The following is a 72,089-nucleotide window of genomic DNA, read 5'->3' as shown; positions in this document are numbered from 1 at the left end:
CAAAGAATGCAGAGGCCTACGCGGAGCTGATCCAGTTTCTGGATGACAAAAGTTTGTCTCTTGTTATGCGAGAAGCAGCGGATGATGGACGGAAGGCGCTGGGGATTCTAAGAAACTATTATGCAGGTAAAGGAAAGCCTCGTATAATTAGCCTGTATACAGAACTCACTTCGCTCCAAAAGTCCAGCAGTGAGAGTGTGACTGAGTATGTGATACGAGCAGAGACAATAATCACAGCCCTGAGGAATGCTGGTGAAACTTTGAGTGATCGGCTATTGGTAGCAATGGTTTTGAAGGGACTGCCAGAATCGTTCAAACCGTTTGCTATCCATGTCACACAAAGTGAAGTTGAAGTGACTTTTGCTGAATTTAAAACTAAACTGCGAAGCTTTGAAGACACAGAGAAAATGCGCGCCACAGCGTCAGATGACAACATCATGAAAGCACGTGCACGACCGAGCGACAATCCCACGTTTGAAAAATCGAATGACCGTGGGGCCGGCAACGCAGACATAGTGTGTTTCAGATGCGGACTAAAGGCAGGGATAGCTCAGTAGGTAGAGCGGTTGCCCCATGATCGGAAGGTCAGGGGTTCGAATCCCCTGAACGGCTACCCTGAGGTACCCTTGAGCAAGGTACCATCCCTACACGCTGCTCCCCGGGCGCTGCACTGGTGGCTGCCCACTGCTTCACTGAGTGAATGGGTCAAATGCAGAGAAGAATTTCCCCACGGGGATCAATAAAAGTGTACATTATTATTATTAAAGGGACACAAAGCCAGGACGTGTCAGCGCAAGCAGTGGTGTAGCGAGTGTAAAAGCACCACCCATCGGGACTCAACATGCAGACGGAAACGGCGGCAAGACAATGCACGGAAAGTTTCCGAGGAGTGGGGTAGCAAAGACTACGCATTCCGGGTAAGCAGCGAGGGTGCAGCGTTCCAGTCAGAGCATGGCATCAACAAAAAGGGTCTGATGGTGGACACAGGGGCAACTTCGCATATTGTTACAGATATAACGAAGTTCAGGAGATTCGACGACAGTTTCCAGCCCAAGTCACACTACGTAGAGTTGGCTGACGGCACCAAGTGCACTGGAGTTGCAGAGCAAAGAGGGGAGGCAGAGTTTTGCTTGATGGACAGCAGGGGGCAGTGCCACAAAACAACCTTGAAACAGGCACTGTACATCCCATCGTATCCACAAGACATCTTCTCTGTGAAAGCAGCTACCTCAAATGGAGCAACTATGATCTTCAAGCAAGGAAAAGACACCCTGCGACACAAAGACGGTACAAGGTTCCCAATATATGAGTACAACAGACTGTACTACCTACAAACAGTAAACACTGAAGGTAAAGACCAGTGTAAGGGTTGCTATGACATGCAAACATGGCATGAAATTCTTGGTCACTGTAATTATGATGACATTCAGAAATTACAGGGGGTTGTTGATGGTATGGCAATCAAAGGAAAAACAGATAAATCTGTCTTGCATTGTGAAGTGTGCACACAGGGAAAGTTTGTTCAAACTAGAAACAGGGACCCTGATGCACGAGCCAAAACCGCCTTAGAGCTGGTACACACAGATCTAGCTGGTCCAGTAGACCCAGAGTCCAGAGATGGATATAGATTTGCACTATCATTCACTGATGACTATTCCAGTGCAGTGTTTGTGTATTTTCTGAAAAATAAGAGTGACACAGCAAAAGCAACACAGAAGTTTTTGGCTGATACAGCCCCGTATGGGCAAGTTAAATGTATCAGGTCTGACAATGGAACAGAGTTTATGGGAAATGAGTATCAGGCACTCCTTAGCAAAAATGGAATCAGGCATGAGACCTCAGCACCATACTCACCACACCAAAATGGTACTGCAGAACGCAATTGGCGTACTCTTTTTGATATGGCCAGGTGTATGTTAATAGAGAAACAGTTACCTAAAGAGTTGTGGACTTACGCAGTGCAAACAGCAGCTGTAGTGAGGAATAGATGTTTTAACAGACGCACAGAACAGACACCATATTTAATGCTGACAGGAAGAAGGCCAAACCTTTCCAGGATGCAGACATTTGGGTCAGTGTGTTATGCCTACAGGCAGAACAAGAGAAAACTAGACTCAAGGTGTGAGAAAGGAATTTTTGTTGGATATGACAAGAACAGTCCAGCTTATATGGTCTACTACCCGGGCAGTGGGAAAGTACAGAAGCATAGACTGGTGAAGTTTGAGACTAAAACAAGAGTAGAGAGACAAACACAGACTGACAAGGTGCCAGATGATGAGGGTGACTTTGAGACACCAAACAGGTTCACCAAGACCAGAGAACAGACTGATGTGAGTACAGAACACACAGATACTCAGGAACAGATCCCAGTAAGCATGTCTGAGATGAGCAGCCAGTCACAGGAGAATGAACTCGACTGCGAGGCTGCAAGGTATCCTTCCAGAGTGAGAAAGAGGCCTGGGTATTTAAGTGAATATGTTACTGATAAGGAGGATTGTGATCAAGTACTTACAAACATGGATTATTGTTACAGAGCAATGTGTAACATTCCCCAAACATTCAAGGAAGCAATAACTTCATCTAACTCAGAGAAATGGGTCAGTGCAATGGATGAAGAGATGCAATCACTAAGAGAAAATGACACATTTACCTTAACCACTTTGCCTGAGGGTAAGAAGACAGTGGGGGGTAGATGGGTGTACGCAGTCAAAAACAATGTTGATGGATCTGAGAAGTACAAGGCACGTTATGTTGCTAAAGGATATAGTCAGAGGATAGGTGTGGATTATGAAGAAACATTTCCCCCTACTGCTAACCTGACTAGTATCAGAGTGTTGATGCAAAAGGCAGCACAAGAAAACATGCTTTTACATCAGATGAATGTTAAAGCTGCCTATCTTCATGCACCAATAGATTGTGAGGTATTCATGGAACAACCTGAGGGTTATGAGGTAAAATCCGACACAAATGAAAAACTGGTGTGCAAGTTGAAAAAGTCGCTATATGGGCTAAAACAATCAGGCCGGAATTGGAACAAGTTGTTGCATGAATATCTGAGTGAGAACAACTTCGTGCAAAACCCAGCTGACCATTGTGTTTACACAAAAATGACAGAAAATAAGAAGGTGATTCTGATTGTATGGGTAGATGACCTGATCATTGCTGCTAGTGATGAAAGTGAACTAACTGTTGTGAAGAAAATGCTTGCAGCAAAATTCAAAATGAAGGATTTGGGTAAACTGAGACATTTCATTGGTATAGATTTTGACCAGAGTGATAACTGTGTAAAAATGTCACAAAAACAATATGTGGAAAAAATACTTGAAAGATTCAACATGCAGGATTGTAAAGAAAGACAGACACCTTGTGAGCAAAAACTGAACTATGCTGATGATGCAGAAAAGATGAGTGATGTCAAAAGGTACAGAGAGGCAGTTGGTAGTCTGATCTATTTGGCTACATGCACAAGACCGGACTTGAGTTTTATAGTCAGTAAACTTTCACAGTACTTTACTGAGCCAACTGAAGACAAATGGACTACAGTAAAACATGTACTGAGGTATCTGAAAGGGACAACCGAGAAAGAACTGTGTTACAGGAAATGTGACAACAAAGAACTGAGGTTGTGGGCATACAGCGATGCTGATTGGGCAGCTGATGTAACAGACAGACGGAGTATAACTGGTTATTGCATAAGCTTGTCTGTAGATGGTCCTCATGGAAAACCAAAAGACAACCTACTGTTGCATTATCTACCTGTGAAGCGGAGTACATGGCTTTAGCTGCGACCCTACAAGAAGTTTTGTACCTAATGCAACTGTTACAAGGTATTGATGGACAAAAATATGCACCGCCAAAAGTTCATGAAGATAATCAGGGTGCAATTGCGTTGGCGAAGAATCCTGTGACGAGACAGAGATGTAAACATGTTGACATAAAGTACCACTTTGTGAGATCAACTGTGAGTGCAGGAAAAATAACTCTGGATTATTGTTCAACAGAAGAGATGGTTGCAGATGTAATGACAAAGCCTGCAACAAAAGTTAAGCTGTTCAAGTTTGAGAAGTTTATGTTTGGGCATTAACATGGTATACGAACATGTATACAGTACTGAGGAAGAAACCTTTTGTTTGTTGTTTTTTTTGTTTACTTAAGAGCATCATAATATGAGAGCAAGTGGGGGTGTTGAAATAAGAAGAGAAAATGCTCTCAATTATGGAGACAGTCAAATGGTTTATTTATGTTTGATGTGTGCTTTACATTTGTGTGGCTGTTAATAAAGTTAGCGCGCTCTAGGGGGCGTATGCGTTCATCAGCCGAAGGCTGATGTGTGATTATTCCTCCCAAAATGTCGTTGATGAAGTTAGCTATGCACGTTAGATTTTACTGCGCATTTTCATACCTCTGCCAACAGTCTGTTATTTTAGTTTGTTGCGAGTTTACTATATCATTTCATGCTGTTTTCTAGTTAATAAGTCTGCTGAATGAGAAGGTTGTTTCATTGATGCATGAAACAATATTTTGTAGATGAAATGCTGAAAGGTCATCTGCTGCTAAGTGGAGGCACTGATTATAATCTCAATACTATCCGGTCTTTAAGTCTGACGTCATTAGCCGCATCCAGGCCCAAACTCTGCTGCAGGTCCCTAAGTCAAACGATCACTGCAGCATTACTGAGAGTTGAAAAACTGTCTAAATCCTTTCATCAGTAATAAAATAATCAGCGTTGCTGCTTTGCCAGGTGTAACGATTAAGTTTAACAACCAGGCATCCATGAAAACAGAATTTATTAAATTTAACAGAGTTGGAAGTTAGCAGGAAGTTAGCAGGAAGTTAGCTCGCTAGCGGGCGATCGTGGCTCAAGAGTTGGGAGTTCGCCTTGTAATCGGAAGGTTGCCGGTTCGAGCCCTGGCTCGGACAGTCTCGGTCGTTGTGTTCTTGGGCAAGACACTTCACCCGTTGCCTACTGGTGGTGGTCAGAGGGCCAGGTGGCGCCAGAGTCCGGCAGCCTCGCCTCTGTCAGTGCGCCCCAGGGTGGCTGTGGCTACAATGTAGCTTGCCATCACCAGTGGGTGAATGGGTGGATGACTGGTTGTGTAAAGCGCTTTGGGGTCCTTAGGGACTAGTAAAGCGCTATACAAATACAGGCCATTTACTTCAATTTAAATATAATATACCATGCTCTGACCGAGAGATTTCTGAAAAAAATTTAAATGTACAGCTCTGCTATCACTTCAAACCTAAATGAAGACAGAAAACTAAACAGCAGTGACGTTTTGTAGGGTTACTGAAGTTGGGCTAGCTGGCAGCAGCGCTTTTTGATACGGGCGACATGGGCGGTTGCTCAGGGTGGCATCGTGGTGGGGGCGGCATCACGGGCATCGGTTAAAAAAAAAGAAAAAAAATTGCTTGTACTCATGCTGCCCCGACGTCATGCCAGCACAGATTGGGAATGGCATAAGAAAAAATCGGTTTTCTGCCGCCCCATCTGTTGGCATCTGTGACCCTAAACCTGCTGCCCCAGCATGCAACAGCATAGGATAGCACTGACCACAACAGAAATACAACAAGTAACATTAATTAGTAGGGATAGTGAAAATGTCTGTTTACCTTTGTTAGCCACTTGGCTATGATAGTAAACAGTAGACACTGATGTAGCTTACTGAATCTTTGGACTGTGTTCAGCACAATATTAATTAGTCATTGTCAATTCTTGATTTGCCCTGTTTCATTGTATGACCAATTATGATGGCTGTTTGTAATCCATTTGCATACTATGCATACTCTGTGTGTGTGTGTGTGTGGGGGGGGCAGGCTAGGACCACCAGTGCTAGCTGGTATATAACTATTGTTAAGAAATAGAGAGATATTTTAATATCTATCTGCTCATTAGATTGTTTTATGTACTTTAATAATGAAGGCTTGTAGAGCAAGGCCACTTTTGACTCACAAACTAAGTGCTCAGCCAGACTGAAAAACAGGAAGTTTTAGTGCATAGGCATATTAACTCATTCACTGCCATTGACGTCTATAGACGTCAATTGAAAAACTTACGTTGACTGCCATTGACGTCTATAGACGTCAATTGAAAAACTTACGTTGACTGCCATTGACGTCTATAGACGTCAATTACGTTTTTCAATGGGAGGGGCTAGAATACAACCTCGGGCAACTTGAAAAACTGAAGCCCACCAGCAGTAAAAGTAGACCTGCAAGGAGGTGCAGGGTTTGCGCACGTAAGGGATTGTGCAGTGAGACAAAAATGTGGTGCAAGTCTTGTTGTGTGCCCTTGCATCCCGGAAAGTGTTATAATGATTACCACACAAAAGTGAATTATTCATTGTGAATAAATGTTTCACTATGTACATTTTATTTTTTCATATATTTGTAAATAAATTGTTTTGATAAAACATAACCTTTCTCAGTGTTATTTGTTTTATAGAAGTGAAAAACTATTTTATATGTTAGAGGTGTCACAAAGCAAGAAATATTAGTGTCAAAGGCACATTTCTGCTTGAAATGTATTTTTCACAAAAAGCTCGTTTTCTCCCTTTTTTTGGTCAAAACAGGCATTTTTGGTGGAACCCACCTCTCTTCTACAGCTGATTACTAAAGAATGGAAAATGGTAGAAACAAGCTTTTTTTTTTGGATGAAAGAAGAGAGTCTGTTCTTCATTTTGGTAGGTTCAGCGTTTATATGATCATAACACACAGTTTTCTGTGGCTCTTCAAAAATGAGTAAAAATGCTCAAAAACCCTGGCAGTGGGGAGTTACCTGATTTGAAAATGGCTGGCAGTGAATGAGTTAATAGATAAGACACAGAAAAGAGGAACTTTGCCATATAAGCAATGTTTGAAACAGTGCGACGTGCAAAGTACAGAGATAACACCATATAAGACATATGTGGAGCTAAAAATGTTGGTTCTAAAAGCCTTGCAAGTCAAAAATACGTATATATAGTGCTGCTGTATGTCACACACGCAGTTTCAATCAAAACAGCTCCTTTTGGTCTGAGTGTGTGTGTGTTACTTAGTTCCGCTTTTTCTGTCTGGTTTCCTGTATTTTATTAATATGCCTCTGCAGCTCTGCACTAAACTTCCTGTTTCTTAACTTCCCCTTACTAAAGCCTCTGTTGCTAGCATAACATTAGTACAGTGAAGCTGGAGGATGAACAAACTTTTTTTCCACTCGGTAAACGCTAACATGAGGGATCCCGATGGTTAGGGACAAATACAATCGCATGGCAGGCAATGTTCCCTCTAAGCTGCGTGCGTGCGCAACTGCGCAGTGGGGGGCACGGTCTCTGCGCACAGAAAATCTGCGTTACATACACACACACACACACACACACACACACACACACACACACACACACACACACACACACACACAAAAATCTAACCTGAATTGAAAATAAAACTTTAACAATTCTGTTTTGCAGTGTTAGTCAGTAAGTGATTGGCTGCTCCCATATCGGATTAGAACGATGCCACCTTATCCCATAGTCCAGCCAATAATGTGATTCACATTCGTATATACAACGTCATTGACGGGCTATGACAGCGTCCTTATGTGCCGACACCGGTGTTTTAGCTAGCAATAAATAAATAAATAAATAAATAAAAAGAGCTAAATTACACAAGACTCCTTTAAAAAGGTGCAGAAATGTTACATGCATTATTTTATAAACACTTTCTCAGCTCACTCTGGATATTGGAGCACACAGATCATCTTGCAACTTATCCCCTCCACACAAAAAATGGCTGCCCTGCACATGCAGGTCTGTTTCAGAAACACATCATCTTGTTAAAATACTGACCATTTAGCACTGCAATACAATTACACCAGCAAGTTTTGTGCATATCTACAGATTTCTTACAAACAATATCAACAATATAAGGAGTTACTCAGACCAACAGGTTCTGGGAGAAGACCCAAACTGTCACCCTCAGATGAGAGAAATGTGGTTAGAAAGACCAGAACCACCAAGCCTCTAAGCTTGCTGTCACCTGGAAACTGCCATGTCATGATTGTCATGATTCAGCTGTGTGGCAGGCAGGATTGGACCCAAACGCAGGACTCATAGACGGGAGGTTAAACTTAAAGCGCAGCTTTATTGCTGGGAAAAAAACTCTTCATAGAAAACAGTCTAAACCAGGGATGGGTAATTCCAGGCCCCGAGGGCCAGTGTCCTGCAGGTTTTAAATCTCACCTTGGGTCAACACACCTGAATCACATGATTAGTTCGTTACCAGGCCTCTGGAGAACTTCAGGACATGTTGAGGAGCTAATTTAGCCATTTAAATCTGCTGTGTTGGTTCAAGGACACATCTAAAACCTACAGGGACACCGGCCCTCGAGGCCTGGAGTTACCCACCCCTGGTCTAAACCAAAACCTCAAATGCAAAACTCGAAACAAAACTGGCCACAGGAACCTCGGAAGTAAGAAACTTACACTTGGAACCTAACACACAGCATGAAGAGGGACGGCGCAACAAAGGGCAAACAAAAGGCCTAAATATACAGAGGAGTAATGAGGGAATGGGAAACTGGAGGGAGACACAGCTGGGATTAATTAGACCAGGGGTGTCAAACTCCAGGCCTCGAGGGCCGGTGTCCTGCAGGTGTTAGATCTCACCCTGGGTCAACACACCTGAATCAATTCGTTTATTCCCAGGCCTCTGGAGAACTTCAAGACATATTGAGGAGGTCATTTAGCCATTTAATCAGCTGTGATGGATCAAGGACACATCTAAAACCTGCAGGACACCGGCCCTCGAGGCCTGGGGTTTGACACCTGTGAATTAGACATAATGAAACAAAGGAAGCAAAACTAGAAACACTGGCATGAGACATTTAAAATAAAACTGGAAATATAACAGAGATGCGGACTTGACACTTACGGTGTGTTCACACCGAATGCGATAGACGCGAGCGAAAACGCCCCAAATGCCCCTAATTTGACGCGTTCACATTCGCACCTCGACGCGTGTCCAACACAAATCAATCGCTCCTCAAAATTGCATATTTTGACGTGCGTGAACCGGAAATGTGGGAGGAAGTTGTGCCAGACGGTTTCTTTGCTAGATGGCAGCAGCGGCATTAAGGACGTCCTCGCCGTACCTGGGTCCATCAGGTCCTCCAGACGCGTGAGCAGTTTGGTGAGTTTCACCACTTGCTCCAGGAGCTGCGCCTGGATGACGGCCGCTTTCAGCGATATCACCGTCTTTCACTCGCCCAGTTTGAGGACCTGCTGTCCCCAGAATCGCCCGCCTAGACACCAACTACAGCCGCTCAATCCCACCTGCAGAGCGCCTGTTCATCTGCCTGAGGTTAGTAAAAGTGTTTAATACAGTAGTCCTTTATTGATACTTGTGCTAATATATGCAAAACTATAGTTTATACACTGCTAACATGGATGTGGTATGCTATCAATGAATGCTGTCGGTGTTTACTGATAGCAAACTGTGATACGGAGACGACTGTTCATAATATTTCTAGTGATACTCGAAAGGTCTCATCAAGTCCCGATTTAATTCGATTTATGCTATGTTATCAGTGTTTGCATTGATAGCATGGCTGTGGTGTCATATCAGTGTATGCTCTCGGTGTTTGCTGATATCAGACTGTGGTATGAGGACTACTGTGGGTTAATCTTTGTAGTGATACTCACTCCTTTTTAAAAAAAAAATTTAGACCTGGTTTAATTCTGGGATAGTTGAATATTTGTATATAATCCCCGCAGCTGTCAGACTCTATAACAGGGGTCACCAGCCGTTCTTAAAACTGAGAGCTAGATAAAATTGTGAACAGTTTGGTTCATCTTTAGTTATATGGTTCTATCTAGCATATTCTTTCTTGATATGCTATCTTATCACAGGTTAATTTTTCAAAAATATTAACAATGATTTAAGCAAGGAAAGGGCTACATGTCAACATACAACTCATTTCTATTAATGTCTTACTTCATTCCTACCTGATTGACATGTCTAGGAATTATGAGTGATTGGTTCACTGTAGTTGTTAAAGTTGCTACCAATCAAATTATGATATGTTAAAGTTAAAACAAAACACGACTGTTTTATATTATATCTAATATATATCATGTAATTATCCTTATAATTACAAAATGTTTTATGTAAGATTTATGTTTTGTGATTTAAATCTGACATTACAAAAGTATTTTGGAATTTGAACAATGTATTTTGTAACTGCAGTACAAATAATACTAATTTTGAACAATTTTGTCCAGGTTCCTTGTCACCGGGGACTCCTTCAGGACCACTCTGGATGGGAAGCATGTCCACACAAAGGCACCCCATATATCATATAGGAGACACGCACATTGATATACACTAAATATTTATTTCATTTCTTTTTTTGTGGTGCCCAAATTTATGCACCTGCTTGATTTTGTTTAAACAATTATTGCACACTTTTTGTAAATCCAGTAAACTTCTTTTCACTTCTCAAATATCACTGTGTGTCTCCTGTGTGATATATTTAACTGACATTTTTTTATTGTAACAACCAACGATTTATACAGGAAATTAATGGCTATTAACAATGTTGCCCAAACTTTTGCATCCCACTGTATTAGTATATTTTGTCATTAGTATAATATGAAATAAATTCTACATGTGTCAAGTCGTGTGCCAACATTTGCTGTGTAGTAGAACTGAGACATTAGTCATTATAAAAATTTATTTGAAATAATATTAAAATTCTCAAACAGAAAAACCCATTCCATTCGCTTCCGCTTATCCTTTTCAGGGTCGCGGGGGGCGCTGGAGCCTATCCCAGCTGTCATAGGGCGAAAGGCGGGGTACACCCTGGACAGGTCGCCAGTCTGTCGCAGGGCCAACACACAGGGACAGACAATCATTCACACTCACATTCACTCGCACATTCACACCTAGTGGCAATTTGGATTATCCAATTAACCTATCCCCACAAGCTGCATGTCTTTGGACGGTGGGAGGAAGCCGCAGTACCCGGAGAGAACCCACGCAAACACGGGGAGAACATGCAAACTCCACACAGAAAGACCCCGGCCTGATGGTGGAATTGAACTCAGGACCTTCTTGCTGTGAGGCAACAGTGCTAACCACCGTGCCACAAACAGAAAAACATTAACCATAAATATATAAAATATAAGTATTTACAGAGAGACAGGAATAAAAAGGACCCAGCTGCTCTCCAGAGCAGGAACAAGGCTGAGGAGGAAATGCTCCATTGGAGACTGCTGTGGCCTCTTCAGGGACACCAGGATGGCCAGCTCCACCGCTGATGGACCGTCCTGGGACCCGTCCCTCATCTGCCTCGGAGCTGTCCTCCTCTGTGGGCCTGTAAAACAGCACAAAACACAAAGAAATGAGAAGGTTGCTACTAGATTTTCATTTCAACATTGAAAAAACAAAAAAACAAAAAACAAAACTGGATATAATCAGATTAGTTGTACCGGTAGATATTTAGTAAAGGTGATCACAAGGGAATCCCACCAAGTAAAAAGCTATCAGTGCTTGCTGTACATACCTGTGGGTGCAGCAGGAGGAGCTCAGGGACTGGGGAGCCAGGAGAAGCAACAGGGGATGCTCTGCTGCAGAATCAGTTGGTTCTATCAAGACAATATTAAATGTTAACAGGTTTAATAAATCATAGAGAAAGTATATACAGTGGTCCCTCATTTATTGCAGCAGGGGTTATCAGAATAACTAGCCCCTCGCCACACACATGAACACAGTTCTCATAAGTTGATTCTCAAAGTGCAAACCCTTGTAGATTGCAAAACGTAAAAGTATTATTATGCCGCGTTTTGTCTTCATCTGCCTGCCACTTTCGTGCACCTTTTTCCCTCGCGGTGCAGGTGTCTATTTCCGAATGAAGGTCATAGTTATGGGTGCTTTTGTGCTTTTTTTTTTCCTATAGGGCTTTGGAGCCTGATGTCATGGGGGTGGGCGTGGAAAGGATTTTGGCCCGATCCGCCTTGTCTTTTCATTCTTTCCCAACCTGGAAGCAACATGAGGAAGCTCGTGTATCGATATTACCAAACGAAGGCGTCTAGCCTGGATAGCAGCTGTGAGACGAGCTGGTTCTCTTCCATCTCCAAATATCTGTTGGTGCTCCAGACATTTTCATTCCGGTAAGTTCTAAATACGTTCATATCACTCTTTATAGTCTATTAGTTTTATTTTTGATGCGCTCTGAGGTCATGGCAAATTAGAACAAACATCCTACTGAGTGAGTTTGCAGAACTACCTTCTATTTCTAGAGTTGCTAATTATTTGGCATTATTGCAGCAAACCAGCCTATGAAATGGATGAAACATCATGACTGGGTTCCAGCGCTACACAAGGGACCTGCTTCAAACATACCACCATGCCAATCAGATTACTTCTTCCATGTCAGGGTGAAGAGGTGACCCTTCAGGATAAGATGGTGAAGGTTTGCTGCATTTGGTGAACAGTGTCATAATAAAACCAGGGAAAAATGAAACCTGCTCCAGTTAAATATTCTTAAGTCTTTTGATGTATAAATAGCGGTATTTGTAAACTATAAATGACGTGGATTCTACATTGTAACGGATGTGATGTTCTATAAAGTGGTTTTAATATAAAAAAAAAAGAGGCAAAAATTAGTTTGTTAGTTATGAGTGTTTTTGTGCCGTTTATTCTATTGGACGTGATGGTTATCAAAACCAAACATTAGGGCTGCTCAATTAATCGAATTTTAATCACGATTACGATCTGGGCTTTCAACGATCATTAAAAATGACTGAGCCGATTATTAGCCCCTCCCTCATGCTTTACTCTCGCGCTGCTCCGTGTGGCAAATCAAGCGCACTGCTCTGCATTTCGAACATGCGTCACAACAATTAAGAGGACCCGAGGGAAGCTCGGAAAGCTAAGCAGAAGTTATTTGGAGAGGAGTGGACTGCCGTTGGTTGAAAAGAGAGGTAAAAAAAACAAAAAACTTCAGTGGTGTGGAAACATTATGGGTTCGCGGAGTCAGACGTGGATGAAGTAGACACAGTGTGTAAACTTTGCTATGGTGTCGTAGCTGCACCACAGAGCAACACTGCAAAGTTTACATTTTTCATTTATTTCTTATATTGCAAACATTTGCACTGTTATCTGTATTTGCACACTATTTTATATTATTTTTTAAAGTCATTATTCAATACATTGTTATTGTTAACCCTTTAAAGCCGGTCAGAGCAGCATGCTCGTTTTGTATAACTACTTTTAAATCCCTGTAGAACCGCTAAGCTAGCACAATAAATTTTTTTCCATATGAAACCAGAGGAGTTGTACTTACATCTTATGCCATCAGCTTGTCCTAGGTCACGGTTTCCTTCCACATATAGCTTTGCAAAAATTGCATAAAAAGTGCTTGCAGGAACAAAAACATAATATTCCAGAAACACGCTTTGCCGATCCGATCAGCTGTTCTTAACACTTCCCACATTGAAAAAGACGTCAACACGAACTATCGCAAGTGACGTCATTTTCGCGGAAAATGTAGTTTTTTACTTGTAGGCCTTAGAACTCGAATTGCACTGCTGGAAATAGTTTATTTTGATGCACATGCACATTCTTTGCAAATTTGCATCATAGGATTGTTTTTTTGTTTTTCCTGCAGTATATAAAAATTGCTGTATCTCCAAAAATAAAACTATGAAGACACTCAAAATAAATTTCCTGTTGTTGTAAACTATTTTTTGCAACTTTTTTGTATTTAAAGTTTTGAGGGATAAACCTCTTAAATTTCTCCAAGTAGAAATATATGTAAAAAAACAAAACAAAAATGATTTTCAATTTTTTTGTAGTTTATTGCACTTTTTTGCAATTAATGTAGTTACTATGGACTTAATACATACACATTTTTAAAATATGGGCTATAACAGTTGTATTGATGTATAGCAGGGGTGGGCAATTCCAGGCCCCGAGGGCCGGTGTCCTGCAGGTTTTAGATCTCACCTTGGGTCAACACATGAGAATCACATGATTAGTTCGTTACCAGGCCTCTGGAGAACTGCAGGAGCTAATTTAGCCATTTAAATCAGCTGTGTTGGTTCAAGGACACATCTAAAACCTGCAGGGACACCGGCCCTCGAGGCCTGGAGTTGCCCACCCCTGATGTATAGCAACTTGAAATGCTCCCACAAATGGCACTACAGCATGTAAAAAAAAATAATATAAGCTCTGGCGGACTTGGTTCTATGGTAGATCTTAAAGGGTTAAATAAATATCGTCAAATAATCGTGATCTCAATTTCAGTGAAAATAATCGTGATTATCATTTTTGCCATAATCGAGCAGCCCTACCAAACATGATAAATTTGGCAAGCGCAGGAGACACAGCACAGAGGAGATTTGTCAATCAGGCTGCAGAATGCAATGCTGTACTGCAATAAAAAAAATAAGCGAAAAAGCGAGGCAGCGACGGATGAACAGCGGGACCACTGTGTGCTGTTTATTAATAAACAATAAAATATATTCCTATATGACAACATGCATAAAAGCAGAACGGTATTTGTACATCAGTGGGAAAATAGCAGTGGCTTGCTAGCTTTTGTACGGCTTCCCCGGATCAGTGAAAACTTTCAAAAGAGAAATGGATGAACTTACCAGGTTGCCCGATCTCTTCACAAATCTTCCTCCAAGCTCGGTCCTTTATATTCCTGTCTCGGTACTGAAAGCAGCTGGTGTCGTACAGCTCTGGGTTGTTTGCTACTGCGTTGATTAGCCTTCCCTCCATTGAAGAATGAAGGGCTTTGGCTGGATCTGCCCCTTTGACCTATGTTGTATGTTCACCAGTATGATAATGATGAAACAGTAATCTCAGTTAATGTGGTTTTATTAACCAGCACAGCAGCAGAGAACTTACATGCTTGGATTCAATAACGGAATGGCGCCTATACCACTCAAGACATACACACACCTACACGGAGGTACGGCAAGCGGATTAGGACAAAATACCAAACTAACAGCAGGTTATCTACATCCCCCTTCTTTAGTTCATCCCCAACCGGATATAAAGTTTAATGCATGCTAAATAATAATAATCACAGCATTAAAGGTGACATATGCTGATCCTTAGGAACATTTAAATTTGCAACCAGATGGAAGAAATAAACATGACAAAAATATAATTTTGCTGTATAAAGTTAAATATGATTACTACTGAAAATCACCTCAAATAGAATTTAACTTGAAGCGTGGACATCAGTTACTGTTGGCTCAAACATCAGACCTGAAAATGTTCTGTGTTTTAACTAGTACCCAGTTAATCCCTATATCTTGGATTTGGTTTGCACACACGACCAAAGCGTGTCCTGTAAACACCATCACTCTTGGAAGGTCTTGGAGAATGCAAAACATCAGAAGAGCTCTTAACATGAGTGCTGTCTTTAAACTTTTCTACATCATTGTTTTCACCCACACCCTGCAGTCCATCATAATGATGATGATCAGTGTCTTTCTGAACAGTAACAGGCTCAGACACAGGTAAGTGTTTCCATCTGACTGTACCAGGTAGGATCTAGGTTCTTTACAAAGTTTCTTCACCACACCTGTGCGGTCATAACCCTGTGGGGTCTGTAACCTCACTACTTGTCCTTCGTTGAGAGGTGGAAGTGGTCGGCTGGATCTGTCATAACAGACCTTCTGAGTCAGTCTCTTGTTGAGTAGTTGGGCTTTCACTCTCTCAGATTCACGGTGTTGTGGTTCGAGCAGTTTGGTTGTGATTGGGAGCGTAGTTCGAGTCTGTCTAGATAGAAGTCGTTCTGCAGAGGAACCCAGGTTCACATCACGTGGAACACGTGGGTCCTTAGGGACTAGAAAAGCGCTATACAAATGCAGGCCATTTACCATTACCATTCCTGAGATTCAGCAGGTTGAGAAATACATCAGTGCCATCTCTGTGTGACTTCTCCATCAGCTGTTTAGCACTGCGCACTGCTCTCTCAGCAAGCCCATTGGATTGAGGATACTCTGGACTGCTGGTGACATGTTGAAAGTCCCACTGTGAAGTGAAGTCTTTGAAACGCTGGCTTGTAAACTGCCTTCCATTGTCTGAGATCAGAGTGTGTGGAGCACCATGAACTGAGAAGTGTCTTTTCAGCTTCTTGATGACTGTGGCTGATGTCAAATCCTTTAGCAGGTCTATCTCAAACCAGCCTGAGTATGAGTCGACTACTACTAAATAGTGCTGACAGTGCCACTCAAAGATATCTGTAGCCACAGTTGACCAAGGAAGCTCTGGAACTTCATGCAGATGAAGGGGCTCTTTTTGTTTATGAGGCTTAGTGCTGCTACACACCGAGCAGGAAGTAACTGTTTGTTCAATATCTCTTGACATGAGCGGCCAGAAGACGATCCCCCGTGCTCTCCGCTTGGTAGCTTCTACGCCGGGATGTCCTCTGTGCATGATGGTGATGTAGTCTCCTTGCAGTGATTTTGGGATCACGGCTTTGGAACCTTTAAGAATGATGCCATCATCCACAATCAGCTCATCCCTGAAAGGAAAATATGGATGAACCGCCATGGGAAGGTTGTGGAGTCGTTGTGGCCAACCATGTTTGATGAACGAGCTGAGCGCTTGCAGTGTTTCATCCTCAGCTGTGTGTCCTTTAAGTTCCTCCAGGCGTGAAGAAGAGATGCAGCTCACCTTCATGACATCAAAGTTGTCCTCTTCTTCAGACTGCTGGAAAGTGGAGCTGTTGGGAGCACGAGACAGTGTGTCAGCCAGATACATGTGTTTTCCACATTTATATGTGAGGGTGATGTTGTATTTTTGGAGCCTTAACAACATCCTCTGTAATCTGACTGGTGCAGCGTGAATAGGTTTCTTTAGTATGGTGACCAGTGGCTGATGGTCTGTTTCTACGACCACAGGCTTGCCATAAATGTAGCCATGAAACTTTGTACATGCGAAAACAACAGCCAGCAGCTCCTTTTCTATCTGAGCATATCTGGTTTCAGTGTCTGTCAGAGTACGTGAAGCATATGCCACAGGTCGCCCTTCCTGTAAGCAAGCTGCACCAAGACCATACTGTGATGAATCGCACGTTAGTGTCACAGGTTTGCTGACATCATAATATGACAGGGAGGAGGTCAGCGCCCTGACCCACTGGTGTCAAGACAACCATCTCACCCTCAACGTCGCAAAGACAAAGGAGTTGATAGTGGACTTCCGGAGGTGCAGAGAAGTACACACCCCCATCACCATCAACGGCGCTGCTGTGGAGAGAGTGAGCAGCTTCCGGTTCCTTGGAGTACATCTGGCTGAGGATCTTACGTGGTCAGTACACACAAACAAAACAGTGAAGAAGGCGCAGCAGCGCCTCTTCTTTCTCAGGAGACTGAAAAGATTCGGCATGAGCCCCCGCATCCTCAGGACCTTCTATCACTGTGCCATTGAGAGCATCCTCACTGGATGCATCACCACCTGGTATGGCAACAGCACCGCCTACAACCGCAAAGCTCTCCAGCGAGTAGTGCGGTGCTCTGAACGGATAATTGGAGGTGAGCTTCCCTCCCTCCAAGACATCTACAGGAAGCGGTGCCTGAGGAAAGCGGGGAGGATCATCAAGGACTCCAGTCACCCCAGCCATAAACTGTTCAGACTGCTTCCATCAGGAAGGAGGTTCTGCAGCATCCGGTCCCGTACCAGCAGACTGAGAGACAGCTTTTTCCATCAGGCCATCAGACTGCTGAACACGTCATAGACACCTCAGCTTCACTACTGGAACTTCAACATTATGCACTCCACACTGTATATAAATGCCACTTGTTTTGCACATATTCAACTCTGTATATTTTATATATTTTATTATTATTATTATTATTATTATTATTTATTTATTTTTTTAATTTTTTTTTTAACTATTTAATTTGTAAAAATGTGCACACACACACACACACACACACACACACACACACACACACACACACACACACGTAGGAAAATATTTAGTATACACATCCAGAAATGCATACACTATTATATATTGTACATATATTTATTAGTTTCAGGTTGGCCATTCTTGTATTTTGCTCGTTTGTGTTGTTGTGTTTGCACATCTCTGTTGCTTGTGGGGCTCGCACACAAGAATTTCACTCGCATGTGCTGTGCCAGTGTGCCTGCACATGTGATGTGACAATAAAAGTGATTTGATTTGATTTGATTTGATTTGATGACAGAACAGGTGGATTAGACATGTGCTCTTTAAGTGCTTCGAACGCAGTCTGATGCTGTGTGTCCCACATCCACTCACTGTCCTTGTGAGTGAGCTGTCGCAGAGGAGCTGACAGATGGCTGAAGTTTGGAATGAATTTTCCAAGATAATTGACCATCCCCAGGAACCTCTGCAGGGCTTGGACATCTGTTGGAACTGGCATCTCTTTGATTGCGGCTGTTTTGGAAGGGTCTGCTTTAAGCCCCTCGCTTGTGAAAATGTGTCCGACATAACTGACCTGATTCAGCCGGAATTTGCACTTTAATGGGTTTAGTCGCAGGTTTATTTCTCTGGCACGATCAAGGACTTTTCTCAGGTTGTCGTCATGTTCTTTCATGGTTCTTCTGCCGATGAGTATATCATCAACAATGATGGCACATGGATGGATACCCAGCGAATATCTGCTCCATGGCTCGCTGAAACACCTTGCTGGCAGCGTTAAGACCAAAAGGCATTCTGAGGAACCTGTAACGACCAAAACAAGTGCTGAAGGTGGTTAGCATGGATGATTTCTGATCCAATGACACCTGCCAAAAAGAGTTCTTAGCATCCAAAACAGAGAACACAGTAGCATTTGACATTATTGCAGCCACTTCTTCTACTGTGCGCATGGGATGGTGTGGTCTTTTCAGGACGGTGTTTAAATCTCAAGGATTTATGCATATCCTGATTTCATCTTTGCCTTTCTTGTTGGTGGCTACCATAGAAGACACCCAGTCTGTCGGCTCTGAGACAGGAGTAATGACGCCTAATTTCTCCATCCTGACCAGCTCTGCCTTGACCCTGTCTTTCATGGCCAAAGGGATGCGATGTGATGGGCGAACAACTGGTTTCACATCTGGGTTCAGTGTCATGCGATAGGTGACTGGCAACCTTCCAAGCTCATCAGAAAATAAGTCGCTGTATTCTGTGATAAGCTGTTGTGATAGGTCATCTGCAGACGTGCTCAATAGGTGGACGTCATTGCTGCTCCAAGTATTGGCTGAACATCTTCATTAATAACAAAGAATGATAGCACATGTGACTGTCCATGCAGAAAACACTGCAGCTTAATTACACCTGAGGTTTGAATCTTGCTGCCTCCAAATGCTACTAGGTTAACGGACTTGGGGTGTGCTTTCATTTGTTTATCTGCTCTTATAATGTTAAACGTTTTCTTGGGAAGCACATTACATTTAGCACCTGTGTCCACTTTCATCTCAACAGGAATCCCATTAATCTGCACGGTGACAAAAACTTCCTCTTTGTGTTCCACATGCACATCAGTCGCATGGATTGCATATTGCATCTCCATCAACGTAGAATGTGTCATCTCCGCTGTCATCAGCTTGGTCTGGTTCCACATGATGAACTGACTTTCTGTGTCTTGCTACGTTTTGGGTAGGCTGAACAGCTCTGCACAGTTTCTTAAAATGATTCCACTTTTTGCATGCTTGACACTGCTGCCCAAAAGCTGGACATTTACTCTTTTTTGCAGCATGAGCGCCCCCACAGTTAGTACAGTTAGTGACATGCTGTGTTTCAGACCTGTCTCCTTGTATTTTCATTTTATCTCCTCTGTGCTTTCTTGTAAATTTGGGCTGGAGCACATCAACATTTGATGCAGATTGTTGAGGAAAAGCAAGTGTTTTATTATGCTCTTCAGTCATTTCATGAATCTGGCAGACAGATATGGCTTTTGCTAGCGTTAAATCACTATGACGCAGTAGCACTTTCCTTAAATTGTCATTGTTGATGCCACAAACTAGTCTGTCTCTTATTAGTTCTTCACTCAGATCACCAAATCTGCAGCTTTTTGCTTTAATCCGTAAATCACTTACATAGGATTCAACAGTCTCGCCAGTCCTCTGATTCTGCGTGTTGAACTTGTGTCTTTCCATCGTGACGTTGGTTTGTGGGCTGCACATTTCTCTGAATTTCCCTTTGAGGCACTCAGGATCCTCCTTCGATTCTGCAGGAATGAGGACTCGTCCTCCATCGCTGGCCTCTCTCACTTGTAAACAAAAGACCGCTCCTGTTCTATAGCTTCGGGACCTGCTAAGTTGAGCAATGTGTAGGCTATAAAAATGTCATACTCTTGCTCAAAAATGCGCCAATTTTCAGCAACATTACCATCGAAAACAAGTGGGTCGGGCCTCCTGAATCCTTCCGCCATGTTGGCTGCAGTCCGGATACAAAAAATGCACCCATAAAATAGACTTGAGACGGAAAAAAAAATACCGTCAACTACGAAGTACGTGTTCCGTCGCTTCTGACACCATGTTGTATGTTCACCAGTATGATAATGATGAAGCAGTAATCTCAGTTAACGTGGTTTTATTAACCAGCACAGCAGCAGAGAACTTACATGCTTGGATTCAATAACGGAATGGTGCCTATACCACTCAAAACATACACACACCTACACGGAGGTACGGCAAGCGGATTAGGACAAAATACCAAACTAACAGCAGGTTATCTACAACCTAGGTCACAGCCACGTCACCAGGCTCCCGATTGGTTGTCGTGGCGTTCAAATTTTTCCAACTTGAGCGGTAGACGCACACTGACGCGCGTTTCAGCGAGGCAAATCGGGACCCGCAATCGCGTGTCATCGCACTTTTTCCATTGACTTTACATGTAAACCTGACGCTCTGAACACACAGACAGGGAGACATGACTGACTGGGGAGACAAAGGGAACATGAAGCACAGAGAGAATACAGAAACAGAAACTCCAAGCTTCTTTAACAATAATCAAGAAGTATAAATCAAACACAGAGCACCAGGTCACATCCAAGACCATGACAGGGACACCAGAGCATCGCTAGCGGTCACGTAGCACATCATTATATACCAGCTAGCCCAACTTCAGTAACCTTACAAATGTCACTGTTTTTTAGTTTTCTGTCTTCATTTATGCTGGAAGTGATAACAGAGCTATACGTTTTAATTTGTTTCCAAAACCCTGCAGTCAGGACATGCTATATTGTATTTAGATAGAAGCTAGCGAGCTAACTCCCTGCTAACTTCTAACTCCGTTAAATGTCATAAATTCCATTTTCATGGATGCCTGGATGTTAAACTCAATTGTTACACCTGGTAGAGCAGAACGCTGATCATTTTATTAAAGATGAAAGACTTTAGACAGTTTTTCAACTCTCAGTAATGCCATAGTGATCGTTTGATATATGGACCTGCAGCGGAGCTTAGGTCCAGACACGGCTAGTGACGTCAGACTGAACAACCGGATTCCTACCGCGGTGATGTTAAATTGGGGTGAAACGTCATCATAAGAGCTTTGACTGACAGCTGCAGTCACGGAGAAACTTGCGTATCTCTGTTCGTATCTGTATCTCAGATAGAGCTTAGGTTCTGAGAGGACGCCTAGCGTTTATGCTACGAAAACACGACCGAGTGTTTTAACCTGACAGCCTGAGGTGTTCTTCAGTAAACTGGACTACCCGACAGAAGGACCCGAGGCCCCGCTGCACTTTTTCGGTAAGTTAAACGTGTTTGTAAGCTAATCTGTAACTACCGTCCTTAGCTAGCTCCTGAGACCTAGCTAGCTAAAATGAGCACTCGGCTGTCAGGGTTCGTTTAGCTGTGCAGGTGAATGAATTTACTAAAGAAATCAAGAGAAACGCCCCAGGCTGCTCAGTCACTAATTACTGTACTTTTATTACAAGTATTATACTCTAAAAGCAACAGGCTGCACCCTGCTTCAGCTCCTGTGCAGAGCTGAATATTAAATATGTGCAAACAACAGCATGTTTTCAGTCTCTTGCCACATCTGTAAAGACAGTAACAATTTTTTAAAAAGCTTGTACTTCAGTAACTCCTCATTAATCAGGAACTATGGATTAAAGTACTGTAGTGTACTGTAATACTGAAAAAAATATAAGAGAAGAACTTCAGATCCTGAATGTGTGAGGACAGAAGAATCATCTTTATTTCAATATTGAGGGATGAAATTTATATCTGAGTTTGATGGTTCTGTTGTCTTTTTGATTACAGGAGCTGCCCTCAGATTCCTCATCGAGTGACAGCAGACAGATCATCTAACATGTTCACATGTTAACTGCAAAATGAACTGATGAAAACAGTACAAAGGTTAAAGTACCACATGTGATGTAGTGAAAGCTGCAGCTGTTTTAGTGATAAAGTTAAAGACAAAAAACAAAAGGATTAATCACTCATGTAACTGTGTCACTATATATCAGCATTACCAGGACCTCAGTTTGGTGTTTCACAAAGCTGCTGATCTCAGACATGCACAGCTTCCGTTTTAAACACTTGATGTACTCAGCTGCATGAAGAGCATATGAGATTTTCTATAACACAATTAAATAAAACCTGATGAAGGTCAAAGGTCGTCACTTGTATGTTGAACTACAAACTTGTCATCTGGAATTCTTTCAGTTTTTTTTACACATAGTGTGTTATTTACCATAAAGTGATGCAGAGTTATTCATACCAGAGTAACCAGAGAGGATCATATATTTTTAAATATATAACTTTCTACAGGACTGAATATAATATCTTTATGTAAAAGTCCGGAGCCTCTGGGGAGTATCTGAGTATTTATAACATTACACAAACCAAAGGTCTCATCGCAGTGTTGATGAAATGCTGGGTTTATCCATCTCCTGGGGTGGGCCTATAGAGGAGTGCAGAAGATTTCCCTGTGAGGGAGCTGCTGGTGAAGATCATGAGTCCTGCTTGATCAATGCCATGAGCTTCAGTCTTCCTGGTGTTTCTTAAATGATGCCTCTTACAGCGGGTCAACAGAACTTATGGCACAGGACAGCTGTGATGAAAGAAAGGGAAGAAGTTTCTCCAAACCTCTGAACCCAGGAAACCCAGCTTGGTCCTGATGGTCTCCCTCACTAGTTTCTCTCCAGGGTGAATAGAATAGAATAGAATAGAATTCAACTTTATTGTCATTGCACATGCACAGGTACAGGGCAACGAAATGCAGTTTGCATCCATCCAGAAGTGCTTAGTGATATAGATATATTACAATATATATTAGCAATAATATAGATATGTAAGTATATTACAGAAATGGGTCTATTATGTTATAATGTACACGGTATGAAGTATGTTGTGAATATTCTATAACTATAAGTATGTACAGGCTGTAGTAAGTACAAGCTATGTACAGGATATGGACAGGATATAAATATGAAAAACTATACAGAATATGAAATAAATAACTTTACAGGAATCTGAGATATACAGCTATACAGAAATGGGAACTATGCAAGTTGTAAACAGTTGTAGGGTTAAAAATTATCGTATGTACAGAATGATTGTTTACACAGGGCTATACAGTAGTGCAGTTAAGGTAAGTGAGGGTGTGGATAATTTCTACAGAGGCTATATAAAGTGCTAGTGGTTGTGAGTGGTGGTTCACTCCATGTTATTATTGTGTGTTTGAGGGTACAGTTGTCCATTGTGTGTGTGTGTGTATGTTCAGTCCATGAGTTAACGTGGGTCAGATGTCAGGAGGCAGAGTTCAGGAGTCTGACAGCTGTGGGGAAGAAGCTGTTCCGGTACCTGGTGGTCTTACGGTGTGTTCACACCGAACGCGATGGACGCGAATAGAGCGTCAGGTTTACATGTAAAGTCAATGGAAAGGCGCGATGACGCGCGATTGCGGGTCCCGCGAAAATTCGGAAGCAGATTTGCGTCGCGAAAACGCCAAAATATGGCAAGCCGTTAGAGCCATAAATCGCCACTTTCCTAACCCATTTGGTTAAGAAATGGCGTAAAAAACGCCGCTTAATTATTCAAAACGCCGAAAAAAGCGGCGTTCTGTTCCGACAAACGCCGCTTTTTCCGCCACTCGGATGGCGCCCTGAACGCACCATCCGAGTGACGTAAAAAGCGGCGTTCAAAGACAGACGGAAACGCCGTTTTTTACGCTACTCGGCACAAAACGCCGTTTTTATGCATCTTTGAACGGCGTTTTTTACGGCGTTCTCTGCCAGCTGTAACGGCGTTTAAAACGGCGTTTTATTGAAATTATGCAGGGCACTCCCCATGGTTCCCTCATCCAATTACTTTCAACTCATTTCACCCAATCAAAGAAGAGGAAGTGCAGACCACACTAATGCATCACCGATTCACCTTGCTGCTAAGTGATTGCCTATTCAGTACCAGTGCTTGTCACAGTATTCACTTGTATTATAATCCCACTATGCATTTTGATGTGTTTAAGGCATGATCGAGCAAACAAACGACAGAATACTTTTTCTGAAACCTTAACTGTGTTACCTGTTATGGCAGCTAACAGGTAATGAGCAGAGCTAGCTCTGCTCATTTCTGAGCTTCTTTCTTATTTTCCTCTTTACTTCTCTTAACCTTTAACTTATGTTTTAGCAATCAGATCCTGCCATCTTGCATTACCGCTTCGTGCTAGTTATGTTGACTTTTCTCTTCTTTTGTCTCCACTTTTTTCACCCGTGTTTGGACACTCGGCGCATGGCTCCTTTGTTTACATTAGGGATCAGCTGTTAGCGCTGCGCCCTGCAGCTGCGCTACCGGCAGACAGACCCTACATCCCCAGTGAGGGAAGAAACGGGGGTGATGTCTCCCGAGGACACCTCACACACCATCTCTCCTTCCTGTAATCACTTTAAATGTGAGATCGCTCCCTGTCCTCCCGTACTGGTGATGGTGAAGCCAAGGAGAGAAGGCCCAAGTAATAAACACCCGTTTCAAAGAACCGACCTGTGTCTGTGTTGTTGTGAATTCTGTCATGGAAATCAGTGCATTTCCTGAAAGAAATCTCTCCTTCCGGGTCATCCGTGGATCGAGTTTCCTTCGAGACGTGGGCAGCGATAAGCAGAGTTTTGTATAAGATTAATTATTCAAAGTAAGCTCAGGTATGCCGTTCAGCGGGTTAGTTACAGCGCCGGGAGTAGCCTGGGAGAACAAAATGATACAGAGACTGCTTTCCCAAAATCAACTCAAAGTTTATTCTTCTGTGCAGGGTTTTTCTAGGCAGAAGGGTTCGTGTGTCAACAAGTTTCAAGTTACAAGTTACAACCATATAAGGAAGTTCCCCCTAGCTCTGAAAGGGGCCTTCTATAATCTCAACATACTTTTGACAGGTCCATTAAACACTAGGCAGTTAGAATCCTTTAGTGATATAAGTTTGCACATGGTAGAATACTGCATGTAGTTATTTGCATTAGGAAATGTTTAACCATATATACCTAAAGGCACATAATCAATGGTGTGTGATCTTTAGCAGGCTGCAAACTTGATGTGCACTCGAGGAATGCACTGTCCCACTATACCACAGCAGGATCAACGCAGCTATGCCTGTTCCAGTTTAAGTGCCTTCTTTACATATAGATGAACTGTTGGATTTTCCAGACCAGCAGGCCAAAGGAAGTTGCCCGTGGGGTCGCAGCAAGAGGAGATGAAGTTCAAACAAAGGGCATTGCAGAAACAGGGTCCTTTGTATAATATCATCAAAAAAGGTATTCAGTACATGCTCCCAAAATACTAAAATATCTAACATTTCCTGTATCCTTTGGGGCAACAGACCTGAGTCACACTTTTAGAGAAGTACCTGGTGAGGTGGATTGAGAGGAATATCCATGATGCATGGCAGTTTGTTCACTCACTTCCTCTCCACCACAGCTTCCGAAGTGCAGCCAATCACAGAGCTTGCTCTCCTGATCCAAGAAGAACACATCAAAGTGCGCTGCACAAGCTTGCTCACAAAAAATAGCCTGCCCATACACTGCTTGTGTACAGCTTCTGTTTTGATCTTCCAGTTCAGCAAATGTATATATGTGGGTGTCCAGGTATTTGTGCTCCTCCACCACATCATATCAGTGGGTTCAGTATCTTATACTTTTGTCAAGATAATGCACACTGCAGCCGACAGTTATCAGAAAGAAGCCATTACCAAGTTACATGGATTCTTTTTTTTTTTTATAACTTCATGTCATATAAACTAGTTATGTTATGTGCAACACTGTCCACGGATGACCCGGAAGGAGAGATTTCTTTCAGGAAATGCACTGATTTCCATGACAGAATTCACAACAACACAGACACAGGTCGGTTCTTTGAAACGGGTGTTTATTACTTGGGCCTTCTCTCCTTGGCTTCACCATCACCAGTACGGGAGGACAGGGAGCGATCTCACATTTAAAGTGATTACAGGAAGGAGAGATGGTGTGTGAGGTGTCCTCGGGAGACATCACCCCCGTTTCTTCCCTCACTGGGGATGTAGGGTCTGTCTGCCGGTAGCGCAGCTGCAGGGCGCAGCGCTAACAGCTGATCCCTAATGTAAACAAAGGAGCCATGCGCCGAGTGTCCAAACACGGGTGAAAAAAGTGGAGACAAAAGAAGAGAAAAGTCAACATAACTAGCTGTCACGGCCGGGCGGATCGCACACAGTAATTCGGCGTGCCCGTGTGGCGTGCTGGCTAGACCCAAGCGCGGCGAAGGCTAGCGGTGGGTTTGGAGCAGACACGCAGTTATTCTAGTAATGACCTGAGCACGAAGCGTGGCTTCGGAACGGTCGTTACAGACAGAGAACGAGCGGAGCCGGGAAGAGAAAAAGGATTGAAAGGGGTTGTAACTCACAGTTGCTGAATCAGGCGGAGACTGACGTCGGCAGAGTTTCGGAGCTCCTGACACGAGGATACTGATGTCTGAGCGGCGAACAGGTGGGTGGCGTCTCTCTTTTAACCCCGGCCCCGTGATCAGCTGATCACAGCCGATCACCGGCTGACAGGACCCCCCCCCCGAGGACCGGCACCCGACGGGCCAGGACGGCGGCGATGGAAATCCGAGACGAGGGAAGGATCCAAGATGAAGCGGGACGGCACCCAGGAGCGCTCATCAGGGCCGTAGCCAGCCCAGTCCACCAAATACTGGACCCCCCGGCCCCGGGGACGGGAGTCCAAGATCCGACGGACAGTGTAGACAGGACCCCCATCGACGATCCTGGGCGGGGGCGGGGCCCGGGAGGGGGGCGCCAGTGGGGAAGCGACGTGCCGCTTAAGCTGCGAGACGTGGAAAACCGGATGGACCTTCATGGCGGGCGGAAGCCGGAGACGGTAAGCCACGGGGTTGAGCCGGGCGGTGACTTCGTACGGGCCGACGAACCGGGGAGCGAGCTTCTTGGACTCGCCACGCAGCCGTAGGTGCTTAGTGGAGAGCCAGACGCGGTCCCCCGGCCGGAAGGGGTGACCCGGGCGGTGGCGGCGACGATGCTGCCGGGTGTACAGAGCGTTGGCCCGGGAAATGGCAGCCCGCGCCTTGATCCAGGCCTGGCGACAGCGGCGGACCATCCGTTCAGCAGCCGGCACGTCGACCTCCGCTTCCTGATGGCTGAAGACAGGAGGTTGAAATCCATGACAGACCTCAAAGGGCGAGAGACCGGTGGCGGAAGAGATGTGAAGGTTATGAGACAACTCAGCCCACACCAGGTAACGAGGCCATAGCGACGGTTGGGCGGAGACGAAGCACCGTAAGAAGCGCCCCAACTGTTGATTGGTCCGTTCAACCTGCCCATTGGTCTGAGGGTGATAGCTGGACGAGAGGCTGGGAGATGCTCCTATCAGGCGGCAGAAGGCTTTCCAGAACCTGGCGGTGAACTGTGGCCCCCGATCGGAGACTATGTCCTTGGGGAATCCGTGAAGCCGGACGACATGGTCCAGGAGGAGCTCGGCCGTCCGTTTGGCGGAGGGGAGGCCGGCCAGGGCGACCAGGTGCACCGCCTTAGAAAACCGGTCCACAAAGGTGAGGATGGTGTCAAGACCGTCCACAGATGGAAGGCCGGTAACAAAGTCAAGGCCGACATGGGACCAGGGACGTCTCGGCACCGGGAGAGGGTGAAGGTCGCCAGCGGGCGGCTGGGTGGAGGACTTGGCCCGAGCACAGGTGTCACAGGCGGAAACGAAGTCACAGACGTCCCGAGTCATGGAGGGCCACCAGAAGGCACGACGGAGGAGTTGGAGGGTTCTGTCGGGCCCTGGGTGACCAGAGAGCGGGGAGGAGTGAGCCCAGAGCAAGGCCTCCTGACGGCACCGGGATGGCACATAGAGCCGCCCAGCTGGGGTCTCCGGCGGAGGCGGTTCGGCGGTCAGGGCGTCCCGGATAGAGTCCTCCAAGGGCCACCGAAGGGGGGCAGCGAAACAATGAGACGGTAGGATAGGTCCAGGGTCTGACGTGAAGTCGTCCTGGGTGAACTGCCTGGAGAGGGCGTCTGCCTTGGTGTTCTTGGAGCCAGGGCGGTAGGCGAGGTGGAAGTTGTACGGTTCGAAGAATAAGGCCCAACGGGCCTGCCTTGGGTTGAGCTGCTTGGCAGAACGAATATGGATGAGGTTCTGGTGATCAGTCCAGATCAGAAATGGTTCTTTCACTCCCAGGAGCCAATGCCGCCATTCTTCCAAGGCCCACTTGATGGCCAGGAGTTCCCGGTCGCCGACACCATACCGTCGCTGCGTGTCAGAGAACTTCCTTGAAAAATAGCAGCACGGGTGAAGTTTTCCATCCGGGCCATGTTGAGAGAGGACGGCGCCAGCGCCAACATCGGAGGCATCCACCTCCACCACGAAATCTCCGGCAGGATCAGGGTGGAGCAGGACGGGAGCTGTAGCAAACCGACGGATAAGGTCTCGGAAGGCCAGTTTCGCACCAGGGGGGAGGCAGAAGGGCCTGGGCAGGTTAGCTGGTTTAGTGAGGGATGTCAGTGGCGCGACAATGGTGCTGAAATTGCGGATAAAGCGCCGATAAAAATTGGCAAAGCCCAGGAAGCTCTGTAGCTGCTTAAGGCTGGAAGGCTGAGGCCACTGGGTCACGGCTTGGAGCTTTTGCGGGTCCATGGTCAGGCCATTGGAGGAGATGGTGAAGCCCAGGAAGGTAGTGGACAGTTGATGGAAGGCACACTTTTCCAGTTTGCAGAACAGCTGGTACTCGAGCAGCCTGCTTAGCACGGCCCGCACATGGCGAATATGGTCCACTTCGGTGCGGGAGTAGATCAAGATGTCGTCTAGATAAGCAAACACCCACCGGCCCAGCATGTCCCGCAAGACATCGTTGATCAGGTGTTGGAAGACAGCAGGGCTGTTGCAGAGGCCGAAGGGCATCACCAGATACTCCCAGTGCCCGTTAGGGGTGATGAAGGCCGTCTTCCATTCGTCCCCTTCTCTAATCCGCACCAAATTGTAAGCGCTGCGTAGGTCTAGTTTGGTGAAGATGCAGGCCTGGGAGAGGGAATCGAGCGCGGTGGATAGCAGAGGAAGAGGATGGCGGTTCTTAACGGTGATTTTGTTCAAGCCTCGGTAGTCTATACAGGGGCGAAGCCCGCCGTCTTTCTTCTTTACGAAGAAGAACCCCGCAGCTGCAGGGGAGGTAGAAGGGCGAATGAAGCCCTGTTGGAGAGCCTCAGTGACGTACTCCTCCATGGCTTTGTTCTCTGCGGTTGACAGCGAGAACAGGCGACCACGAGGAGGGACTGCTCCCGGGAGGAGCTCGATGGCCATGTCGTAGGAGCGATGAGGAGGGAGAGCGGAGGCTCGCCTCTTACTGAAGACCTCGGACAGGTCATGGTAAGCCGGAGGGATCCTATCCAGATCGACGGGCTCCGGGGGTGACGCCTCTTCTGGCTTTGAGTCCTGTCCAGTCCGGAGGAGGAGGCAGCGGCGTGAACACCGGGGACCCCAGTCCAGGATCTGGCAGGAAGACCAGGAGACGTGGGGGTCATGTCGACGGAACCAGGGGTATCCGAGGATGAGGGGAGAGGAAGAGGCCGAGACTACTAGAAACCGGATCTCCTCCTGATGATCCCCGACAGACATGCGGACTGGCTGGGTCTGGAACTGGACCGGGTAGGGTTGGAGTGGTCGCCCGTCTACTGAGGTCACCGGGAGAAATCGGTCGACGGAAGTCAATGGGATGCGGAGCCGAGAGGCTAGTTTTTGGTCGATGAAGTTCTCGGCGGCTCCGGTGTCCAGGAGGGCTTCGGATGAGAGCTGTTGGTGTTTCAGGTGAAATGTGACCGGTAACAGAAAACGAGAGGGATCGGAGGAGTGGGAAGGGCCAGGTGGGACACCCCCGCAGTCTACCTGGCGTCGTCGTTTCCCGGCCGTAGCGGGCACTGGGGACGACGGTGTCGAGCTGATCCACAGTAGGCGCAGAGGCCCTCACGCCAGCGTCTCTCTTTCTCCTCTTTGGGGAGTCCACCCAGCTGCATGGGCTCCTCGCTGGATGTGCTGCTTGGGCTAGCCGTGGCTCCATCAGAGGGGGGAGGAGGTCGCGACGACGTGGTCCGCTGAGGCTGGAAGGGTTTTAAGGCCCGAGGGGCATGGCGAGGCCGCGACATCACGCGTTGGTCGATCTTCAGGGCAAGGTCCACGGCCTCATCCAAGGTCTTTGGCGCCTCACGGCCGGCCATCTCGTCTCTGATGTAATCAGCCAGCCCCTCTAGAAAGATGGAGCGCAGAGAAGCATCTCCCCATTGAAGCTTAGCAGCCAGGGTGCGGAATTGGGAGGCGAAGTAACAGACTGGTCGGCTGCCCTGGCGTAGATGAAGCAGCTGTGACTCCACTTCCACTTCACTGCTGGGGGGAACGAAAGTCTTCTTTAACTCCTCCACAAACAGAGCATAGTCATTACACGCTGCAGACTTATTGTTGTAGAGAGCCGCGGCCCATTCCTGAGCCTGGCCAGACAAGAGAGAGGTGAGCATCGCCACTTTTGCACGGGCAGTGGCGTATTTAGTGGGTTGACATTCAAACATCATGTCTAAGGTGGCGAGCAATCCATCAGGCCGGCCGTCTACTCCGTTCCACTTGTCGGGTAGTCCGATCCGGGGTTCAGCGCTCACCGGCGCTGGCTGACGTTGCAGCGAGGTGACGGAAGAGGAAAGCTGGAGGACAGTTTCGGTGAGAGACTCCATCTTTGTGCTCATCCGATCCACCACACCGCGAAGATATAACACTTCGGCTTTCAGCCGTTCGAATTCCGCTGGGTCTACATGCGGCTCAGACATCCTGTCACGGCCGGGCGATCCGCCCGGCCGTGACAGGATCCGCACACAGTAATTCGGCACACAGTAATTCGGCGTGCCCGTGTGGCGTGCTGGCTAGACCCAAGCGCGGCGAAGGCTAGCGGTGGGTTTGGAGCAGACACGCAGTTATTCTAGTAATGACCTGAGCACGAAGCGTGGCTTCGGAACGGTCGTTACAGACAGAGAACGAGCGGAGCCGGGAAGAGAAAAAGGATTGAAAGGGGTTGTAACTCACAGTTGCTGAATCAGGCGGAGACTGACGTCGGCAGAGTTTCGGAGCTCCTGACACGAGGATACTGATGTCTGAGCGGCGAACAGGTGGGTGGCGTCTCTCTTTTAACCCCGGCCCCGTGATCAGCTGATCACAGCCGATCACCGGCTGACACTAGCACGAAGCGGTAATGCAAGATGGCAGGATCTGATTGCTAAAACATAAGTTAAAGGTTAAGAGAAGTAAAGAGGAAAATAAGAAAGAAGCTCAGAAATGAGCAGAGCTAGCTCTGCTCATTACCTGTTAGCTGCCATAACAGGTAACACAGTTAAGGTTTCAGAAAAAGTATTCTGTCGTTTGTTTGCTCGATCATGCCTTAAACACATCAAAATGCATAGTGGGATTATAATACAAGTGAATACTGTGACAAGCACTGGTACTGAATAGGCAATCACTTAGCAGCAAGGTGAATCGGTGATGCATTAGTGTGGTCTGCACTTCCTCTTCTTTGATTGGGTGAAATGAGTTGAAAGTAATTGGATGAGGGAACCATGGGGAGTGCCCTGCATAATTTCAATAAAACGCCGTTTTAAACGCCGTTACAGCTGGCAGAGAACGCCGTAAAAAACGCCGTTCAAAGATGCATAAAAACGGCGTTTTGTGCCGAGTAGCGTAAAAAACGGCGTTTCCGTCTGTCTTTGAACGCCGCTTTTTACGTCACTCGGATGGTGCGTTCAGGGCGCCATCCGAGTGGCGGAAAAAGCGGCGTTTGTCGGAACAGAACGCCGCTTTTTTCGGCGTTTTGAATAATTAAGCGGCGTTTTTTACGCCATTTCTTAACCAAACGGGTTAGGAAAGTGGCGATTTATGGCTCTAACGGCTTGCCATACGAAAACGCGTGAAACGCGCGTCAGTGTAGCGCGTCTGGCGCGTTTGACTCGCGAATAAAACCACGCGCGTGAGTTTTTGTGTTGCATTTTGTGCATACGCGCGTTTCGCGTCTACCGCTCGAGTTGGAAAAATCTGAACTCCAGCGTCAAATCGCGCCGCGACAACCAATCAGGAGCCTGGTGACGTGGCTGTTACCTAGGTCAAAGGGGCAGATCCAGCCAAAGCCTTTCATACTTCAATGGAGGGGAAGGCTAATCAATGCGGTAGCAAACAACTCGGAGCTGTACAACACCAGCTGCTTTCAGTACCGAGACAGGAATAAAAAGGACCGAGCTTGGAGGAAGATATGTGAAGAGATCGGGCAACCTGGTAAGTTCATTCATTTCTCTTTTGAAAGTTTTCACTGACCCGGGGAAGCCGCACAAAAGCTAGCAAGCCACCGCTATTTTCCCACTGACGTACAAATACCGTTCTGCTTTTATGCATGTTATCATTTAGGAATATATTTTATTGTTTATTAATAAACAGCACACAGTGGTCCCGCTGTTCATCCGTCACTGCTTTGCTTTTTCGCTGATTTTTTATTGCACAGTACAGCATTGCATTCTGTAAGTAAGTAAGTAAGTAAAATTTATTTATATAGCACATTTCCCAGATAAAAATCACAAAGTGCTTTACAGTAAGATCAGACATACAAGTTAAAATTAATTAAATTAGTTAAAAGCCCGTTTGTATAAAAATGTCTTCAGCTGCTTTTTAAAGGAGTCAGTAGAGTCTAGACAGCGTAAAGACAACGGCAGAGAGTTCCACAGCCTAGGTGCCAGTGCCTGAAAAGCCCGATCCCCACGTGTTTTAAATCTAGTACGTGGGACCACCAGTAGCCTCTGACCTGAAGACCTAAGTGCTCGGGATGAAGCATGAGGTTTCAACAGGTCAGAGATATACTGGGGAGCTTCACCATGCAGAGCTCTAAAAGTTACAACTAAAATTTTAAAATGAACCCTAAAATTTACAGGCAACCAATGAAGAGAAGCCAAAACTGGGGTAATGTGTGACCTCTTGTTTGTACCAGTTAAAAGTCTTGCCGCTGCATTCTGAACAGACTGAAGGCGATCCAGAGCTGATTTGTTAAGACACGTAAAAAGACCGTTACAATAATCCAAACGAGAAGAGATAAAAGCATGAATAATCATCTCAAGTTCTGCCTTTGACACCAGTAGCCTGAGTTTAGAAATGTTTCTTAGATGATAAAAACAGTTCCGGACAAGTTGTTTAGAGTGTTTCTCAAGAGACATCGAACTGTCAAATATAACACCTAAGTTTCTGAGACTCGACTGAAATGAAGGGTCTAAAAAACTGATATGCTGCCTAATTTCTGAGAGCATGTGATCAGGTGCAATAATCAAAGTTTCTGTTTTATCTGCATTTAACTGAAGGAAATTGTCATTTAACCATTGTTTGATTTCTGACAGACAATCATTTAAACAAGACAATTTATACAACTCAGAAGCTTTGAAAGAACAGTACAACTGAATGTCATCAGCATAGAGATGATAAGAAATATTATTGTAACGTCTGATAATGTGGCCTAGAGGGAGGATATACAGCAAAAAGAGAATAGGACCTAAAACAGATCCTTGAGGTACCCCAGAAGACAGAACTGATGTTTCCGACAGCACATGATTTATACAGACAGTAAAGGATCTCTCAGATAGATACGACATAAACCATTTTAAAACAACGCCAGTAATCCCAAACAAGTCCTTCAGCCTATTTATCATGATGCTGTGATCAACAGTATCAAAAGCAGAGCTGAGATCCAACATAACCAGAACAGTGTACTCTCCAGAGTCTGCTGCCATCAGAATGTCACTAGACACTTTAAGCAAAGCGGTTTCAGTGGAGTGCAATTTGCGGAAACCAGACTGGAAAATGTCCAGAACATTGTTCTTTTCCAAAAAGTTTATAAGTTGTTCTGCAGCTATTTTTTCCAAAATCTTTGACACCAATGGTAGTTTTGATATTGGCCTGTAACTGCTTGGAAGAGATAGGTCCAAATTTGGTTTCTTTAATATTGGTTCAACAATAGCTTGTTTAAAATAGCTGGGAACTGAGCCAGTATAAAGAGAAGTATTAATTATTTCCAGAATACAGGGGCCAATAGAATCAAACACACTAATGAAAAATGATGGAGGAAGTACATCAAGGTGGCTTGACGTCAGTTTCATTCGACCAAGCAGAGCACTGATGTCCTGTAAGGTAACAGGAGTAAAAGAGGACCAAGTATCAGAGGTAAGCAACGTGTCAATGTGATACTGAGAGGATGATGGAGAAATATTAGACCTGATAGCAGCGACCTTATTAACAAAATAGTTTAAAAAGTCATTACAGTCAGATTTAGTATAGACTGGTACATGAGGAATATCAGGAGAGACAATGTTTTTAATTGTATCAAACAATACTCTGGGATTTTTCTTTTTTGAAGCTATTAAATTAGCAAAATATTCCGTTCTGGCATTTTTTATCATGTTGTTAAGTGAGAAAATTGATTCCTTGAGATGTACCCTATGGACCTCAAGCTTGGAAGCCTTCCATAAACGTTCTAATTTGCGACAATATCTCCTAAAATTTCGAATACTTTCATTTATCCAAGGACAGAAATTTGAAGAATGGACAACATTTAGTTTCAGAGGTGCCACCGTATCTAAAATAGATTTACATTGATTGTTAAAAGACAAAATAAGTGAATCCATATCATTTTGAGCCATACGAGGGACAAACATGGCAGAAAACCTTCTAGCAGCATCTTGGTTTATAATCCGCCTTTGGATCATCAATTTAGGAGGTGAAGGATCCACGTAAAATGACAAATTAAAGAATATACAACTATGGTCACTCACATGGACATCTTCCACACATACATCATATATATTTAAACCCAGGGAGAAAACAAGATCAAGAGTGTGGCCCTTCGTATGTGTGGGGCCAGAAACATGCTGCTTAAAGTTAAAAGACTCAGTGATAGTGATGAGCTCGGCAGCAGTGTTACAGGAAGCGTCATCAATATGAAGGTTTAAGTCTCCCAATATTACAACCTTCTCCAGTTTAATGATCGATGTCAGAAGGTCGTTAAATTCAGTTAGAAAGACCCCAGCAGGTCCAGGAGGTCGATAGATTAAAATACAATAAAAGGTTTTCAGAGAACCGACCTTCATCATCTGTGACTCAAATGAAGAGAAGAAGTCCGAAGTCACCAGTTTGCATATGAGTCTGTCCTGGTAAACAGCAGCAAGTCCTCCACCACGTCCTAAAAGACGCGGAGTTCCAATGACAGAACAGCCAGACGGGCAGATTTCATTCAGGTGGACATAATCCTTATTTTGCTGCCACGTCTCAGTCAGACACATAAAACCTAGAGACTCTTTGATAAAAAGATCATTTAAAATAAATGATTTGTTCGTTATAGAGCGAACGTTAAGCAGGGCGAACCGAATTGATGACGGTTTATCTGCGGAATCTACAGCTGACTGCAGCGGTACTTGAATTAAACACCTGTGCAAACCTGTGGACCTGCCGGACAGGGCAGCGACTCCAGAGTTGGAAAAAACCTTGATCGATGAGCAGACGTAGCTGTCACCAACAAAACGGGAAATGGATGACGGACACAGAGTGAGCAAACTGCTTTCGAGCCATGGGGCTCGGGTCCCAGGCGGCAGCGTAACATCCCCAGCAAACGACAGGAGAGGAACTGGTCGCAGACACCGAGAGTCACCCCACAGCAAAGCAGCTAGCCTCCGGTACCTTCTCCGTTTCACCTGGACGCCGGCCCTCGTTCCCCTTTTTCGTCTCTTGAGGGTGGAAATGCCGCGGGTTGTGCACAGTAGCACGCAGTCAGGTGCGGAACACTCCAGAGGAGGAGAAAAAGTTTTTCTGTAGCTGTCCCAGCTGTCACAGTAGATCTCCATTGAGTCTTTGATGTTTAACAGTGTATCCCGATCATAAATTAAAGCAGCAGAAGAAACGTCAGAATACAAAAGAGCAAAAAGTATATTGCAAACGACAAGTGACGGCAGTGAAAAACTACACTGTCGTCTCCAACGAGCTGTAGCAGCAGCGGCAAAGCCAAACACAGGCGCCATTGCTGTCTGTCACGAAAGTAAAGCAGCCTGATTGACAAATCTCCTGCGCTTGCCAAATTTATCACGTTTGGTTTTGATAACCATCGCGTCCAATAGAAAAAACAGCACAAAAACACCCATAACTATGAGCCTCATTCGGAAATAGACACCTGCACCGCGAGGGAAAAAGGCGCACGAAAGTGGCGGGCAGATGAAGACAAACCGCGGCATAATAATACTTTTACGTTTTGCAATCTACAAAGGTTTGCACTTTGAGAATCAATTGTGAGAACTGTGACCAGGGGCTAGTTATTCTGAGAACCCCTGCAATAAATGAGGGACCACTGTCTACTCTACGATTATTATATCCAACCTGTTAACATTTAATACTGTATTGATAGAACCAACTGATTCTGCAGCAGAGCATCCCCAGTCCCTGAGCTCCTGCTGCTGCACCCACAGATATGTACAGCAAGCACTGATACCTTTTTAGTCGGTGGGATTCCCTTGTGATCACCTTTACTAAATATCTACAACCAATCTGATTATATCCTGTTATTGGTTGTTTTTTTTTTCAATGTTGAAATTAAAATCTAGTAGCAGCCTTCTCATTTCTTTGTGTTTTGTGCTGTTTTACAGGCCCACAGAGGAGGACGGCTCCGAGGCAGATGAGGGACTGGTCCCAGGACGGTCCATCGGCGGTGGAGCTGGCCATCCTGGAGTCCCTGAAGAGGCCACACCAGTCTCCAATGGAACATTTCCTCCTCAGCCTTGTTCCTGCTCTGGAGAGCAGCTGGTCCTTTTTATTCCTGTCTCTCTGTAAATTCTTATATTTTATATATTTATGTTTAATGTTTTTCTGTTTGAGACTTTTAATATTATTTCAAATAAATGTTTATAATGACTAATGTCTCAGTTCTACTACACAGCAAATGTTGGCACACGACTTGACACATGTAGAATTTATTTCATATTATACTAATGACAAAATACACTGATACAGTGGGATGCAGAAGTTTGGGCAACCTTTCCTGTATAAATCGTTGGTTGTTACAATAAAAAATGTCAGTTAAATATCATACAGGAGACACACACAGTGATATTTGAGAAGTGAAAAGAAGTTTACTGGATTTACAGAAAGTGTGCAATAATTGTTTAAACAAAATCAAGCAGGTGCATCAATTTGGGCACCACAAAAAAGAAATGAAATGAATATTTAGTGTTGTAAAATTATGATATTATTTTATGCCATGTTATACCCCTAATTAAAGACTGTGAATTATTATGTAGTTTTAGTTTGCATTATTCTCCTGAATTAGAAGAAGCTGATAACTATTGCATTAGTTAAACTGATTTGCATTACATTAAATTGCTGACTTGTTGTGAATGAATGATATTGTTTTATGATGCATTATATTGCTGAGTTATAAGAAATACTGTTCGCAGAAGGTTATTGTCTAATTTGTCTGAGTAGAAGAGAACAGAGTGTGCTGGAGTTTTCTGCCCCATTTCAGCAGGAGCAGATAAACAGGGAGCCAAGGTCGTAGCTCAGGCGCTGTGTGAGAGAAAGCATGTGAATGTTTAGGCTTTTTATGATAAGGTGGAGGCACCAGAGGCTATAAAAGTTTGAGCAATGCTCCACCATTTTGAGATTTTGAGGCTGTCTGCATCAGTGTCCATCTCCCACGTGTGTGATCATTAAATCATCGTTTGACTCAACCCGGCCGGACCAGTGTTGTTATTGTGGTTTTTGCTCTTGTCTCCATCCCCAATATTTTGAACCTTAACAGCTTGGGGGCTCGTCCTGTGGTATTGGGGTGGAATTTAAAAGTTTGGACGGTCCGAGGTTGTCGAACGGACAGGCACGAGCCAGTGGTCTGATTTGAGTGGACAAAAGCCGGCTTATCTAAAGGTAAGGCACTACCTGTTGAATTATTTCCAAAATGTGCCAAATTGGATATGACTAAATTAAAGTCTACTCACTGAAATTACTGGTAGAGTGTCTGTTTTGATTTTGATGAGAATCACCGTGTGGTATGCAGTTAAAGTTGCTTAAGAGTATTTAATGAAGTTGAAGAAATATGAAACTGTTCCCAGAAGTAACAGAGAATGTTGGGTTTGAGTCCCTGGATATTGAGCTGAAGGCTCAGGTAGTTTGGTAGGGAAATTAGGACAGAAACTGTTCCCAGAAGTAACAGAGACTGTTTAATTGGTCGTAAAAAAGTTATCTTTCTTCGGTGAGACCCGTTATGGTAAAATTTTTCAAAATCGGTTAGGTTAAAATTATTATAGGACGGCAGCCCAGAAGTCTGCTAAGAAGCACATAGCCCGGGGGTTACGCCCCCTCCTGGCCGTGGACGCGCGGTCTTGACCTGTCGGCGAACAGGGGTAGTTCAGTTTGGCTTTAACTGTGGGGTACAGGGCATCCCGAAATAAGCTAGGAGTTACCGAGTCTCCTCATCGTTTAAAACGGTGTCATGTGCTTGTTTGGATACTGTTAAATTGAGTTAGGGATTTAGAAGTTAGGTCAGAAACTGTTCCCAGAAGTAACAGATACTGTTTGATTGATTACAAAAAAGTGAGACTTTCTTCGGTGAGACCCGTTATTTTAAATTTGTCGAAATTTGTTAGGTGCTGAATCTGTCAGGCCTGTCAGTGATTGTAAATATAAGACGTCTTTGTAATATAAAATAGAAGAGTTTTGTCTGAGCTTTGTGTGACCCTGTGTGTGACGACAGCGCACTGCAGCGCTGCGAGCTATTTTTAGACGGTGTGTGAACATGCAAATGAGCTGTGACGCGCACAGAGGACTTTGCTTCCTGTTTAGCGTGTTTTTAAGTTTTATAATTTTGATTTGCAAACAATGATACATGCCTGTAATTAAAACGCTGATTTTGCTGATTATGATACTACAAATAAGGTGTTGAATGACTGGGGTGTGAATGATGTTGGAGTTTAAAGCGGAAACTCAGAGAGGAGTGTGTTGGGAGACTGGCATGTAGTCTGCAGTGCAAAGGTGGGCGTCTTGCCTGCTAGTCTATTTAACAGTGATGAAAATGATATTAAATAAATCTCTCAGTGTGTTGATACAGGTGGCTATGGGGCTGGACCAACTGCCCCCACAAGCACGGCGGCCGAAGCAAAATTATAGTAATGGACACAAAATCAGCAAGAATCAGCAGCTGTGGAAAAGACAGCAGCTAGCAGAGAATTAAAGGAGAAATTAAGAGAAGTTTTAACACATAAAATTGCGGCCAACAGACTTGTGGAGGTTGGGAAGGCGCCTGGAGCATCACAACAAAAAGGTGAAACAAAAACACACACAAGCAGAGAAATGTGAGAGAGAGGCACGTGCTAGAGAAATGCCTCGTTTGAGAAAAAACGTTAAATTAGCCCATGTACAAACGCACATACACGCAATGAAGAAACAGCTTACACCCATGAACATGTGAAGATTTTCGAGCAACTTTAAAGCAGTGAAGCTTAACATACACCCGCCGTTACACAATAAAGTTTATCCACTACTAACAAATAAACCCTCTGGGTTGCAGGACAACAACTTAACTTCAAAAAAAAAAAAAATCACAACCAGTGATAACACGACAAATTTAGTGGTTAATAAAAGTCAAATTGTGACATGTTTTCTTCTGATTGATTAATACAAGTGATTACTGAATGAAAGAAAATTCCATTTCTGTGCTTTAAACATGATCTTAAGAATTTTAACATGTACCTGTGTTGTCCTGTCAGCTTGGTGAGTTATGAGAGGATTATATGGTGAGAAAAAAAAACAAAAAAAAAAAAGGGGGAGAGAAGGCTGACACAGGGCCTGGTCCCGTTGTTTTTCCCCTCTCTGAGTAACACAGCCAATACAACATGATTTTCCTGTTCGTTTGTTTTTGTTTTTGTTTTGTTTTGTTTTTTCTCTTTATGCTTGATTACAGGCTGCTTTGTTGGCCCGGAAAAGCCGAGGCTGACCCTGGACTCCTGCTCTCCCCTCTACCATCTTTGCTCTCTCCTCTACCATCTTTGATGTGACCCTGACCAAATGCTAAAGCAGCTGAACCCGCAACAACAACTTGAAAATGTCAACAGTGCTGCAGGAAAATGATCTCATGCAGCAGAGACGGAGAGCGGTAATCCAAGGCCCGTTTCACTACACGGGGAGATTTCTGTCAGCGTCTTTTCTTTCTGAGAAGATTGAGAAAGGCCCGGCTCCCACCACCGATTCTGACCACCTTATATAAAGGAATTATTGAGAGCATCCTGAGCAGCTATATCACTGTCTGGTTCGGGAACAGCACCATGCCGGACAGCACTACAGAGGGTTGTGCAATCAGCTGAGCGCACCATCCGCTCCGAGCACCCTGACCTGCACTCAATCTACAACAGGCGGTGCTGGACCAAGACCAGGAAGATCGTGAAGGACCTCAGCCATCCCAACAGCAGACTGTTCTCTCTGTTGCTGTGTACGTGACAAAGAAACATCTGGATTTGGAAAACGAGGCACTCGCAAAGCCACCAGCATTGTGCCTGATTGGACACACCCCTCTCACACACTCTTTACATTCTTGCCATATGGAAAAAGACAGCTTTAGCTGACAGAGCTGTGATGAGACGCCCATTAAGCCCAGATGAAAAGTGAGGCCGAGCAAAACCATGCTGACCTTAACCACTCTGCATTAAAACTGTGCAGGACAGTGACGGACCAACAATGACCATCGGGCAGCAAAAAGGGCGTGCCAGAGACAGGAGGAGTAACTGAGGTCAGGAGGCACCTCAGAATGGACAAAACACCAGGAGAAAATAAGCTGAAAGCACAGGTGTCGGGGCTCGGCCAGGAGCTGACCTCTGAGAAGAGCCGAACAGCAGAGCAGCAAAAGGCCGTGGAGCAAAGCAAGGAAAACATCAATGGACTTAAATCTGATTTCTACGGAAAAGACTCTGAGGTTTCTGCCCTCAATAAGACCTCGAGGCATCAGAGCAGAAACTGAGCATGGCCCAGGAGGAGCTAGCTGAAAATCGAACCCATCAGGCTTGGAGTCCTAGACACCGGACTTGAAATCAGGCCGGAGCAGCCTGGAGCTAGATGAGCAGTGTGATTTGTCCGGTCTGCTATGGAGCGAACGTTAGGGGGATGGCTTCCTGTCACCTCTGCCGTCCTCCGATCGCTCAGCGTCCTGGGCTGCCCAGCTCTGGACTGAACGCTCGGGCCGAGACACCCAAACAACCATGGACTCCATTCCCCTGGAATGGGACCACGACTACGACCTCAGCCGTGGGCTTGAGAGTGCAAGCAGGGATCCCAGAGAGCCTTGAGGCCTGTGTAAAACTAACAGAACAAAGATTGAGGTCTTCCACTGGGGAGGTGGAAGCTGCAGACTCTCCTATACACCTTCTGGATGTCAGCCGTTCCACCTGCAAACAAACGGACAGCAGTCGCACTTCTGCAAGCAACAAACGGACATCCAGACAATTGAGCTGCGTATCAAAACCCTGAAGGAAGACCGAAGCAAAAGGGTCAAGTTAAGGAGGAGCGAAATAAGGAGAAGATGCTGGACACTGGAGAAAAGGACTGCCTCAATTGGGGCCAGAACCAGTATGGACAGAACTCTGAGCAGCAGCACCAATGGATGCAAACAGACTGAAAAGGAGGAGGGCAGGACCCAGGGCACGCTTCAGGCCGTGGTTTACCCAGAACACTACAACAGGAAAGTGATGAACACAAACACCCACACAAACACACACATCTACATGCACCGACTCAGAGTGAAAAGAAACATACATATGAACATATGCACTCGTTGATTGAGGGAGAAATGACACACACACACACACAAATTAAAATGTTGATTCAATGAACTGAGAAGTGATCCACACACACACACACACGCTGATGCAATGAAGAATGCTTTACTAACAAATGCTGCACACAAACATCCAAATACGGAGTTGGTTACAACAGCAAGAACTGATTGATTATTTATTGAGAGAGATTGTATGAGAATCATGCAACAAGCATTGCATCGATGATCATTTATTGAAGCTTTTGACCTTATACTAACATCTGTGTTCCTGTGATTGTTATAACTTCTGATGAATCTTCCATTTACAGGTGTTAGGATAATGATATAATTTTTCATTGCAGGTGTAACCATGATCATTTTTATACATATTGCAACTTGTTGCTCATTGTAGAGTTGTGCTCAAGTTAATAAGGGTTAAAAGCTACGGTCAGCGCGAATGTCTGACTGATCTATTGAGGGGAAAGGCTTCGAGCATAGAAGGCCACACGCGCTTACAAAACACTGATATCATGTTATTCTTTGTGATCTTTTCTTAAATTATGTCTTTAAGGTTAGTTTAAATAGTGGCAGTTAATTAAACGAGATTTATTAAAATATTAAATACCTGAGTCCGAACGTTACACGCGGATCACCTTAAGAGTCTGGGAAACTTTGTAGCTGCCTAACTTTTTTTTTTGAATGTTCTAGCTCCGTTGATTTGACACATTGGAATGTGTCAAAAAAGGGGGGGAAGGTTGAGCTTTAACATCAAACCAGGATTATTTGAACATTTTATAACTTCATTTGTGTCTTTAATAATTTAGGAATGGTAAAGCTTAAGCTAATAGCGGTCCGAGAAGACGGACCTTTTAGAGAATCAGTGAAAAAGCATAAACTATCACTTTCATGTTTAATCATTACTCATTGAAATGAACTGAATAGCGTTTAGAAGATTTGTTAATTTTTTGTCTTTTGTTAAAAAGAGGGGTTTCAATAATTTTCAGACACACCTTGCAAATGTGCTTATAACGAGTTGGCACTCGGCCTTTTGAAGGTCGGAAGCTTCGTTCGGCGTGACTGTCCGGACTGATAAAGTGTAGGAAATGCCTTGAGTGCGGAGGGCTAAATGCAAACATGCTTACACACACATAAGATATGATTGGAATAAGTCCCTGGGACATTCTGAATGTTTAGACCAATTCTGAATCACTAGGAGGTCAGTAGATAACAACATTAGATTATTAGGGTTAGGGAGAGAGGTGTTTTGGTTTTCTGTCTCTTACAGAGAAAGGAACAGACACCAGACGAGGTCACAGAGATGCGAGGACCCTCCGTAGCAGAGTCAGACACAGTGACTGCCGAGACATCAACTGGGTCCAAGGGTCATGGCGTTTGGGCTCCAGCTAGTCACCACAAAAGGATGGATCCCATAAACACAGCAATAACCATGAAGGGGTTGGCGGAAATCCGGGAACACCAGACCAACGAAGTTCGAGAGGCTTTTGGGCAAAAAGGGGACACCTTCCTGTTCCTTTTTCTGGAGAATACATAGATCGTTGTTTGAAATCGGAGCAGAATAATCCCCTGATCTGTGTTACGACTGAAGGGTTGTCTAACCCCTAAGGTTGAAGAATTAAGAGCAGAGGATCACCCAACTGGACGACACTGGTAGCTGCAGCAATAGAATAAAGGCTGAAAGCAGTGGGAGACAAGGAGATTGTCATCTGGACCTGCTACTGTTGGAATCCTAGTTTTTCTTGCACCTGACTTGCGCAAACACAGAGGTCATCTTACATATGGTTTGCCCGTCAGGGGGACAAAGGACCTCAGGAGTGAGAAGAGATGAACCCGGCCACACTGGGCTACAGGGTGTTTGTGAGGTCATTATTCTAATGACCTCATCAGGGGGAATTGTAAAATTATGATATTATTTTATGCCATGTTATACCCCTAATTAAAGACTGTGAATTATTATGTAGTTTTAGTTTGCATTATTCTCCTGAATTAGAAGAAGCTGATAACTATTGCATTAGTTAAACTGATTTGCATTACATTAAATTGCTGACTTGTTGTGAATGAATGATATTGTTTTATGATGCATTATATTGCTGAGTTATAAGAAATACTGTTCGCAGAAGGTTATTGTCTAATTTGTCTGAGTAGAAGAGAACAGAGTGTGCTGGAGTTTTCTGCCCCATTTCAGCAGGAGCAGATAAACAGGGAGCCAAGGTCGTAGCTCAGGCGCTGTGTGAGAGAAAGCATGTGAATGTTTAGGCTTTTTATGATAAGGTGGAGGCACCAGAGGCTATAAAAGTTTGAGCAATGCTCCACCATTTTGAGATTTTGAGGCTGTCTGCATCAGTGTCCATCTCCCACGTGTGTGATCATTAAATCATCGTTTGACTCAACCCGGCCGGACCAGTGTTGTTATTGTGGTTTTTTCTCTTGTCTCCATCCCCAATATTTTGAACCTTAACAGTGTATATCAATGTGTGTGTCTCCTATATGATATATGGGGTGCCTTTGTCTGGATGTGCTTCCCATCCAGAGCTGCACAGCACAGAGGAAAGTTCCAGGGCTCCTGGAATCCCTCTGTGATGGACCGCCAGTCTCCAGGTGAAGGCACAGCCATGAAGTCGTCCACTAGACAGTCCCAGATGGACGTCGCTGCCTGGGGGGTGATCTGGCTCACCGTGGACACACCGACTCTGAAACTGAACGCGATGGTCCTGAAGGAGTCCCCGGTGACAAGGAACCTGGACAAAATTGTTCAAAATCAGTATTATGTGTACTGCAGTTACAAAATACATTATTCAAATTCCAAAATACTTTTGTGATGTCAGATTTAAATCACAAAACATGAATCTTACATAAAACCTTTTGTAATTATAAGGATAATTACAAAATGTATATTAGATAATATCTAAAACAGTTGTGTTTTGTTTTAACTTTAACATATCATAATTTGATTGGTAGCAACTTTTGCCACTACAGTGAGCCAATCACTCATAATTCCTAAACATGTCAATCAGGTAGGAATGAAGTAAGACATTAATAGAAATAAAGAGTTGTATGTTGACATGTAGCCCTTTCCTTGCTTAAATCATTAATATTTTTGAAAAATTAATCTGTGATAAGACAGCTTATCAAGATAGAACCATGTAACTAGAGATGAACAAACTGTTCACAGTTTTATCTAACTCTGTTTTAATAAAGGCTGTGACCCCTGCTATAGAGTCTGACAGCTGCAGGGATTATATACAAATATTCAACTATCCCAGAATTAAACCAGGTCTAAATAAAAAGGAGTGAGTATCACTACAAAGGTTAACTCAGTGGTCATAATGCTACAGTTTGATATCAGCAAACACCGAGCGCATACATTGATGTGACACCACAGCCATGCTATCATGCAAACACTGATAACAGCATAAATCGAATTAAATCGGGACTTGATGAGACCTTCTGAGTATCACTAGAAATATTATAAAGAGTCGTCTCTGTACCACAGTTTGCTTTCAGTAAACACCGACAGCATTCACTGTTAGCATAGCACATCCATGTTAGCAGTGTATAACTGGATGGATTAGCATATTAGCACAGATATCAATAAAGGACTACCGTATTAAATAGTTTTACTAACCTCAGGCAGACGGACAGGCGCTCTGCAGGTGGGATTGAGCGTCTGTAGTTGGTGTCTAGGCGGGCGATGCTGGGACCGACGAGGGAAAGCAGGTCCTCAAACTGGCCGACGGTGATAGCGCTGGAATCGGCCGTCATCCAGGCGCAGCTCCTGGAGCAAGTGGTGAAACTCACCAAACTGCTCATGCCTCTGGAGGACCTGATGGACCCAGGTACGGCGAGGACGTCTTTTACGCTGCTGCTCTGCTCTCCACAGTACATAGAGAAGGGAGACTCTCTCTTCAAGTGCTAGCTCGATAGCTGCCATCTTGCAAAGATACCGGTCTGGCACAACTCCCTCCCACATTCCTCCCACATTTCCGGTTCACGCGACGTGCGATGGATTTTTCTTGGACACGCGTTGAGACGCGAATGTACACGCGTCAAATTAGGGGCGTTTGGGGCGTTTTATTCGCGTCCATCGCGTTCGGTGTGAACACGTTTGGGGCGTTTTATTCGCGTCCATCGCGTTCGGACTAACGGTGTGTTCACACCGAACGCGATGGACGCGAATAAAACGCCCCAAACGCCCCTAATTTGACGCGTGTACATTCGCGTCTCAACGCGTGTCCAAGAAAAATCCATCGTTTGACGCGCGTGAACCGGAAATGTGGGAGGAATGTGGGAGGGAGTTGTGCCAGACTGGTATCTTTGCAAGATGGCAGCTATCGAGCTAGCGCTTGAAGAGAGAGTCTCCCTTCTCTATGTACTGTGGAGAGCAGAGCAGCAGCGTAAAAGACGTCCTCCAGAGGCATGAGCAGTTTGGTGAGTTTCACCACTTGCTCCAGGAGCTGCGCCTGGATGACGGCCGATTCCAGCGCTATCACCGTCGGCCAGTTTGAGGACCTGCTTTCCCTCGTCGGTCCCAGCATCGCCCGCCTAGACACCAACTACAGACGCTCAATCCCACCTGCAGAGCGCCTGTCCGTCTGCCTGAGGTTAGTAAAACTATTTAATACGGTAGTCCTTTATTGATATCTGTGCTAATATGCTAATCCATCCAGTTATACACTGCTAACATGGATGTGCTATGCTAACAGTGAATGCTGTCGGTGTTTACTGAAAGCAAACTGTGGTACAGAGACGACTCTTTATAATATTTCTAGTGATACTCAGAAGGTCTCATCAAGTCCCGATTTAATTCGATTTATGCTGTTATCAGTGTTTGCATGATAGCATGGCTGTGGTGTCACATCAATGTATGCGCTCGGTGTTTGCTGATATCAAACTGTAGCATTAGCACCACTGAGTTAACCTTGTAGTGATACTCACTCCTTTTTATTTAGACCTGGTTTAATTCTGGGATAGTTGAATATTTGTATATAATCCCTGCAGCTGTCAGACTCTATAGCAGGGGTCACAGCCTTTATTAAAACAGAGTTAGATAAAACTGTGAACAGTTTGGTTCATCTCTAGTTACATGGTTCTATCTTGATAAGCTATGTCTTATCACAGATTAATTTTTCAAAAATATTAATGATTTAAGCAAGGAAAGGGCTACATGTCAACATACAACTCTTTATTTCTATTAATGTCTCTCTTCATTCCTACCTGATTGACATGTTTAGGAATTGTGAGTGATTGGCTCACTGTAGTGGCAAAAGTTGCTACCAATCAAATTATGATATGTTAAAGTTAAAACAAAACACAACTGTTTTAGATATTATCTAATATACATTTTGGTTTTATGTAAGATTCATGTTTTGTGATTTAAATCTGACATCACAAAAGTATTTTGGAATTTGAATAATGTATTTTGTAACTGCAGTACACATAATACTGATTTTGAACAATTTTGTCCAGGTTCCTTGTCACCGGGGACTCCTTCAGGACCATCGCGTTCAGTTTCAGAGTCGGTGTGTCCACGGTGAGCCAGATCACCCCCCAGGCAGCGACGTCCATCTGGGACTGTCTAGTGGACGACTTCATGGCTGTGCCTTCACCTGGAGACTGGCGGTCCATCACAGAGGGATTCCAGGAGCGCTGGAACTTTCCTCTGTGCTGTGCAGCTCTGGATGGGAAGCACATCCAGACAAAGGCACCCCATATATCATATAGGAGACACACACATTGATATACACTAAATATTCATTTCATTTCTTTTTTGTGGTGCCCAAATTGATGCACCTGCTTGATTTTGTTTAAACAATTATTGCACACTTTCTGTAAATCCAGTAAACTTCTTTTCACTTCTCAAATATCACTGTGTGTGTCTCCTGTATGATATTTAACTGACATTTTTTATTGTAACAACCAACAATTTATACAGGAAATTAATGTCTATTAACAAAGTTGCCCAAACTTCTGCATCCCACTGTATCAGTATATTTTGTCATTAGTATAATATGAAATAAATTCTACATGTGTCAAGTCGTGTGCCAACATTTGCTGTGTAGTAGAACTGAGACATTAGTCATTATAAACATTTATTTGAAATAATATTAAAATTCTCACACAGAAAAACATTAAACATAAATATATAAAATATAAGAATTTACAGAGAGACAGGAATAAAAAGGACCAGCTGCTCTCCAGAGCAGGAACAAGGCTGAGGAGGAAATGCTCCATTGGAGACTGGTGTGGCCTCTTCAGGGACTCCAGGATGGCCAGCTCCACCGCCGATGGTCCGTCCTGGGACCCGTCCCTCATCTGCCTCGGAGCCGTCCTCCTCTGTGGGCCTGTAAAACAGCACAAAACACAAAGAAATGAGAAGACTGTGTAATAATGTGAATTATTGTTTGCAAGATGTTTTGTTCCACAATAGATTGTGTTGCTGCACGGACGTTTTAGAGTGTCACACAAGTAAGGATGGTTAGGCTGTATGTTGCTATTGTACATGGCAGAGGACCAATCTGAGTCGCATGACTTGTTAATAAAACTTACTACCCCGTTGGGTAGGAAATAGATATTCTGGAGTCTGTCGTGAATGAGACCAGAATATAACATGGTGGCAGCGGAGCGGACAGCGGAGCAAGCTGCACGGCCGGAGTGAACCCCCGAGAGACGCCTGTCGGAGCGGTGAGCAACTAGCGGCTAATCGAGTTAGCACCGCCGCGAGGCATGGAGGGCCTTAAATCGCCGCCGACGCTGGTATTGGACTCCAGTAACCTATCACGGACATGGAAGACCTGGAGGGACGAGTTTATGCTCTATGTGGAGCTGACCATGGACTCAGACGGCGAACAGAAAAAAGTAAGCTTGTTCAGTTATCTCGTTGGTGAGAGCGGCAGGGAGCTGCTAGACACTCTAATGGGCGACACAGCGAGAGATCGGTGGACAGTTAAGGACATTATTGAGAAGTTTGACAATCATTGCAATCCTGTAGTTAATGAAACTGTGGAGCGTTATCGGTTCTTCACGAGAAACCAAGGCGCCAGTGAGACAATCGACAGCTATGTGACGGAGTTAAAGCTGCTGACAAAAACGTGCAATTTTGGAGTAATAAGGGACTCACTGATTCGTGACAGGATTGTATGTGGACTTCACAACCCGAGTCTGAGGGAGAGACTGCTGCGTGAGAAAAACATGACACTGGATGCATGCATACAGCACTGCAGAGCCGCGGAGCTGTCGCGGGAAAACAGCAAAACCATTTCGGGAGCTGCAGTGGAGGAGGTGCATGCTGTGCGTGGAGCTGTGCGCCAGAAACGGATCGGCGACGCAGTGGACTGTAAGTTTTGTGGCAGAACACATGAAAAAAAGAAAGAAAAATGTCCAGCATACAGGAAGAAATGTAAAAAGTGTGGCAGAGAAAACCACTTTGCAGTTAAATGCATGGCACGTTCAGAGCAGAAGAGAAGGACGAATGTACACAACGTGACAGCATGTGAGAGTGATGAGTATGAGGACGTTCTCTGTGTTACAGAGGCAGACGCACATGTTTCAACTACAAAGAACACTGACAAAGTGAGAGGCACTCAACTCTTTGCAGGCATGCTGATGGGCAAAGAGATTGTAAATTTTCAGATTGACTGTGGTGCCAGTTGTAATGTAATGCCAATCCACATGCTAAGCCCGAACACACAGTTGGAGGACACACAAACAGTGTTGATGATGTACAACAAAAGTAAGATAAAGCCGTTGGGAAAATGCAAAGTTAAGCTACGTAACCCGAGAAATCAGAAACTGTATCGGTTGGAGTTTCAAGTGGTTGACAAAGACTGTAAAGTACCACTGCTGGGCAAGAGAGCCAGCGAAGCGATGAAACTCATAAAAGTACACTATGAAAACATCTTGAAACTGGACAGCATCGTTACTTCAGAGCACCCAACAGCCAATGAGTGGAATATGGATCAGATTAAAACAGAGTATGCCGATGTCTTCACGGGAGATGGCTGTTTGGAGGGAGAGTTAAGGCTCGAGGTGGATGAAACTGTGAAACCAGTGCAGTTACCAAAACGGCGTGTCCCTATTGCAATGATAAAGCCGTTAAAAAAGGAGCTGCAAGATCTTCAGCGCAGAGGGATCATTACACCAGTAGAATGCAGCACAGACTGGATCAGTGGGATGGTTGTGGTCCAAAAGCAGAGTGGGGACTTAAGAGTGTGCATAGATCCAAAACCCCTAAACAAAGCCCTACAACGGAGCCACTTCCCATTGCCCACCATTGAGGACATTTTGCCAGATCTGTCAAAGGCTAAAGTGTTCTCTGTCTGCGATGTGAAGAGTGGATTCTGGCACGTGAAACTGGAGGAGTCGTCGAGCTACCTGACAACATTTTCAACTCCATTTGGACGCTACAGATGGCTGAGGATGCCAATGGGGATAAGCCCAGCTCCGGAAGTGTTCCAGAGGAAGCTCACACAAGCTTTGGATGGACTGGCAGGGATCTACATCATTGCAGATGATGTGCTGATCACGGGTCAGGGGGACACAGATGCTGGAGCAGTACGTGACCATGACGAGAAGCTGAGACAGTTTTTGACTCGTTGCAGGCAGAAAAACATTAAGTTGAACGCAGACAAGTTCAAACTTAAACAGAAGGAGACCACGTACATTGGACATCAGCTGACATGCAACGGTCTGAAAATAGACCCAGAGAAGGTTAGGGCCATAGAAAAAATGCCCAGACCTACAGACGTGAAGGCAGTACAGAGACTGTTAGGTATGGTGAACTACTTAGCAAAGTTTTGCCCACATCTGTCTGACCATTGCGACTTACTGAGACAACTGACACACAAAGACAGTGAGTGGAACTGGACGACTCGACATGAAGACGCATTCCAGAGACTGAAAGAGACTATAGCAGAGGCTCCAGTCCTGAAATACTACTGCCCAGAGGAAGAGCTGACAGTACAATGTGACGCTTCTGACAAAGGGTTAGGTGCAGCACTCATGCAGACGGGTAAGCCTGTGGTTTTTGCGAGTAGAGCACTTACACGTACAGAGCAGGGTTATGCCCAGATCGAAAAGGAGCTTTTGGCTGTAGTTTTCAGCATGGAGAAGTTTCATCAGTACACATATGGTCGTAAAGTGGTGGTACACAGTGATCACAAACCCTTAGAGACCATAGTAAGAAAACCACTGCTGAGCGCACCCAAACGGTTGCAAAGGATGCTTATGCGCATTCAGAAATATGACATAGATGTGGTGTATGTGCCAGGCAAAGACATGTTATTAGCAGACACGTTGAGTAGGGCATATCTTCCAGAGTGCTCACCACAGGGCTCCATAGAGGAGGAGATAGAGAGCATTAACATGGTCACTCATGCACCCATCTCACCTGACAGACTAAACAGCATAAGGACTGCTACACAAGACGACAAAGCACTACAGATCCTCATAGATACAATTCACAGAGGTTGGCCGACAGACAAAAGAGACACTGACGGTGACATCAGACCATACTTCTCATTCCAGGATGAACTGAGTAGTCAGGATGGACTTGTGTTTAGAGGTGAACGTGTTGTTGTCCCGACTACCATGAGACAGGAGATCATAACTAGACTACACTCGACACACCTAGGTGTAGAAGGTTGTCTAAGGAGAGCCAGAGAGTGTGTATATTGGCCAGGCATGAACGAACAAATTAAGACTTATGTGACTAAGTGTGACATCTGCAGGTCAGTCGACTACAGACAGCAGAAAGAGACCTTGGTCCCACATGAGATCCCGACTAGACCATGGGCTAAGGTGGGCTCGGACCTGTTTATGTTTGACAACAAGGACTACCTTATCACAGTGGACTACTATTCAAACTTCTGGGAAATTGACTATCTCCCGGACACTAAGTCCACCACAGTGATTAGAAAGCTGAAGGCTCACTTTGCCAGACAGGGCATCCCGGACATTGTTGTTTCAGATAATGGACCACAATATATGTCCGGTGAGTTTCTGAGATTTAGTCGACTGTGGGGTTTCCAGCATAAAACATCTTCGCCAGGTTACCCTCAGAGTAACGGGAAGGCAGAATCAGCAGTAAAGACAGCAAAGAGGCTGCTGCTAAAGGCAAAACTGGCAGGGCAAGACCCGTATCTTGCGATTCTGGACCATCGCAATACACCATCACAAGGCCTGGAGACCAGCCCAGCTCAGAGGCTGCTCAGCAGGAGGACACAGACGCTTTTGCCAACCAGGACGAGCCTGCTAAGGCCAAAAGTCATTCCAGCCCGGCGGGAGTTGGAGAGGAAACAGAAGCGCCAAAAACTGTGCTATGACCGATCAGCACGAGACATGGACTCTTTGAAGCTAGGGGACAGTGTCAGAGTTCAGCCTTTTGACCGCCATTCCACTTGGAGCAGGGGAGTGGTGATTGGGACTGTTGACCCGAGGTCCTATGAGGTTCAGTTGGACTCTGGAAGTGTCCTGAGGAGGAATCGGAGGCACCTGAGACATGCAGGCGTGGTGGATCAGGAAAATGCCATAACGGACACCGGGGCACTGACCAGGTCAGTGACAGCTCCCTCAGACACTCGTGAGCGGCAGATCAAGACTGACGAGGTAACAGGGGGTGTCAGGACAAGGTCAGGCCGCAAAGTGGTTCCACCACTTAGGTACAAAGACTATGTTGCATAATGAGGATTTATTGTTTATTGTTTGAGGGGAAGAGTTGTGTATTCTGTGGATATTGATGTTCACTACAGCTTACAGAAATGTACATGTTGGAATAAGTGGAATGCTTTTGTATTCTTTGAGTGTTTCATATTGTTATCACCCTCAGTGAGAAGAAGGACAAATCAAAACAAAAGGACTTCTGTTTTTTCCAAAAAAAAAAAAAAAAAAAAGAGAAGGGATGTAATAATGTGAATTATTGTTTGCAAGATGTTTTGTTCCACAATAGATTGTGTTGCTGCACGGACGTTTTAGAGTGTCACACAAGTAAGGATGGTTAGGCTGTATGTTGCTATTGTACATGGCAGAGGACCAATCTGAGTCGCATGACTTGTTAATAAAACTTACTACCCCGTTGGGTAGGAAATAGATATTCTGGAGTCTGTCGTGAATGAGACCAGAATATAACAGACTGCTACTAGATTTTAATTTCAACATTGAAAAAAAAAAAAAAAACAATAACAGGATATAATCAGATTGGTTGTAGATATTTAGTAAAGGTGATCACAAGGCAATCCCACCGACTAAAAAGGTATCAGTGCTTGCTGTACATATCTGTGGGTGCAGCAGCAGGAGCTCAGGGACTGGGGATGCTCTGCTGCAGAATCAGTTGGTTCTATCAATACAGTATTAAATGTTAACAGGTTGGATATAATAATCGTAGAGTAGACAGTGGTCCCTCATTTATTGCAGGGGTTCTCAGAATAACTAGCCCCTGGTCACAGTTCTCACAATTGATTCTCAAAGTGCAAACCTTTGTAGATTGCAAAACGTAAAAGTATTATTATGCCGCGGTTTGTCTTCATCTGCCCGCCACTTTCGTGCGCCTTTTTCCCTCACGGTGCAGGTGTCTATTTCCGAATGAGGCTCATAGTTATGGGTGTTTTTGTGCTGTTTTTTCTATTGGACGCGATGGTTATCAAAACCAAACGTGATAAATTTGGCAAGCGCAGGAGATTTGTCAATCAGGCTGCAGAATGCAATGTTGTACTGTGCAATAAAAAATCAGCGAAAAAGCAAAGCAGTGACGGATGAACAGCGGGACCACTGTGTGCTGTTTATTAATAAACAATAAAATATATTCCTAAATGATAACATGCATAAAAGCAGAACGGTATTTGTACGTCAGTGGGAAAATAGCGGTGGCTTGCTAGCTTTTGTGCTGCTTCCCCGGGTCAGTGAAAACTTTCAAAAGAGAAATGAATGAACTTACCAGGTTGCCCGATCTCTTCACATATCTTCCTCCAAGCTCGGTCCTTTTTATTCCTGTCTCGGTACTGAAAGCAGCTGGTGTTGTACAGCTCCGAGTTGTTTGCTACCGCATTGATTAGCCTTCCCCTCCATTGAAGTATGAAAGGCTTTGGCTGGATCTGCCCCTTTGACCTAGGTAACAGCCACGTCACCAGGCTCCTGATTGGTTGTCGCGGCGCGATTTGACGCTGGAGTTCAGATTTTTCCAACTCGAGCGGTAGACGCGAAACGCGCGTATGCACAAAATGCAACACAAAAACTCACGCGCATGGTTTTATTCGCGAGTCAAACGCGCCAGACGCGCTACACTGACGCACGTTTCACGCGTTTTGGCGTTTTCGCGACGCAAATCTGCTTCCGAATTTTCGCGGGACCCGCAATCGCGCGTCATCGCGCCTTTCCATTGACTTTACATGTAAACCTGACGCTCTATTCGCGTCCATCGCGTTCGGTGTGAACACACATTTCCGGTTCACGCGCGTCAAAATATCATATTTTGACGCGCGATGGATTTTTCTTGGACACGCGTTGAGACGCGAATGTACACGCGTCAAATTAGGGGCGTTTGGGGCGTTTTATTCGCGTCCATCGCGTTCGGTGTGAACACACCGTTAGTCCGGAGGCTCCTGTAGCGCCTCCCAGAGGGCAGGAGGGTGAAGAGTCCATGTGATGGGTGACTGGGGTCTCTGATGATTTTCCCAGCCCTTTTCAGACACCGCTTCCTGTAGATGTCTTTTATGGCAGGAAGTGGTGCTCCGGCGATGCGCTGGGCAGTTTTCACGACCCTCTGCAACGCCTTCCGGTCCGAGGCAGAGCAGTTCCCGTACCAGACTGTTATACAGTTGGTCAGGATGCTCTCGATGGTGCAGCAATAGAAGTTCACCAGGATGTCTGAGGACAGGTGGTTCTTCCTCAGAGTCCTCAAGAAGAAGAGGCGCTGGTGAGCCTTCTTGACCAGCTTGGAGCAGTTGGTCGTCCAGGTGAGATCCTCGGAGATGTGGACTCCCAGGAACTTGAAGCTGCTCACACGCTCCACAGCCATCCCCTTAATGTGGATGGGTGGATGTGGGTCAGCATTCCTCCTGTAGTCCACGATGAGCTCCTTGGTCTTCTCGGTGTTAAGCAGCAGGTTGTTTGTGTCACACCACTCAGCCAGACGATCCACCTCCTCCCTGTAGGCGGCCTCATCGTTGTCACTGATGAGGCCAATCACCGTGGTGTCATCTGCAAACTTAATGATGGTGTTGTAGCTGTTGATATAATATGGACTCTATTATTAAATTAAAAGAACAAATTAGACTACACTACTGAAACCTCATGCTGCTGTTTTTAAAGTTTCCATGTTACCAGACTGTAGAGGGCTCTGAAGATTTAAACAGTTTTAGATCCATGACACTCACAGTCTTATGTTAAAATCTCAAAGGACAGCATTATATTTTTGATATTAACAGTAACTCTGGGCCTCTGTAGAGTGTGCAGCTGATCTCATCGCTGTCTAAAAATGGATAAAAAAAACATGTGTTGAAGACTATTAAGAGTAGCAGGTGTGTAGCATTGCTAACTAGCTAGCAACAAGCCTCCAACACAGTGCGTATGCTAGCGGCTAATCTAACTAATGAATTAACAACAGAGTGATTTTAGAACTATAAGATGATAAGCTGTGTGTCTTTTTTATAACAGTGACATGGTTGTATTTACCTTAATTAAACGAGTCGTCAGTCGCGGTAAACCAGCAAAAAACTCAAGCAGCCGGGCTACGTAAAAAGTGTAGGGGGGTGTGTTTGCGGCAGTGTTGCCAACTCCTCAGTAAGGAAAATCGCTATTGGCTGTCCTAAAAGTCGCTAGAAGTCGCCAAATGACGTCATCGCCTAATTTGCATAATGGTCATGCTAATGTAATTGTAACCTATGTTGTTGGAGAGAGAAATAACATTGTGGAAGAGACATAAAGTGAGTAAAAAACGTCCTAAATGCAGTTAGAATTTATTTAGAACTACAAATTAAATTTCTTTTAGCAATTATTGTTTTTTAATGTCACAATTCCAACCCTGCACCCGAAATTGGCACTCTGGTGGAGTTACTTTGTGTGTGAGAGTGTGTGTTTATAAGTAGTTTTAAACCTTGTGATCCACAAAACAGCATAGCAGTAAAAGAAGAACTGACTGTGTTACAGTCAGTGCGGGAGCAGCGGCTTCGCTCATGCGTGATTCATTTGCCGTTTGGATGCACAGGTGTGAATGTCTCCTGCCCTGATAGCAGCTGGAGGAGGACTATCCTCCGCCTGGGAGTGCTTTGGCACGGGTGAGGTGCCCAAGGCAGCACCGCTGCTTGTTGAGAGTAAGAGCGATATGCGTTTTCACGTCAAAAAGTCATCATAAATAAGTCTCCAATAATACCAGAAAAAGTCGCCAGATTTGTTGCTAGTCGCTTTTTAGAAAAAAAGTCGCTAAGGGGGTCTGAAAACTCGCTAAATATAGCGACAAAGTCGCTAAGTTGGCAACACTGGTTTGCGGTCACGTCCAGCGGGTGTGTGGGCGGGAGCATTACACAGTCGCTCCACCTCAAGTCACTACTGTGCAGACTCTGGCTCCAAATTTGCAAGAGGGCAGCCTCCACAAGCGGGATATTTTGGCTTCATTTTTGCACAATGGTAGGAGGCGGGGTCGCGTCGTCCATGTTTTCTACAGTCAATGCTTCAAAGCCAACTGCAACTTGCAGCTGCCTACAGCTGGGTCCAAAAGCCTTCGGGACAAAGTTTTATGGTTGGACAAGAAAGAATCGGGTTATTTTGTAATGCCCATGATGACTGAATGAAAACTCTGGACTACCAGTGTATGCATGCAAATATTCAAGTAGTTTTTCCTTTGTAAATTAATGATTTCTGTGACCACCCTAATGCTGTTGTTTTTAGTCGAGAGTCCTATAGCACATAAAATATTTTCTCTCTGCACAGTCTCACGGCTCCATCCGGCCTGTGCTGTTCCTGGATATTTTTCAGTGGTGCAACTAAAAAAAATATTTGGTTGCACCTGTGCGACCAACTGTTCGGGTAGCAAAAAAAAAAAAAAATCTGCAACCTTCCCTGTGGTCAACAACAGACACACGTTATGCCCCTATCGTGGACTAAACCAATTAGAGATAGTAAGGGGCGGGACCTCTCTGATTGACCATGGTCCAGTTGAAAGTGCAGGTGGAGAGAGGGAGGTGAGTAGCTTGAATAAAGCGATATCAATTTCATTAAATCCTGAATCAACTTTTAAATATAACTGTGTTTTGCCAGAAACGCCAGATTCTCAGATTAAACCTCACGAAACCATTTCAACAACAACCAAACAGCAAATGAGAGCAGGTACACGGATTCCACACAAAGACGTAAACACAGAGCGGACCCGACGCATCAGAATCAACTTTGTCTTTCTCGGCTTTCTCACCCGACGGCCCGTAGACGGACACGCTGTCGGAGCTTAGCGATTCTGATGCGTCCGGTCCGCGCTGTGATTGCGTCTTTTTGCGCTGATTCTGAGCTGCAGGTTTTGTCTCTCTTCAACCAAAATTCACCGAGCCAGCAGCAAAAGAAGCAGCAAACTGCACTTCACATTTGATCAATGTCGTCATGAAATTTTTCTGTTTTGCTTCCACGACTATTAAAATCACACTTCATGCACAGCTAGCCCTCTCTCTCTCTCTCTGTACTTCAAGAACAGTTTCCTGTCTCCAATCTCTGTTTTCTGTATTATTCATTCGCTTATTACCCACCAGTCTACCGTTGTTTACAGCGCTGTCGGCTGCTGTCTTTTTCTTTTCTTTTCTTTTTTTCACTTAAATGACCTCGGACAAGAAAGCCTATTTTTCTGTTCAATATTGAAGAAATTTAAACTTTATATGCAGAACATTGTAGAATATTTTTAAGGTTATCTGCTATAAAAAGCCAGACCAGGAAAATCTCCTTCATGTTTTTCTGTGTTTTATTCTGTCTGAGGCTAAGTTGAATCAAATCGGGACTTTGAAAACCGGAATCGAATGGATTATAGAAATCAGTGATGATACCCAGCCCTAGTGAGCAGCCTAGGCACGACAGAAGTGGATGTAGCTGTAATAGGAAAAGAACTATTGCTAACTTTTCTGTTAAGTTAAGGCCTGATCCTTCTGAAATTCATAGCCAGTGCTCTGACATGGTGTCATCAATCTTTGAATGCTGAAAAAGCACAGTGTATCCAGAAAAACACATTATATTATATAAATTCTTGTAAAATTTGTGTGCGCCTAACTTTTGTGCCGGTACGCCTAACTTTAAAAAGTTAGTCTAGAGCCCTGGAATAACCAAATCACAATGTGTCATGTTGACTTAAGAGCTTCAGAAAGTAGGACTATCAGAATCAAAATACTTTATTAATCCTGAAGGAAATTATCGGTTACAGCAGGCAGCACGCTAATGGCGCATGCTCACTTACAAAGGAACCTTCTGACCAAACTTTACACAAACAACACATTGGGGATACATGTCAGAGAGGTAGGAAATAGGAAAAAAAAAAACATTCAGACTGAGCTCCTAATGGGAGAATCAAACTGTTCTCCCATTAGGAGCTCAGTCTGAATGAAAAAAGACCCTGGCACAAAAAGCACATGCCTGTCAATACACCACAGAAACCCAAGACAGGCAACAGGGGTGGGTAAGGGTAGGAGAGAGCCGGTGTAGACAGTGCATGCAGTCCTGCAGCATGTCTGCGCTGGTCCAGTCAACCCGCCATCTGCCCCGGGAGGGAACAAGCATCGAAGGCGTTTGGAAAGGGAGGGGGGATGAGTGTGTATGTGTATGCGTGTGTGTGTCCTGAGTTTAGCTGAGAGAGTGTCCTTCGCCCTGCCAGGCTAAGTAAACAGTGTTCCAGCCGACCCAGGTGGCCTTGCGTAGGGGGAGGAACAGTCTAAATACCGTCTGTTATCAGGGTGAGAATTTGTTTTGTTCAGCTCCAGCCTTGAGACCACAGCTGGCGCCGAAATGGTATCCGCATGAAATTATGGTGGTTTTTCCTTTAGTGCGAACAACTCGTGAATTTCAAAGCCGTTCTAGCAGTCTGACACTGGTCTCTCGATCTCTCATTGGAGAGCCGTGATGTTATCAATCCTGCGCTCAAAGAGCAATTTCTGAGAACTCACGACCGCCGTGAGCTTCTCCAAGATGTTATCCAATTTTTGCTCAGAGGTCTTAGTCTGAGTGCTCACAGAAGCCTCAAGCTTCTCCAAGATCTTATCCGTGCTGCATTCAATGAGTCCATTTTGGAAAGTCCCGACCCGTCCCATCGCTTCAATCCCAGCGGGCAGCCTTGTGGAGTTTTGATCAGCCAATTTCACTTTTTTTAAAAACACTCAGGACACTCAGGCTCACCCGAGCCCAGGCTTCTCGTTGAGAAGAGGGTGTCAATTGCATTCAGGGACCAGTTGATCAAATCCATAATTCCTCTTTTAGGTTTTAGAGAACAGACTGTGAGAGAGTGTTCCAGGGCAAGAGTAGAAAGTAGACAAGATTAGACAAGGACACAAGAAGCAGGGAAAATAAGGGAAAGGGAGAGGAGAAAAGTGCGACCGGCTTCGTCAAGAGCCAAGAGATTTAAATAAATGAAAACCTACCCTCTACAGTAGCTCTGGGCCTCCTGCCAAGTGCAATGATTGAGGATGTACCAGTAATGCCTTGACACCACTGATCCCAGTCCAGACACAGTCGTGCTGATGAGGAGGAGAATGAAGGTTCCAGACAGATTATAAAGAACAACAAAATAAACTTTCACAGCTATGCAGATGACACACAAATATATATCACAATGTCACCAGGAGACCGAGGCCCTGTACAGGCTCTTGGTAAATGCACTGAAGAAATTAATGACTGGTTGTGCCACAATATTCTCCAGCTAAACAAAAACAAACTGAAGTCTTTGGTGCCAAAGAAAAACAATTACAGGTCACCAGAGAACTTCAATCTATACACCTAAAAACCACAAACCAGGTGAGAAATTTGGGTGTAGTGATGGATGCAGACCTAAACACATTAAGACAATAACAAAGTCAGCTTACTATAACCTCAAGAATATTTCAAGGATAAAAGATCTGATGTCTCAACGGGAACTGGAAAAACTAGTCCATGCATTCATCTTTAGTAGGCTTGATTACTGTAAAAGCATCTTTACAGGTCTACCAACAAAAAAAAGAAAAATCAGTCAGACAACTACAGCTCATTCAGAACTCTGCTGCTCGAGTCCTCACTAAGACCAAAACATTGGACCACATCAGTCCAGCTCTGAGGTCTTTACACTGGCTGCCTGTCCGTCAGAGGATAGACTTTAAAGTTCTGATGCTGTATAAAGCTCTGAATGGTTTAGGACCAAAATACATCAGTGACCTCCTGACCCAGTATGAACCTTCCAGATCTCTCAGGTCGTCTGGATCCGTTTTTTTTATCAGTTCCCAGAGTCAGAACCAGACACGGAGAAGCTGCATTCAGCTTTTATGCTCCATATATCTGGAACAAACTCCCAGAAAGCCTCAGATCAGCTGAAACACTCAGTTTATTTAAATCCAGGTTGAAGACTCACCTGTTCTCAGCTGCATTTGAATAAAACAGCAAATCCACACTTTTAAGCTTAAATTTCAAAATTTACATTTTAACTACTGATTTTATCTACTGTTCTGATTTTACCTACTGTTTTTTTTTAATCAATTTTAAATCATTCTTTTTATTTGTTTTTGTTTTTTAATGTCTCTGTAAAGCACTTTGAATCACCTTGTTGTTGAATTGTGCTATATAAATAAACTTGCCTCAAAACTCACTCTCTCTTTTTCTGCTCTCTCTCTTTCTCTCTCGCTGTCACTCCTAAAACTTCCCATGTTTTTATTTTTGGTCGTAAGCAGAGAGTGCTTGCTAGCACTGTCCTTAGATACGGTGGCCCCTAGAGACAAAGCATGTACAAACTCCAAAACACTTACAAATTCCAAATAGCACGCACAAACTCCAAAACACGTACAAAATCCAAAACACATGCAAACTCCAAAACACGTACAAAATCCAAAACACATACAAAATACAAAACACATGCAAACTCCAAAACACATGCAAACTCCAAAACACGTACAAAATACAAAACACATGCAAACTCCAAATCACAACGGAAGTGCTCCAGGACGCTAGGGGCAGTGTTGAGCTCAATTTGCAAAATAAACGGCAAGTTTGTTGCAAACACATGGGCTGTATGGGACGGTCTAGTCTCCGTTGTGCTTCCCAGGTTGCCTAGCAACCATGATACTAACCGCTGGAAACGTGTCATACAGCTTTGTTTGACAGAAATTAAGGAGAACATATTTTGTTCATCTGTTTGTTTCTACAAGAGCTTTGTGTGATTTGATAAGTATCTGAGGCTGAGACCACAGGACAGTAAAACATGATTGTTGGGCTTCATTTCTGTACTGAACAGTCATTTAAGATTAGGGTTGCAAAATTCCCGGAATTTTCAAAGATGGAATCTTTCCATGGGAATTAACGGGAATTTATGGGAATAAACGGGAATTAACGGGAATTTATGGGAATAAAGTGGGAATTTTCAAAATTGAAGGTTGGCTCTTCTTAGGGAACTTAAATATAGTTGAGCAAAGTATATTTTAGCATAGTATTGACAAAAACAAACAAATGCAATTCAAATACACTTGAATATCCATGCCATTCCTTAATCACATGTACAGAGCACAAGCTTGCTGCATGGCTATTGAGACCACCTACTGGCACTGTGCATGCCTCCATCACATGTACACATGGACCACACTTTTGAGCCCGAAGGACAAAGAGTATTAAAGGCACACATTTGAGCCTGTGGACTTAACAAGTGAGGTAAGTTTTGATGATATTATGGGAAAATATATTCATTAAATGTTTAAATTGTGAATATCACATAAAATGTATTAATCTGGTAGATAGCAATCTGATAAGATGCTAAATAAAATACTAGCATATGATAAGATGCTAAATAAAATGCTAGCATCTGTTAGATGCTAAATAAAATGCTAGCATCTGTTAGATGCTAAATACAATGCTAGCATCTGTTAGATGCTAAATACAATGCTAGCATCTGTTAGATGCTAAATACAATGCTAGCATCTGTTAGATGCTAAATAAGCCATAGCTAGTATAACATAAAGAAGATGCTAGCTTCCTCATTTGGTTGTTTTGTTTTGAAGATCATTCCAGTTGTTTAGCTAGCCTTACTATTTATATCTGTTTATTATCATATTGCAATTGTATTATTACGATCTCTTGCATTAGCATTTTTACAAGCTCTTGTTTTATTTTACAGAAAAATGCCACGTGCGCTATCTGATGTGTGGAGACATTTTACACCAGCTAATGTACAAGGGAAATCTGTATATATGTGTAAGTATTGTGATAAGACGTATTTGAAGAATGCCACAAAAATGCAGCAGCACATTGCAAAGTGCAAAAAAATTCCTCAAGGCCCAACACATGCAGCAGCCAGGAGTTCCACTCAAGGGGAAAATGAATCTGTTTCAGCTGTATCAGAGTCAGATACCCACTCATCAGCTCCTGGTCCCTCTGGCATCAGAGGATTCTTTGATTTTATGGATGATAATAGCCAGAAAAACGCAGATGAGTGTTCCGCTGGTGCAATCTATGCAACTGGCTCACCCCTGATGCTGACATCCAATGTGTACTGGAAGAGATTTTTGAATGTTCTCCGACCAGCATACATTCCCCCAACCAGAGATGCATTGTCTACTCATCTACTGGATGAAGAGTTCAGTCGAGTTCAAGCAAAGGTGAAACAGACCATTGACCAAGCTGACTGTATTTCAGTCATCTCTGATGGATGGTCCAATATCAGGGGACAAGGAATTATTAACTACATAATCACCACTCCTCAGCCTGTGTTCTACAAGAGTGTAGACACAAAGGAAAACAGACACACAAGCCAATACATTGCAGATGAGCTAAAAGTGATCATCAATGACCTTGGACCAGATAAGGTTTTTGCACTGGTCACTGACAACGCAGCCAACATGAAGGTTGCCTGGGCACATGTGGAGGAGACCTACCCTCATATAACTACTATTGGCTGTGCAGCCCATACACTAAATCTTCTCCTAAAAGACATAATGGCACTAAACACAATGGACACTCTGAATAAGAGAGTGAAGCAAGTTCTGAAATATGTTAAAGGCAAACAAGTAACTTCCGCTACATTTCTGTCAAAGCAAAAGGAAAAGAATAAGAGTACTACACTGAAGCTTCCCAGCATAACGCGATGGGGTGGTGTTGTTATCATGTTTGACAGCCTTCTGGAGGGAAAGGAGTCTCTGCAAGAGATGGCCATATCCCAGTCTGTAGGCATCGACAGTGACATCAAGAAGGTCATCTTGGATGATGTGTTCTGAGAAAGAGTATCTAGCAGTCAGAAAATCCTCAAACCTATTGCAGCAGCAATAGCGAAGATAGAAGGGGATGGTGCCATCTTGTCAGATGTCCAGTGCCTTTTTGCAGAACTCAAAGAAGAAATCCAGACAATTCTGCCCACTTCCCTACTACTGAAAGCAGAGGAAACGGCTGTGGTCAAGTCATTGGAACAGTGGAGGGAGTTCTGCATGAAGCCAGTGCATGCAGCAGCATACATGCTGGACCCCAAATATGACAAGGGCATACTTTCTGGGGAAGAGATCAACGGTGCCTATGCGGTCATTACAGCCATGTCTGACCACCTGGGTCTCGATAAAGGCAAAGTTCTAGGCAGTTTGGCAAAGTATCGAACAAAGCAAGGCCTTTGGAAAGGGGATGGAATATGGCAGTCATGCCAGCACATATCTGCAGCCACCTGGTGGAAGGGACTATGTGAATCTGAGGCCCTTGCACCTGTAGCCTCCATCCTCCTCCAAATCCCACCATCATCAGCCGCCTCCGAGCGCAACTGGTTACTGTTTGGGAACACCCACACAAAGGTTCGCAACAGGCTCACAAATGTGAGAGTGGAAAAGCTGGTCGGCATTCGGGCAAACCTACGGCTCTTTGAGCCTGACACAGAGCCATCCTCAACAAGGCTGGAAAGTGACACTGAAGAGGAAGACTCAGAGTTGGATGCTGAGGAAGTGGACATGTTGTTGGATGATGATGAGGTCCAGGAAGAGTCTATTGACTGAGCAAAAATGAGAAAAGAGGATTGCTTGAAGGAAGATTTGCATGTTTAATGGGACGTTTTGGAGGATAAGTGGCATTTTTCATTTAGCCTTTTGAATGGGACTTTGTGGAGATTTTTGGACAGGGGCCATTTTTGAATGAGCGGGGTTAGGGGATGGTAATATTGAACTCAACATTTCTGTTTTTATTCATCCATGAAACAAGTTATTGAAACGTGTTCTATTCTACTGTACTTACAAATAAATCTGTTTAAATATCTGTTGAAAACATTTTGCATGGAGGTTTTCTTATGATTTCTGTTTATATTTATGCTTGGAAATAATATATTCCCAGTTAGTTCTCCTAAATTCCCATTAATTTCCATAATTCCTATTATTTCCATGGACAGTTTCCAATATGGAATATTTCCAAAATTCCCAAGCTTAACTTACCATGGAAATTTACCGGAAACTTTTCGGAAATTTACCGGAAATTTTCCGCCCCTTTGCAACCCTATTTAAGATTAGCTAGTAAATAACAATTAGCTAATATTGTTCATGAGACTAAAGTATCACTTTGGTAATGTAAATATAATATGGCCAATATTATAGTTATAGTCATTATTAGCTATTACAGCAGTGAACATGAACTCTGTGTCAAATACTGAGCCTCAGTACAGATTCAAGTTGTAGTTATTTACATGTCTTTTCACCTTAAATCTTCACTCAAAGACAAGTATATAGGAATGACTGCCAAATTTATTTGCCACTGAAGCAGAAGGATGGCATCTGAATAAAACCTCTCTTGACATGCCTAGATGACGTTAAAGCTTGGTTGGCTCTAAACTTTTTAAATTTGAATGAAAACAGATTTGCTGGTGTTTGGACCCAGTGGCTCCTGTGAGTCCTCTTCTTTTGATTTGGAACCCCTGGAAGTTTATTTTAAACCTGTTGTTACTGCCCTTGGTTTTAAGTTGGACCAGTCCAGTTTTTATCATTTAAAGCGACTGGCAAGAGTGAAATCTTTTCTTTCTAGGCAGCACTTTGAAACCGTGATCCATGCTTTTATTTCTTCCCCTGTGGACTACTGTAACGTACTTTATGTTGGGGTCAGTCAGTTGTTACTCTGACGTCTGCAGCTGGTTCAAAATGTATATTGACAGTGCATATAGAGGCGTATCATATATAAGAGACAAATGTTGTTCCTTTAGTATGTTGGCATTACTAAATTTGGCTCATTGCTTACATATATTTATAAAAAGAAAATGTACAAGCTGTGATAACCGTTTCTGATAAAAATGAAGACTCATGTATTGAATATTCCTTTATTGGGTGAGGAAAATCAGACCATATCATAACTGCTTTAAAGTCATACCGAATAGATATCAGAGCCTTAAACAGGCTGACTTCTGCTAAATGGGTCAGAATATATAAAGCATATAAACAATTACAGCAATATGATGCAACAAACACAGCAGTGCTACTAATCCAAAATACTCAAAGCTTCATAGAACTGGAACAAACATTTATTTTTAGGTCCATTCTGCTGCTGATACATACTTTAGGTTTCTGAATATTAAACTTGTTGCTGCCTTTCATAGTGTGTAACTTGAAGGCCTCGAGTACTTTCTCCCACACTGAAATGATCAAATTATTTGAACATTACCTAATAAGACTGATTCAGGACAGACAATTAGTTATTTTAAACTTTTCTAGCAGTCCTTCACAAACAGGGAACAGTCTGTCTATTCTCTCCATCAGTCAGCTTCTGCTGGCTGCCCTCACACACTACTGAGTTTGTCCTGGTGGATCATCAGGGGTGCAAAGCCTCACAGATGATGTGCAGCAGTGTGTCCCTCAGTCTGTCCTCACTCTGGACACTTGCAGTTGTCACACCTGGAAATCAAGTGTGTGATAAGCTGCAGGATTCAAACACAAGCGTAACTTATAAATACATGTTCATACTTTTAATTACACAGAGAGAAAGCGTGCAGGACAGACAGGTGACAGTCTCAGGTGTATACACTGCTACAAAACAGCACAAGAGGAGGAGGATTTAGTGTTTGTGTTATTACAAGAGCTAAACAAGAAGAGTTCCCAGATGGTACAGTGGACACATGTGACTCCTGTGATTAAAGCATCTTTCTTTCAGCTTAACGAGTGAACCGTCAGCTCGTTCAAACACACGTTTGAGTCACCTTGGCTCGACACCACCGAACAGAGGCCGCAATATAACATTAACAGTGCAGTGAATCCTGCTTGTGCCGTGATATTCAGGACTGCAAACCGAGCAGCATTCACTGACTTTCAGCTTGTTGTGTTTGTGGATATATGACTGACTTTAATTACCGTATTTTCACGACCATAAGGCGCACTTAAAAGTCTTAGATTTTCTTCAAAAAGTACGGCGCGCCCTATAGCGCAGTGCGCCCTGTGTGTTGTAAGGAGGACGTAGTAGAGAACACCATGAGAACGCTAAAGGGTGAAGTGTGGGCGTTGATCGTATATACCGGACATCGTTGTTTTAACAACCCTGAAAATGGCAAAGAGACACGCTTATGAAGCACAGTTTAAACTGAAGGCCATCAGCTATGCGGAGGAACATGGAAATCGAGCAGCGGCGAGAGAATTTAAGATTAACGAATCGATGGTTCGCAAATGGAGGAAGCTAGAAAACAAGCTCCGGCAGGTCAAGAAAACGCAGCTGAGTTTCCGCGGACATAAGACGAGGTGGCCCGAGTTTGAGGAAAGACTCGAGCGGTGGATCATCGAGCAAAGAACGAGCGGGAGAAGCGTTTCGACGGTCACCAGTCGGCTAAAAGCAGTTTCACTAGCTGAAGAGATGAACATTGAACATTTCCAAGGAGGTCCGTCTTGGTGCTTTCGTTTTATGAAACGGTGCCATTTTTCCATCCGGACCAGGACTACGGTAGCGCAGCAACTTCCAGCGGATTATAAGGAAAAGCTGGCCATCTTCCGCTCCTACTGCAGCAAACACATCGGCGACAAAAACATCCAGCCCAGCCACATCACAAACATGGACGAGGTCCCGCTCACTTTTGACATCCCGGTGAGCCACACTGTGGAGAAGAATCGGACCAGCACGGTAGCGATATGCACAACGGGGTATGAAAAGTCTTCTTTTACTGTTGTGCTTGGCTGCCATGCTAATGGGCAGAAACTGCCGCCTATGGTGATTTTTAAGCGAAAGACTTTGCCTAAAGAGAAGTTTCCAGCAGGAATCATCATTAAGGCAAATGAAAAGGGCTGGATGGATGAGGAAATGATGAAAGAGTGGCTGAGGGAGGTGTATGTAAGGAGACCAGGTGGTTTTTTTCCACGCATCACCATCGCTCTTAATCTGTGACTCTATGCGTGCCCATCTCACAGCCGATGTGAAAAAAAACTAGTGAACCAAATGAACTGTGAGCTTGCTGTCATTCCGGGAGGCCTGACAAAGGAACTCCAACCGCTGGACATCGGTGTGAACCGCCCGTTCAAAGTAAGGCTGCGAGCAGCTGTTCAATTCAGACACAGGATGAGGACTTCGATGGGTTTGATTGATGATAAAAATGTGAGTACCAAACTTTGTTTTGCTCCTGCTTTATTTTTAAATATGCACACTTGTGTGTTGTTGATGATGACGATAGAAATGTGAGTAAGGTACCGAACTCAGGTTTGCTCCCGCTTTATTTTTTAAATACGCATACGGTACTTGTATGCGCCCTATGATCCAGTGCGCCTTGTGTGTGTTAAATACAGTAATGGCACACATAACTGAGACTGCGCCTTTTAGTACAGTGCGTCTTATGGTCGTGAAAATACGGTATCCATAAAATCATCACATTCTCTGTAAGATTAAGGTCGACTATTGAACGGTGTATATTTTGAAGTAAAGGCTTTAAAACCAAGTTAGTACAAACATCACTAATGTCACATAACTTTCCCGACATGTGGCCAACAGTAATGTTTTAATGTTCTTCATTATAAAAACATTTGCGCATAAGTGACATAATATTCAGTACTTACTTCAGAAAGTTTACTCTTCGTCCGATTCCGCATTTCCCCCCCCCCCCCTCCTTCTTGGCAAAATTATCCACACCACCGCCGTGCTATGAAGTCTGGGATATGTTGGGCCATAAAGGCTACACCGACCCATCCTTAAAATTTAGGGAAATTAAGGATGCATTTGAGGGCCGCATTTCGAGCAGCCTTTGAATTGGGACAGTTTTTGTCATGTCGCTGTGACGTAATCGGCTTTAAAATGCAGCCTTTAAGGCGGCACGCCCGTTGTGCTCCGACAGTGAACGTGACGAAACTATTGAGGGGGGGGGGAGAAAACAAAAAAAACAAAACAAAAAAACAAAAGCCACATGTTGCCATATCATTTTGTGATTGTCGACATGGTACATTTGTCCACCAATAGGAATTGAGTGTTTCTGTTTTTTTTCCCCCCCACTCACAAGCAAAGCGTGTTTGCTAGCGCTCTCCTTAGAAAACAGTTTTTATTTCTTCCCGGTGTTCTGACAAACCATCCTACTTTGGCAAAACGTCTTACCGCAAGTAGTTTATGCACATTTCTGCTGTCACAGAGGAATTCCAGCACCAATTTAAGGTTTGCCACTTCATTTTGCCCGTTGAAGTATGCGTGTAAGTAACATTCACAAAGGTAGCATGGTTTGGCACTTAATTTTACCTGTCAGAGTGTGTGTAGCTGTTATTAACAAAAGTAGGATGATTTGCCACAAAATTTTAAGCAGTTTAAGTATGCTTGTAGGTGACATTCAAAGGTAGGTTGGTTTGACAGTTAATTTTACCGGTCAGAGTATTTTTCTAGCCAATATTCAAAGGTAGGACAATTTGCCACTGAATTTCGTGTTGTGCGCATGCGCAGAAACAACAGGTAGGACTGTTTGCCAGGTAGGATGGATTCCCAGAACACCGGAGTAAACGCCACTGTTTTAAGTGTCCTATCAACACAATTTAAAAACTGGTGTATAGTTTGAAGTCCACACGTTCGACCCAATAATGATAATTTAAAAAAAAAAAAAAAAAAAAAGCAGCATGTGTAAGATACACGTACTGGAAAATTTACTAGGACTCCCCTATCATGCAACTGTCTTTTTTCCATCAAACACTCATTAAAACAGCAACCTACAGGTATGTTAGCGCACTCATCGCCGACTGTCCGAGGGAGGGGTGGGGTCACACGTTGAAACAGAGGCGCAAGGCAGCCCAGGCGGGGAAATTTTGCGACTCAATTTTTATATCTGATAAGAAAACTATTCAGATAGTTATGTGGTGAATGAACTACAGTTACACTTTCAAGCACCGCATCTGAAATTCAAGCACTTTTCAAACCTTGAATTTGGTTTTTAAGAAGACAGATTAATACATTTGGACTAATGAACACTGCATCAGATGGCTCTTTTACACCACGCTTTATTATGCTACTGTTTAATGCACATTTCCCCCTTTAACTGAAATCACATAGGAAATAAGCTCCGAATTATATCTGAAACAAAAAGAAAGCAGTTACACTCAAAATAAGTTTTATTCCAAAGCCATTTCTTTACATACGTGGTACTAAACTGAGTTCCTTGCCATTATCTTACCAGTTCTGACAGTAAACTGGAGCTATGAGCTTTCCTCACATTAAGATTGCCTTCCATTTACCTGGGTGGGACATGCTCTTCTCCAGCTGCTTTAAAGATTCTCCTGTCAGCATGTTGATCTCATCCTTAAGGCGCCGCTGGCCATCTAAAGTAAGGTGCCAAAAACATGACTTCCTCTTGCCATCTCTGCACAGCTGGTTGCAAGTTTTGCGAAAACTGCTGTTGAAGCACAAGTTGTGTCGGATAGTGTTCTTCCAGCCGTCTGGAGCTGTCTGAAAAAATGGGAAGTGTTCTCTGGGAACAGGCAGAGATTCACATCAGATAGTGCAGCAGTTTTATCCAGTTCAAACATAACTTAAATGAAAAGGGACCCATCTGATGTTTTGAAAGACTTAATCATGCCTGATCAGGTGTTTCATTTAGCATGCAAGGTGAAGTAACCTTGTGGGCAATTAGACAATCAAATCCTAACCTGGTGAAATTGTAAATCTGCTGGACTTTGAAGCTCCCTGTATGGCTGCTCTTGAGCGCCAAGGCAATGAGGATGCAGTAATTCACTGGTGGACGGGGCCAGCAGCCTGGTTTAAGAGGCTTATTGTCCTGAAAATTACACACACACACACACACACACACACACACACACACACACAGAGTAGTTAAGCACTAAAGAAAGGAGCAACTAGAATAATGACAATAAAGAGAAACACTGAGAGCCTAGGGCATTTTCCCAATTATTCCAGAATATGTAGATGCAGTTTTATTGGGACTAAGGAAACTGTCTCTCCAAAAATGCCCATTTATACGCAGCCACGTCATTGACCTCGTCTCAGTTAAATTACATTTTACACCGAATCCTAATTTGTTTTAGTTCATTAAATTCCTCCAAAACACTGTAGCTTTAATTGAAAATGTTCTCATTTTAATTCATTTGGACAAAAGCCTGTCTGAGGAAAAAAGGGTCCTCAAGACTTCAAAAACGGCGAGTAATGAGCTGCCTGCATCCCACTGAAGGAAACTGGTTCAGGTCTAAGATATTGTTCTCACCCTGGGCTTTATGGTCCTCGCCTTACGTCTGCTCTTGACGGGTTGAGAGGAGTTGACATCATTCTTGACCTAATCATCAGTGATTGTCAGATTGACAGTTAACAGATACAGGTTGTTTCAATCATTACAGGATTTTTAAATCCAATGTTCTAAATGTGTATTTAAATAGATGTAAAAGATGTGAAGACTGAAATCACTTTTTGATTAGTTACACCAAATAATGAAAGACTGGGCCTGTGACCCATGTTTATTGGTCAATGGTAATGCATTTGGTCTTTGATGCCTTGGGATAGCCCATGAACACAAAGGTTTAATCCTACGCTTACATGTTAAATCCAGAAAATAAATGAAGTGTTCATTGAGACTGCACAAACACTCAGCACTCTAACAAAGTAAGGTTGCTGCTGCAAACAGAAACAGGTGATGCATAATAGAGTGGCTGTGAGCGGTTAGTGTGTACCGTGTACTCAGAAGAAACTGATTGCACCAGCTCCCCCTGGAGAGGACCATCATGGCAGGAAAACACCTGGCGCTCTGCTGTCAGTGGACATTGGGTCTCCAGGAGCCTAGTTTGGCTTTCCTCAGCAGGTTCACACACAGGCCCCACGTCAGCATTAATCTCGTTGTACTGGATCGGGCAGGCAATGTTGGGATTCACCAGCAGCCACAGGTTTGGTTTCACAAAAGTATCTGATGCACAGAAATATTCAGTTTGCTATAGTGATCACTTAAGAATAATTTCTCCAACACATGAAGCCAGAAGCATAAAAATCAGAGGCAAGAGTGTCATGCGGATGCTCGTTTTCCAGATAGGACATTAAAAACCACATTCTTTGTAACAGTTTCCCTCCTTTCACAGTACACACACACTATAAATAAAATAAAATTGGAAAGCAGAGTGGTGGAGCAAAGTTTTGACAAGCAGGCATCTGCTGTGTTTGTCCGTCACTGTGCATTGGCCCGATAAAGGAAGGATGTAAATGCATACTGGTAGGCTACCAAAGCTGAGCATGCA

The 72,089-nt window shown here is 44.1% G+C and overlaps 2 protein-coding genes and 1 long non-coding RNA gene across 4 annotated transcripts in view; 2 read left to right on the top strand and 1 right to left on the bottom strand.

Moving 5' to 3' along the window:
- The first annotated feature begins 24,019 nt into the window (after positions 1-24,019).
- On the top strand, positions 24,020-24,953 carry LOC113012026 (uncharacterized). Its single transcript, XR_003270637.1, has 2 exons — positions 24,020-24,520; positions 24,731-24,953. It is a non-coding gene; the product is annotated as an uncharacterized LOC113012026 (long non-coding RNA).
- Positions 24,954-61,723: 36,770 nt separating this feature from the next.
- On the top strand, positions 61,724-63,715 carry LOC113012233 (uncharacterized). Its single transcript, XM_026152703.1, has 2 exons — positions 61,724-62,124; positions 62,588-63,715. The coding sequence occupies exon 2, from the start codon at positions 62,592-62,594 to the stop codon at positions 63,681-63,683; it is 1,092 nt and encodes a 363-aa protein (XP_026008488.1). The 5' UTR covers positions 61,724-62,124; positions 62,588-62,591; the 3' UTR covers positions 63,684-63,715.
- A 6,122-nt stretch (positions 63,716-69,837) lies between these two features.
- The window catches only part of foxr1 (forkhead box R1), a 3,012-nt gene continuing 760 nt past the window's right edge, over positions 69,838-72,089 (bottom strand). For both annotated transcript variants that reach the window (XM_026150791.1, XM_026151521.1), the window contains exons 3-7: positions 71,535-71,764; positions 71,075-71,143; positions 70,503-70,630; positions 70,092-70,324; positions 69,838-69,930 (exon numbers count right to left, since the gene is read on the bottom strand). In XM_026150791.1, the coding sequence (XP_026006576.1) occupies positions 69,902-69,930; positions 70,092-70,324; positions 70,503-70,630; positions 71,075-71,143; positions 71,535-71,764 (689 nt within the window). In that variant the 3' untranslated portion in view covers positions 69,838-69,901. The remainder of the gene's footprint in view (positions 69,931-70,091; positions 70,325-70,502; positions 70,631-71,074; positions 71,144-71,534; positions 71,765-72,089) is intronic.

The sequence above is a fragment of the Astatotilapia calliptera genome, chromosome 1, assembly GCF_900246225.1.
Source record: "Astatotilapia calliptera chromosome 1, fAstCal1.2, whole genome shotgun sequence".
Classification (NCBI taxonomy): domain Eukaryota; kingdom Metazoa; phylum Chordata; class Actinopteri; order Cichliformes; family Cichlidae; genus Astatotilapia; species Astatotilapia calliptera.
Note: the sequence above shows the minus strand (reverse complement) of the source record. Positions and strands in the feature narration are given on the sequence as shown.

What these genes read in the sequence shown, in the direction of transcription:
- LOC113012233 (XM_026152703.1), top strand. Translation starts at nt 62,592, where the DNA reads ATGCCACGTGCGCTATCTGATGTGTGGAGACATTTTACACCAGCTAAT.